The sequence below is a fragment of the Gymnoscopelus braueri genome (genome assembly GCF_963280865.1).
Source record: "Gymnoscopelus braueri genome assembly, chromosome: 13".
Taxonomy (NCBI): domain Eukaryota; kingdom Metazoa; phylum Chordata; class Actinopteri; order Myctophiformes; family Myctophidae; genus Gymnoscopelus; species Gymnoscopelus braueri.
Genome location: NC_137615.1, coordinates 40,112,016 through 40,172,963, shown reverse-complemented (window position 1 = coordinate 40,172,963; position 60,948 = coordinate 40,112,016). Strand labels below are relative to the sequence as shown.

Here is a 60,948-nt window from a genome sequence, read left to right as displayed (position 1 = left end):
GTACTTTCTGTACTTTCAGTCTTTTTTCCCCCTATACCAAACCACTTTGCCGAAAATAGCATGTAGATCTGCTATTTTCGGCTAAAGGTCTCCTCAGAATAGGGATGCTTGGTTGAAGTGGTTAATGCAAAAATCACACAAAGATTCGGCGGACCCCCTGTAGTAACTCTGAGGACCCCCTAGGTCAAGCTCATAGCGCAGCATGAGCTTGTAGATCTGCAATTTTTGAAAAATCTTGAAATTTTGTGCAAACTTTTGAATATATATATTTTTAAAGACATTTTTAACTCAAATCTTTGCTTCTGGGGGTCCCTGAAAGAAAATATTTTAGATGGGGGTCCGCGGCCGGATACATATCATTTTGGGGGTCCTTGACATGAATACGTTTGAGAACCACTGCACTAAAACATAGATCCAACCAATTACAATTCTTAGGTTTTTTACACCTAGTACCAAGGTGTAATATTTTTGAGTCAGTCTTGATCGGTGTCCAGTACCAGGGCAGGGAACTTCTCTCCATTGTCTGCCAAAAGGGAATAAATGTCTCTAATCACGCTGGGCTGGGGACATCCCGGGCCGCTTAGTACTGAGGAGAGCTGAGGGAACAGGCTGCGTGACAGAGCCTGGCAAATGGAGGAATGAGAGTGTTAACCACTTAAGTCCTATATACTTTGTCGTACGATGAATAGCGCCTGATCTACAAGCTCACAACCGTCACAAAGCTTTAAAGTAAAAAAAGATACATATATATATATATATATATATATAGTCTTTTAGTGCCCTTTTCATTTACATCCAATCCAATTTAGTCAGTATACCAGTATACGTCTTGAAGAAGGCTGAGCACAATCACGTGTCTCCTCCGATACACTTGACATCGTTAGTCACTTCTTTTCAGTGAGTAGTTTCACTGTGAGGGTGTAACGCACGCGGAGGAACATGCCATCCCTCTCATCTCCATTCCGTGGCGAACAGGCGAGCCACCTCTAGAAGTCGCAAAAGCAGCGACAGAGCTCCCTTCCCACACGGACACGGCCAATTGTGTTCGTTAGAATGCCCAGCCAAGCTGGATGCACCGTGGAGGAATTGAACCCCACCATCTCCATGCATGGTGGTGGTGGGCAGGAACTTTACCCCTGTGCCACCCGGATGCCCCGAAAGTAAAGTTTTAATGTGCCAGATTTGAGCGAACTGCCTCTCCTGTTGGTTTATATATGACATTTCCTGAATGAGAGATCTGTGTTCTAGTCCAGCGGTTCTCAAAGTGTGGTCCGGGGACCCCCAGGGGTCTTTGAGGGGGTTCTATTATTGTGTCCCCAGCAAAATTTAACCCATTAAGACCTGGAACGCATCTGTGTCACTTTAGATTTCTTTGGCTATTCAAAAATAGCAGATACACAAGTTCATAGCGCGGCACCGAGTGCCGCGCTATGAACTTGTAGATCTGCTATTTTTGAAAAATATTGAAAAATATTTGTTTAGATTTTTCTTCAAAAAACTGTTAGGATTTAGAAAACATTAAGAATCGCCTCATGTCTCAATGTGTTTAAGGAACATTTTAATACATATCAATTTCTTTGATCCTTGACATGAAAATGTTTGAGAACCACTGTTCTAGTCCTTCGTGGAGCTGCACCCCCTGCACTCTATCCTATAGCCAGCCTGAAACTCATTAAGGTTCGTACAGTAGAAGAACATGATGATCCATACCTGCTGCAGGTACACGTCCCGTTGTAGCAGGGTCACCCTCATCCTCAGCCTCTCCAGCTCCCTCAGCTCCGCCTCTGTGCTGTAGGTGACGGTGGGAGGCAGGGGCGCGTCTAACCTTTCTCCCCACTCACCCTTTACCCCGATCGTGCAAAGACAGCCTCCCTCCGGCCTCCATCGATCCCATGATTCCCACCCTGACGGAAAATAGGGCTATCTTTAGAGTGTGAGCGCGAGCAACTGTACCCTAAAATGTTTTTTTTTTTTTTCCCTTCTTGCTGTGCTGCCTCAGCTTTAAATAGCCGGGAACTTCGCCTCTGCCTCATCAGGGGCGGACAGCTTTAAAACCCCTCCGTCGCAGGGAGCAAGGGGGAGGTGGGGTCTGCAGAAGCCAAGGAAAGTACTCGTCTGGCACCGAGGTTACACTGCAGCTCTATTTTCATTTTCCATACGACAAGACGGAGAGGCTCAATTAGCTCGTTAACACGCACCCCGTCAGATTTACTCCGCAAAGAGCAGATTTGTCCACGGCAGAAATTACACTATTACAATCTTACATCTCAAACAACAACAAAAAGACATTTTCTCTGGAAAATCGAATATTGCTAAATAAAATAACTTGCCTCAAAGTTAATGACTATTTCATTCTTTCAAATTGTTACAAAAATAGCTTGCATTGGCAAACAATCGCCTATAATACAAAATATGGACTCCAGGTTGGAAGCGACTAAAGCATGTATGCCAGATGTAGGCGTGTGGAATCCACACAGTAATAAGTTAGAAACCTCTACAGACTTCTCACACACTGGCTTCGGGGCACACATTGGAACTGGCACAGGGAGTTTTGAAACCCGGAAAATATATTCAACCCCTGCGGGTAGCACGGTCAACATTTGTGTGGTGAGAATGGAAAATCTCAGCTGTATTACAATTATGTGGTGGGAGGCAATGGAAATTACACCATGTTGCGCGCGCTGCTGCGTGAGTGATAACCTGATACCCCACATATGCTAATTCAAACACAGCTGGGGGGCTACATTGAACCACAGGGTCACAATTTCACCACCTATGTCTCCTTTGTTACATAACTCTCTCTCCTTCTGGAAAGTCGTGGCAAAAGAGCAGCCTATAAAAGACCCATGTGGCGCCTTGCACCTCTTTATCGTGTGCTCTTATTGAAACTAATTTGTCATTTGGTTCTTCGTCTCGCTGTCTCCGCAAAGCCATAACTGTTCAAGGGGAGTCTTTGTCTCATGAGGTAGACTGTAATTATGTGTCGAATGAGCCAAACCCCCCTACCTCGTTTGACCTGGGATGACGATTTTCGGAGCTCTGCGGCCATTATCTCCAGGCTTTCAAGTGTCAGATTAGTTTCTTTGTGCTTGTTCTCCCCACTGCCTGTACAAACAAGAACACCACATTAAGGAGTTACGACTCAGCCTCATCAAAAGATAATAATAAACATATTGGCAATATTATTTAAGAAAATATTCTGTGAAATTAATTTATATAGCTATATGAAAGGACAAAATCCCAATCCCATTATGAAGAACGACTTTGGAGGAATTAATGAGTTTATCTACAAATTAGTTCGGAGGAGTCGGCAGCACTAAGCTGTGGAATTAATCACAGCCTTTAAACATCAGTCTAAAAGCCTGATTTTAAGCAGATCCAACGCAGAAAAATAGCCGATTTACAAGCTCACTGCATGTCGCAATGTGACGCGTTGTGAGCTTGCACATCAGCTATTTTCGCGCGGGACACCAATGTACGCCGGTGCCCAAAATTAAGCATAAACAAACGCTCAGCACCCGCAACGGCAGTGTTCCATTCCACATTATTGTTATCTCGACCCACACACGTCTTCCCATCCCTGCCGGTTTGTTGTGCTCCTGTGAGGCGTTCTGCAGGCTCGTTACCTGGCACTGTCTCAGCTGCGGATGTCTGTTTGGCCAGGACCTGCTGGCTCTGGTAGCTGTGCACCAGGGCCTCCGCCTGGTGTGTCAGTTTGGCCACCAGAGCCCTGGTCTGATCCGGGCTGCTATGTGGATGACAATCCTTGGGGAACTAGAGCGGGAGGGGGGACAGGACCGAGGAGGACACACGTTATTCCGGGGAACGCATCTGTGTCATTTTAGATTTTAGCCATAACCATTATCTTTATTTATACTTTGGCTATTCAAAAATAGCAGATCTGCTATTTTTTGAATAGCCAAAGAAATCTTAAAATGGGTTAAAAAATGTAATGGGTTAAGCTTACTTTATGAATGTAAAATGTTTTCAACTGAAAAAAGCATTGACATGTATTTTAAAGAGTCTTTCTTTTTTTTTTTTTTGTCACTGAAGAATAAATTAGGATTCAGTCTGTGAATCGGACATTAGATTGTTATGTGCTCATTTAAACTAAGTAGATTACCGGTATATATGATGTGTTGGAAGCAGTAAGGGTGGTGGTTGGATGCAATCTTGGCTAGCAAAAACAACAACTGAAGTCCAAAACTATATTTATAAATGTAATGATACCACATGAAAAAAACATATTCAATGCTTGCTTCACTGATCACTTTACGTTTTAAGTTGTTTTGGGGTTAAGAATAAAGGAAGGACGGATACCGTAGCCCTCATTCTCTCCATGAAGTGACTTCTCTCAGACACAGGATTGCTTTGTACAGCCATTACTTTGTCCCACAGCCTGGAGACAGAGAAAGCGTTTAATGCAATCACATAACTGACCTGAGGAAAGGCATCATGTAATCTTCCTCTTGTTAATCTTGTAATCTGTGAAATAGACTTATTCATAAAAAATACCTGTCTTTCTTGCTTCTTAGTGATTTCCATTTCGTTATCTCTTCGGAGGATATCCTGTCATGAAATAAAGACAAACCGATTTGTTAACCCATTAAGACCAGGAACGCATGTCTTTGGCTATTCAAAAAAATAGCAGATATACAAGCTCATAGCACGGCTCATAGTGCCGCGCTATGAACTTGTAGATCTGCTATTTTTTGGGAAAATCTTGAAAATGTGTGCAAATCTTTGAATATATATATTTTTTTCAAAGCGAACATTTGTAACTCAAATCTTATTGCTTCTGGGGGATTCTTCAAAATGTCTTCTAAATCCTACAGTTTTTTTGAAAAACGTATGTTTCTATATCAGTGGTTCTCAAGGACCCCCAAAAATTAAATGTATTTATTTGGCCACGGACCCCCATTTCAAAGTGTTTTGTCCCAGGGCCCCCCAGAAGCAAAGATTTGAGTAAAACATTTTCGCTTTAAAAAATATATATATTCAAAGATTTGAAACATTTTCACTAATGTTTTTCTCCAAAAAATAGCAGATCTACAAGCTCATAGCACGGAACTCGGTGCCGCGCTATGAGCTTGTAGATCTGCTATTTTTTGAATAGCCAAAGAAATCTAAAAATGACACACAGATGCGTTCCCGGTCTTAACGGGTTAAAGTAAGTAGCACAGAAAACAGTCAAACTTTATAATGTGGCTTGACAGACGTTTTAGACGCTGTTATCTAAAGGCATACTCGTTCTGTGGAGTTCCAGTGCTGCCTGAGCTTGAGCCAGGCGTTTGCTGCGTATGAGAGGGCACAGAGCCGCCTGCAGCTTTGTCCAGGCCCCCATCACTCAGCGGGGGGGCTTGAACAGACCCACGATTTGGGGCACCCTGCTTTTCTTTCCCAGCTGACTGGCGAGGAATTTCCGAGACAGGACATTTCTGGATAGACTTGCTGCTATTCACTCTGCTTCCGCACTGTCCAGGATAGCGATCGGTCGTACCTCTTCCACCAGAGGATAATGATGCTCTAGACTTGGTGGATTCCTTTCTGACCATGCTGGTTGACTGGGAAGTAGAACTACTGCTGTGGTTGTTTTTAGAGTTTCCAGAGGCCTTTGTACCTCCCTTGTTCTTGGCAGCTGTGCAGCCTGCTTGTTTGTTGGTCCCAGACTGTCCATCACTGTTGTGAGGTTCTTTAAGTGGTCCTATACCACTGCGGATGCGCATGGCTTTCTCCAATGCTTGATCCAATAATTCTATTTCCTCTTGTTCCTCTGGTGGAAGTTCTGGGGCTGAAAATGAAAGCACACATGGTTGTTATTACTGATTTCTGACTCCACTACATGGTCTACAATTATGTAATAACTGAACAATGTACATTTTATTATTACCTTTATTGGGATTATCTGCCAATTCTAAGTCCTTGGAAACATTCTTGGTTTGTGGTTTTCTGGGGGGGAAATCCAGTAACCATACAGTCACATTATGTATGTATGTATGTATGTATGTATGTATGTATGTATGTATGTATGTATGTATATATATGTGTATATATATATATATATATATATATATATATATATATATATATATATATATATATATATATATACACATATATATATATATATATATATATATATATATATATATATATATATATATATATATATATACACATATATATATATATATATATATATATATATATATATATATATATATATATATATATATATATATATATATACACACACACACAGTTCGTAAATTGCAATCTTCAATTGTTGCTAATAATAATTTCCTGGGCACAAACTTAACTGTGAAGCCAGTTTGATGCATTTAATTAATATTGACTGACGTACGCTATCGATTCTAATTCTTGCAAGTGCAAACGCAATAATAATCGTGACTGAAGCAAACAGTAGAGAAAAGGCACTACTGTGATTCGAACACAGGATCTCCTGTTTACTAGACAGGCGCTTTAACCAACTAAGCCATAGCGCCAGTGCTCACAGCAAGGCTGGCAGGCATCCTTGTTCGTGTCGAAACTGCCTCCTCGACCACAATGTACACAACAAACACACGTATTGTCAGCGATCTAAACGTTTCACTCTCTTCAAATTACGGACTATAAGTAGCCTTGGATCACACGACGGTCTTGTATCAAGGCTGATAGCAGATGGAAGGGAACTTATGAGCAATCATAACTATAACCAGGGGACTTACAAGGACTGCAGGATCTCCCTGTAGAGCTGAATATCGTCATTTAACTTGGCTTGTTCCTCTTTGGTCACCTTGATGGCTTCCTCCACCGCAGTGAGCAGTGACATGCTCTTGTTGTGCAGTGACAGCGAGTCCAAGGATCATGTCCTTGGATCTCATACATTGAGGAAGGAACCACAAATCCACCGGGTTGTTTGTTTTTTTGTGCTGCCCCGCGAAAAGCAAGGGAGCGGATGCGGAAGTGTTCCGTTTCTGAAATCAGTCGCGGGCGCACAATATCATAAGAGTTTTTATACATTTTGAAAACTTTAAAATGGGACATTCTGCATAATGGGTACTTTTACTTTTGGTACTTTAAATATATTTTGATGCTAATACTTTTGTACTTTTACTTGAGTCAATTCTTCTGAATACCAGACATTTACTTGTAACGGAGTATTTCTACATTGTTGGTATTGATACTTTTACTCAAGTAAAAAATGTGAGTACTTCTTCCACTGCAGCGTCCCCATAGCTACAGTCCTACTTCAACAACTGAGGGAATTAACTTTCCAATTCTCGCGAGTGCCTGCTGTGCTGCCTGTAGCGTCAGTCTCCATGGAAACGTGGACGCTGTTTCCTGGTCGTTGACTGAAAATAAATTAATAATAATTGGGGGTTAGTCTGTTATTGTTATTTTTACTATGCTGCTCTGACATCATTTTTTGTCAAGACTGTACATACTGTACAGCACGACACTGTAGCTATATCTGCTTTCGCTTTCCCCCTTTCCTCCTGTCTCCTTTACTGCTGCAACAGCCAGTGACAACTGGATTTCTGTCTGTCTGCCTGCCTGCCTGCCTGTCTGTCTGTCTGTCTAATCTATCTATAGTTATAGTAATCATTGTTAATGATCGGTCCATAACAGGGCTCTCCAGCTCTTTAGTAAACATAAAATGCAGGTTTCATTCAATCAGGAGAGAGAATCCATTAAGGATAAAGTAAGTGATGAAACAAACAAAAACATAAAAGATCAGAAAAATAGAAATTGGAACACTATCACATTTAAGCTGATAAATGGGTTCTCTCAATCTCTCTCCTGATTGGATGAAATTTGTTACCAACATGAAAATGCATGTTCTATTTATTAAAGAGCTGGGGTGATGGGGAGACCCTGTTACTGAACAAAACAGTCTAGGCAATAGAAATGATTGCTATCAGATTTTTTATTTTATTTTTTTGCCAAAAATATCACTTACAGCTTACGTTATCTTGCCTACCTTATCACTTACAGCACCTTTAATTACATTAGCTGATTCTACCATCTAGTGTGTCACAGTCACCATCTGGTTATTAGATGACTCAGATATGAACAGCTGTCGAGAGGCTTGGGTGGCATTAAACACCACTGTAAACCGACATTGCTTATTTTCAGTGACTGTACAGAAAGCACTGTACAACTTGTATTCAGAATTCTGGTGTTATACAGAAACAGCAGGACGTTCTTGGCCAAGCTGTTATTCACTCATCATCATTCATTTAACTCAAGACCACAAGGTATGGAGCACAGATTCATGTATAGACAGTATACAATACAATAACAATATTCGTACAGACAGAGCAAAGGCTTTTCAGAAAAGCACCCAATTTACAAAAACCTTTTGGCTTACCAGATTGCAGTAATAAAATGTATTCTGCTGCCTCCAGTGTAGAACAACAACACGTAGAACAACCAAGTCTAAACCTGGAAATCTTTAATTTGTTGGTTGATTGATTTATTGTTTGTTTTAATGCATATGCATGAACATATATGTACATGTGTACATGTGTCAAAAGGATACAACGCAACAAAGCCTGAGAGCTCATTTCCATTGTGGTGCTTTGTGTTGAAGAAGGTGGCAGTGAGGCCAGTCTAACCTGTTATTATGGTTCTGGAATGAATCTGGATCTGATCCTACTATTATGCTTTCCCTGGGTCTAGTTTGCACATCAATCCTTGGCTGATATATGCTGTGCTGATGATATACATTTCTCTCTCTCTCTCTCTCTCTCTCTCTCTCTCTCTCTCTCTCTCTCTCTCTCTCTCTTCTCATCAGGCCTTCATATTAATTTATTCTTGCACTTTCCCAGAGGTGCTAAGTGATCTACCAGAGATTGCTATGGAAACTTGAACAGCCGTGTATGTGTGTGTGTGTGTGCGTGTGCGTGCGCACGTGCATGGGTGATCTGAGGCCAAGCAGTCCTATAACAGTGTCCTGAAAAAGCCCAGCAGAGCTCCGTCTAGCCAGAGTGAAAGATCAACAGGATGCTCAATGGTGGTCAGTAGACATGGATGACGGAGCATGGATGTCAACTAGAGGTCTGACCCGATGCAGAAGAGTAGACACTCCTGAAGACCAGCATTATTTCAATGCTTGGTTTCCCATGTGGGTGACTGGGGTTTGAATCCAGGAGGTCAAGCTGACCTATTGCTATTATTGTCCAAGTGCAATAGTGAAACTGGCATCCAAGGCAAACCTAAGTTTGTGTATGCACTAGCCTTTCAACCATGCAGGCTTTCAGACTGAAGTCTGATTTATCTGACCAATCCCCGATCCACACCGCGGCATAGAAACACTTCCCATAGCAATTAGCTGTAATAGCATCAAATTGCCGGCTCCATCAGAGGGCAGTGAATCATCTCATTAGCTCTTCTGCCTCTCCACCAGCTCCCCCCCGCGGCTCCACAGGATGCTCGGGCCACCCCACCAACTGAGCATCTGACACTGCAGCCGGCTGCCAGACAAATAACAGGCTGTACGCACAGTGACATGTTCTCTCATACGCACACACACACACACAAGTGCACAGACAAACAAGTTAACATGCAAGTACATAACAAATACCCACTGATAGCTGGTGTACAGAGACACACAAATCTACACAGTGGCACAACCATCTCATGTATGATTCATATGCAGTTGTCTTTGTATGCACAAACAGCTGCAAAAAAAAAAGAAATCACTTAAATGGTCATGGCTGAATACTCCAGCACAGGGTAAACTGGACATGTGGAGCCAGGTGTTTTCCTAACTGTCCAAATGGCATCTGCCATAATAATGTTGGCATGACTATGCCCATTTTACTGGTAATAGATTTGATTTATTTATGCTTTGCGAATGCAGATGGCCAGCAGTCCCTTTTAAAAAAAAGTCTATTTAAATGCTGTTTTAATTGGTGATAGAATGAATGTACGCAATACCCACACCTTTATTTCTACCTTCTGATGCATGGCCTATACATGATGCACCCAGTGTTGCCAGGTCTGCTTATTATAATGTTCCCCAAGATGGTATTTGAAAATAGCTGATGTATATGTTTAAAGTGCTCATGTGGCCCATAGTCGCTTCTTTTGGGCTTGTTTTCCTAGGCCTGGTTGCTTGTTTCTCTCACAGAATCTGGCAACACTGGATGCACCCCTAATCAGCCCAGGCACAGTGGGCCAGGTCGGATGTCATCTTTATACTGTATTTTGTATTATGTTGTCATCATATTTGTTTATAATAGTGTTAATTCTTATTCTGTACTTGTTCTCTACTGTTACGGCCACTACACTTGGCTGGAACACCAGTGACCATAACATAATAACAGGACAAAAATCAGGTCTCAATTGCAATAAAATGTACCTGCTTTGTTTCATCCTTACTGTGATGCTGTTATGACAACTAAATTTCCCTTGGAATCAATAAAGGTCTAGATAGATCTATCTATCTAATTCATATATGAACAGAGACTAAAAAGACAAGATTCCAGGTGCTGTAATGGTTTAGGCTAGAATACCATCTCCTCTCTGAGTTTTCACTAATAAAAGAATGTACTGCATTTAGGAAAATATACAAGGATGGTTGACCACCAGTTAGAATTTTAACAGCAAATGAAAGATAAGATAAAGATTAATATGAAATGGATTCATCATGAGGCAAGCAACTGATATTATAGGCTGAGTTTTAAGTCACCACAAGATTTTACACCACTAATAAACAGTATCACAGCAAAGACATGATTCCAAAACCTACCTCAACTGAATAACTTCTCTTTACAATTTGGCACATTTTACAACACCAATAAACAGTATCACAGCGAATAAAATGTATTTATTAAATTAATATTATAAACATGACTTGAACTTAATAACTTCTCACAATTTGGCACATGCAGGCACAGCTATTATAACCACTAAGATGAAAATAATAATTTGGCTAATGGCAAGGCTAATGATATTGTACAAATCTTGGGAGCTATGCCTCGGGTTATTAGCAATTTGTTTTGCAGCAAGCAGAGCAAAACACAAGACAACATTAGGACAAGAGAATTTGAAAACTAAAGAAAAATCAAGGAATGATACAAATATATGACATAACCCATGAAACCCATAGTGTCGCTATTCTGGGACTGTCATAGGTGAACAACAACAGTGAAACTAGGTGAACATTTGGCAAAAATAACAGATCTACAAGCTCACAATGCACATTGCGACGCATTGTGAGCCTAGATCAGCTATTTTTACTATTCAAACTTACAACAAAGTATAGGGGTTTTAAGTGGTTTAAAAATATTTTTTTTGTAGTTGCAAGTGCCATAAAAAGTTAAGAAAGTTGTGTAATACTGTGCTGTTTTTGCCATACGTTTTGTAACATAATTCATAATATAAAAACTATACCTGTGGAAAAGTAAAATACAAGACTTTTCAGCTCTCATAGAGGCAGGTGGACCACTGCCTGGTGGCCTGGATTATTCAGACTATCGTCAGTAGACCAGTAGCAGTAGGTCAGATCAGATTGCAAGGCAGCCTGTCAGATGTGCTTGTGAGCAACAACGGTGCTCCCAAAGGAACTGTGGTGTTTTTTTCAAGAACAGGTCCCCCAACTCCCATCTGGGTGGAGGTGGTGGACATCCTCCAAGTTCCTATATTTATATACAGTAGCACTTTTCAAGATTCCCAAAGTAGCTTTTCAAAACAACACAAACTAAACAAAACAAAACAAAATAAGGTTATTAAGACCAAAAAACAAGAAGGGGGGGGCTTTGACAATTAATATATTTGATTTTTGTGCAATCTACACAGAACTTTCTACACACTGTCTATTGACCAATATCTAAAATCTCACTTCAAAAAAAGGTTTTTACCATCACTCACTACCAATCGCTCACTATCATGAGCCAATATATGTTGCAGATGTCATGGCTTTTCACAAAAGGGGAATAAATCTCAAATAACCTAGTTATTACTACTCATACTGCAGTCTATGTTACTACTACTTAGTTATTTGAGAGAATCTGTTTTCTTTTGTCAAAATAAGTGTTATAATAAATTCACAGACCATAATCATAATTCATGAGTAGGCTGGCATTGTAGAATCAATGCTAAATCTGTATTTGTATGATGCCTTATTTGTAATGGAGCCCCATTTGCTCAAATATAAAGCCTTCTATAAAATAGTGCAAATTGTACCGCTCTATGCCAATAGTCATACCTGATATTCTTGAATCGGAAATTAGAACACTGAACCAAATGCTGCCCAATTTGAAACCCATAGCTCCACAGTCTGGGCTGAACCACCCACAGCTTGAGGCACCCACATAGGCTCACTATAAGAATTTTTATCAAATTAACAATTACATTTCTTGACAAGCCTGATATTTGACATGGTTTAAGTGTTCTACGGGGAAAAAAAGGGCATTTCAACTCAAAGGTGTGGAATTTTGGATACTAATACTTTTGTACTTTTACTAAAGTAAATTTTGAATTCCGGACTTTTGCTTGTAACAGAGTATTTCTACATTGCAGTATTGATACTTTTACTTAAGTAAAACATTTGAGTACTTTGAGCAGTAACCTCAACTAACCTCAACTGTAGCCTATAACAGCCATAGGGAGGCGATATTTCCCGACTTTACCGTCCAAATATCATATAGAAAAATCATATAATACTGCATTAATTCAATGTTAACTGTCAGAATTATGCAACAGTGTTGCATAATTTATCTGGATCCTAAAGTTATTAGTAGTTATGTAGTCTGGTAAAATGTGTGTAATGTTGTATTGTAATAATAATATAGACTTTGTATTACTGGTCGTGGTCACGTGAACTCTTGTTTGGCCATTCAGCACTTCCAACGTTGCCATGTCCGCTTATTATAAGCGACTTTGGGCTTGTTTTGTTGTTGCTTGTAGTTGTAAATACTGGTTTGTTGCCGGTTGCGTTTTTTTTTGGCTTGTTTCTAAAATGTAGTTACTTATTTGAGCTTGTCTGTTGTTTCCAAATGTTGTTTAATATGTATCTGTCTGCGGACCCCCATCTGAAAAAAAATTATGCCAGCCAGGGGACCCCATATGGGGGACCCCTATACAAGATTTGTGTTGTTAAAATGTTTCAAAGATATTCCACATTTTTCAAAATGTTTTTGGTGTGTGAAAATAGCAGATCTACAAGCTCACAACGCGTCACATTGTGAGCTTGTAGATCTGCTATTTTCAAAAAGTTTAAAAATCGAAGGGCTCGCTTTCTTTTGGGGCTTGTTTTCATACCTCTGGTTGTTTATTTCTCTCGCGAAACCTGGCAACACACTGAGCACTTCCTGTTTGGGGGGTATTAAACTGAGAGAGCTCCAGTCAGGTAAGCTTTGTTTAAATAAGATAAAGATAAATCAGTATTGCTCATAGTAACTGAGTGGTGAAATAAATCACATTGTCAACATTGTAACACTAGGGTAGCTGTCGAATCATAGAGTAGGACTTCTAATATCTAATGTGTGCTAGCTATAGCTAGAGCTAACGATACGGTTATAATGGGTTACTGTGAGCCGAGGGTATAAAATATATACAGATATGATCAGTGGTGGTCTGGTGGAACAAGTACTCACATTTTTTACTTAAGTAAAAGTACAAGAAATTTGCAGTGGTGGAAAAAGTACTCAAATTCTTTACTTAAGTAAAAGTACCAATACTGCAATATAAAAATACTCTGTTACAAGTAAAAGTCCACAATTCAAAATGTACTTGAGTAAAAGTACAGAAGTATTGGCATCAAAATGTACTTAGAGTACCAAAAGAAAAAGTACTAAAATGTTTGAAAATAGCCTATGTATAAAATAGGGCTAAATTGGTTAATGTATGTTTTATAACATCATAATTTACATCTGCAAAGTAACTAGTAACTAAAGTTTTCAAATAATTGTAGTGCAGTAAAAGTACAATATTTGCCTTTGAGATGTAGTGGAGTAGAAGTAAAAGTATTGGAAATTGGAAATACTCAAGTAAAGTAAGTACCCCAAAACTGTACTTTTAAGTCCAGTACTTGAGTAAATGTACGTTGTTACTTTTACACCACTGATAAAATACATAGATATCATTTATTACATAATGTAATGTGAGTCACTGTGGACCTGAGAGTAATTCCTTACAAAGCATGTCTGGCCAATAAATCATATTGTGCTTGTGTTCTGGTGTCAGTAGTTATTACACTGCTATCGTGATTCGATCTAGCTCAGATATCAGTCAAATATTCTCAAATATAACCAATAAGTCATGTCTTTATTTTTTTATTAATGAAAGATACATTTATATATGGAGAACCAAAAATGATCCAGCTGTTGTTTTCATCCCATGGAACACTGCTGCCCTGCCAGCAAACACCAGATGGATGGTGTGTTGGGTGACATGCTTTGTTCAGCTGAGCTGGTTCCATGTAGTTCCAGAGACGCTCATTGTTTAGATTGTTTACTATGTAAACCATGCCAGTCCTATGTAAACCATGCCAGTCCCTGCCAGGCCGTACCAGCTGTTACTTTCAAACTTGTGGCTGAGGGTCACACTGTAATTTCAGCACAGACTGGCACAAGGCAGCCGGCCTTTGACCCCCTCCCCTCAACCCCAAATCTAAATCTCCTCCAGAATAAATAACAGTCTGTGTTTGGCCATGTGCAATCTGGGAACATATCGGCAATCTGGATCTGTGTTGAGAGATTAGGGCATCTGTCCACAGTAAAATAAATCAATAATTATTGTATATTTTTTAAGGGTTATACCGCTTAGTATTTGTATGCATTCAACGGTTGAGTCAAACAACAGGAAATTTAAAGACTAAGTTATTAGCCTTTAATTGACAATGATGGGCATGTTGACTGCGTTGTGTTTCAGCCTGCTGAGATTTCCCATGACTGTTAGGTGACGTGGGGATTGAAATTGCTGGGCTTCTGTTTGTAATGTTTAGTGTAATAATGTGTCCTCCTGCTCTTCTGTCGTTATAGTAATGGTTATACAACAACCATTAGCCCTCTGAGTTAGTGTTGACCCTGATAATCTTTGTCTTTTTGTATGACTGAATGTCACTGTGCAATCTGGCAGCGACAAAAAAAAACCCACGGCACATAGAATATGACATTAGACATTTTCCCACCTGCTTCCCTGTACTGTCCATATATTTCAGCACAAACAGGAAACCACCAAGGCAGCAAAACTGGTTTGCATTGCTCACTTGTCCCACAGCTTAGCGTAAGACTGCACTTTATTTCAATGACCTGATTCCTGCACGTTGCTGCACTGTTGTTGTGAAGAACTGGAAGAACACCGGCACCGAATGAAGAAAACCTTTGAGACTTTACTCCACATGGTTTCTTCTTCAAAGTGTCCTATTAGTGGAGTTTGTGCAAATAAACAACAACAACCCATACATTCTAGCTGTAAACGTATAGCTTATACTAATGTATGCTGATTTGAGCATTGTATGTATGCAATAACTCGATGGACCATCTACCTCCCCCAGTTATTGGAAATTCTGTATCGTCAGGTTTGCAGCGAATGAATAAACTGTCTTCTTGTTCTTTCATAACAGATACATGTGCCAGATAATCCCCACACCAAGAGAGTAAAAAAAGAAAAAACGTTTCAGTCATTCAGTCCGACTTCACTGTAGCCTATGGTAGCCTTTTCATAAATGATATTTGTACTTAGGCTGTCGTGAAAGTTTATAGTATTTAGAGAAATGTAAAGTTTCAAATACAAAAGTAGTAGTAGTACTTGTGAATTAGCAAACTGGACATTTAGACTGAATGTTTCCTTTATCCTCATCTTGCGCTAATGCACACAACTGTTTGGCCAGGTTTTATTTTTGTTGTTTCTCATAAGCGTGCATCCGTTGTCCGTCAACAACACAGCCGTCTGTGCCTTGACTTCTGTGCTCTGACTGCTGCTCGCCACTGCCAGGCTCTCTCCCCACCCGCCCCCTGGCCCCCTTGTCAAAAACTCCTCAGGAAAAGGCTGTTAGCGTCTTTAGAGACGTCGGTTAATAGTCTGTTAATAGGCTGAGCTGTGCTTTTGCCTTTGCTTTGTGCTTGAGTCCACCAATCCACCTACACGAAAAGAGTGAGTCAGTGTAAAGTCTAAAGTGTGTAGGTGTGATGTCTTTTGACAGAATTCAGTAAGAGGATTCTTGAGCGATAAGAAGACGATGTCGACAGAGAGGATGGAGAGGAGTGTGACAGTCTCCAACGGAGCAGGGCCAGTGTATGAGGAAAAGGAAGACGCACTCAGGTATGTCCTCCACCAATCATGTGTGGTCCTTGAAAGACCACTCGGTGGCAACGTGCTGTTTAGACACAATACTTGCATATTGTTGTGACATTAACCCATTGAGCCCGGGAACGCATCTGTGTGTCATTTTTTGATTTCCTTGGCTATTAAAAAATAGCAGATATACAAGCTCATAGCGCGGCACCGAGTGCTGCACTATTTTTGCAAATCTTTGAATATATATATATATACATTTTAACTCAAATTTTCAGCTTCTGGGGGTGGGTCCACGGACAAATACATATAATTTTGGGGGTCCTTGAAATGTTTGAGAACCACTGATATTATAGCAACATAAACATTAAAATAAAAAAACTGTTAGGATTTAGAAGACATTTGTATAATTTCTATTATCTACAAGCTGTTTTTGAATAGCCAAAGAAATCAAAAAAATTACACACAGATGCGTTCCCGGTCTTAATGGGTTAAACCCTGTCTTTGTTTCTTCCTCCAGACCCGATGACCTGTCTGAGCTGCTGGCAGCAGGGACCAAAGAGGTTCATGAGAAGGCTGAGAACACCCAGTTTGTCAAAGACTTCCTCAGGGGACGAATCCGCAAAGAGCTGTTCAAGGTCAGTCTGCAGAGGAACAGAGAATGTGTTAGCAACATTTTATGAGACCTTTTATACGCTTCTATAATATTATTGCTCTTAAAGGTTAAAAGGAATACTCCACTGTTTTGCCACCGACAAATCGACAACCCTTTAAGTATCTCTGAAGCAGGAATTCAAAACCAAAGAAGTGACTTTTCTTAGCAAGTATTGCATGTAACAAAAGGTTTTCGCATTGATCGACACGGTTAATGTCACATATTGATTTAAGCAATATTACACGAGAGGGTGTGCTTTACCGTCATTATTGGCGGTGATGCGGTCAGGAACGAGGCGAAGCCGAGTTCCGCCTCCGCATCACAGAAGTGCCAATAATGTAAGGTAAAGCACACCCTCGAGTGTAATATTGCGATTATACAACAGTTACCAACAAAACACATCAAAATGTATTCATATTGTGGAGCAATTCATAATAAAATGTTTCGCTATTATCCGTTTCCCTGTAAAGAGAAGAGTTTTTCACTGAGACATTAAATAGTCCCTGTAGCAGCACTATGAGCCTGAGGCACAGTCTCATCAACACAGCCGCTATCAATGCTTGCGCAGTGGAATGAATTCCAGTAGGCTATATGCTCCGTCGTACGACCGTGTCACGTGGCCAAAATAACTGATCTACAAGCTGACAACGCGTCGCGATGGCGACGTGTTGTGAACTTGTAGATCGGCTATTTTCGCCGTGCGATACCTTCGTACGATAAAGTATAACATACACTGGACTGTTAACGAAATGGGAGTAATTTTACTTTAACACAGGAGGATATTTATAACCTTCTAACCATTGATCAACCGTAAGTCCACCAAATAAGTCAAAATTAACAACATAGTCCATTTTGCATAGCTGTTTGTTCTCCGGTGGCGGCGGTGGGTCAGGCTATGCAGGCTACTGTCTGTTTGTTTTCCTACCGTGGGACTGCGTGACTTCACAGCACAGCTGTGCGCTATATGGTCTAATCAGGTGCGGACTGCAGTGCGGAGTGATTTATTAATGTGATTAGGCCCGTGCTATGATGCTGGTTTGAAGCACGGCTAGAAAGCTATTTCAGCCAATCAGATTTCTTGGTCGGAACTACCTGTTGTATAATAAACCCTCACACACTGGATGGCGGAGCATTGCTTGAATTCATGGAAGGTGGAAGGCCTGCAAAATGAAGCCTTCGTCTTAACCCATTAAGATCTGTGTAACCACGTAAACCATTATTTTATACTTTGGCTATTCAAAAATAGCAGATATACAAGCACATTTTTAACTCAAATCTTTGCTTCTGGGGGTCCCTGCCACTGACATAGCAACTTAAGTTTTTCAGAAAACTGACCTCAGGTCTTAATCTGTTTAAAAAGGAATTAATATCGTTCACACAGTGGCGTATTTTGTTAACCGTTTCCTCCGGCCCTCTGCAGCTGGGCGAGGTGGCGCTCTACTACACGTACACCGCCATGGAGGAGGAGATCGAGAAGAACAAAGACCACCCCCAGTTCGCCCCCCTCTATTTCCCCACCGAGCTGCATCGCCACGAGGCCCTGGGCCGCGACCTGGAGTACTTCTACGGCCCGGACTGGCAGAGCCAGATCAGCTGCTCCCCCGCCACCCAGCGGTACGTGGAGCGCATCCACCAGGTGGGCGAGGAGGACCCGGCGCTGCTGGTGGCCCACGCTTACACCCGCTACATGGGCGACCTGTCCGGAGGCCAGGTGCTGAAGAAGGTGGCCCAGCGGGCCTTGAAGCTCCCCGCGACCGGAGAGGGCCTGGAGTTTTACCAGTTCGACGCCATCCACAGCGCCAAGGCTTTCAAGCAGCTGTACCGCAGCCGCATGAACGAGCTGGAGATGGACGCGGAGACCAAGCAGAGACTGGTGGCCGAGGCGGTCAAAGCCTTCCAGTTCAACATGGAGGTGAGGAACAGGGAGGGTGTGTTTTGGTAAGAGGAGGAGGTTAAGGGGAGGGGGAAAGGAAGAAGAAGGTTGGATGCATTGCACTGTTGTGAAATCTGTACCACTTCCCTGGGTTCAAAGCTTTAAACCATTTAAAACCGCCAACACAGCTGTGTAACCACTTTAATCATTATTTCATACTTTGGCTATTCAAAAATAGCAGATATACACCTTGTAGATCTGCTATTTTTGGAAGAATCATGAACATTTGTGCAAATCTTTGAATAAAGATATTGTTACATATATATATTTAACATTTATAACTCAAATCTTTGCTTCTGGGGGTCCCTGGAACGACATATTTTGAGATGGGGGTCCGCGGCCAAATACATATCATTTTGGGGGCCCTTGACATGAAGAAGTTTGAGAACCACTGATATAGCAACATACGTTTTTTATTTATTTATTTATTTATTTACCAGGGACAGTGCACATTAATCAACATGTCAGTTTATCACGTCCACGTAAATGAGCCAGAGTTAGCCAGAGTTGGCTAATTTTCATCTATAGTCCCTGAGCAGGCTGTTAAAAAATTGTGATCTAGCTATCCATACAAAAACAGACATCATCATCAACAATACAAGACAAGACATAGTACAAATTATTACATTAATTACAGTAAAATATGAAACAAACATATTTGACTATTTTTATATTTTATATATATTTTAATATTTCAAAAAACTGTTAGGATTTAGAAGACATTTGTAGAACCCCCAGAAGCAAAGATTGGAGTTAACAAATGTTCGCTTAAAAAATATATATATTCAAAGATTTGCAAACATTTTCATGATTTAAAAAAGTAAATTGTCAGCCTTCTTCTACAGAGATATTCCTTCTGATCTCACGCCATTAATTTCACAGTGACATGTCTCTTGATTATATTGGCCATAGCTGTAACATTTGGGAATGCCATTTCTCTTAGTGACTTGCCTCCATTTTATACATGCGTTTCACTTTAAGGACTCATCATGGCTTGTCAGTCAGGTCCGTTGAATTCTTCTTGTCTGTACCACTACCATTATGTCCCCCATGTGTTTGCATTGGCAGGTGTTTGACGAGTTAGAAGAGATTGGAAAGACCATCCAGGAGGAGGTTTTAGATGCCGGCATGCCCGTCCACGGAGCCATGGATGGAGACATCAACAAATGCCCCTTCTACCAGGCCAAAACGGGTATGACTTCTTATAATTGTATAATTGTATGACATTATACTCTAGTAATTAGGTAACGTAAACGTAGAGGGCATATAATTGATACATTGATTCATACGACTTTGATGAGATCATGACAATGTTAAGGAAATGCTGCCACGCATTGACAACTATGGTGTCTTGGTGCAGACTGTTTGTGACTTAAAGGAGTAGTTCACCCCCCCAAAAAATCCTCTTTTTTTATCAATTACACACCCCATGAAGCCTTGAATTCATGGATTTTCTTTTGTTTTTGTCGCATTCCTAAGCCAATAATTTGATGACCGGGTGGGTGTATTTCCGGTAGGAGACACAAAGAGGCTACTTTGTGTCTCCTACCGGATACATTTAGCATCTTTCCACCACTAATCAAATTATTGGCTTAGGAATACAACAAAAACAAAAAATGAATTCAAGGCTTCATGTTTCAGTTTTCTGAAGCTGTGCAATTGATTGAAAATAAGTCATTCTTTGGGTGAACTACTCCTTTAATTTGTCGCCGAGACGGATTTCTTCTATACGCAAACTCACCTGGCAATAAAAAAAATAGTTCTGGTTCTGACGGAGAAAATCTTCCTGTTCTCCATCTCTTCCCACAGCGGCTAGTGGTGGAACGGCGTATGCCGGTCAGCTAGCCATGGCCGCACTCAGACATCCCACGGGACAGGTCCTGTTCGCTGCTTGGGTCGCTGCTCTGGCTGGATTGGCTGCGTGGTACTTCATGTGATCCCAGCCCTCGGTTGCTGTGCTGCTGGCTGGATGGGGAGGCTAGGGGGGTACGTGGAGGAAAAACACAAAGGAGGAAAGTGGGGCCACAGAGCTCTCGGACCGTTGATGTGAGCCATTCATCCCCAGACCCTTGTAACCACCTCTTCTCCTGTTAACCCTTTTAAGTTCTCCACCTCCCTTGCATTGGCTTTCCGGCATGGTTAGTCATCTCTCAAGCCCTTATTTTTGTAGCTGTTTTGTCCCAGGTTTATACTTTGTTCTGAGGGTTGAGGAGGGGGGGGGGGGGTTGCTTTATTTACATAGTATCCTATGTAGACAGGAAACTGACAGAAGAGAGGGGGAAAGAACTGGCAACACAGGTCTCCAACCGGGATTGAACCGGAGACATGGTTTTGTAGATGAGGCACTATGAAAACACACACATGGTGTGTTTATAGTTTGTAGGGATGTTGATGCCGAGTTATCCTTGAAACCTCATTTTGGTTGCTGTGATGACTTTTTTGCCTGCTTATTTTTGATGAGCGCCAGATCCAAGCATCCAAGGCTTGACTAGACGGCCATGCTTTGACAAGCATGGCAGTCCTGATAAACGTCTATAAAACCCCTGCCCTGATAAACGTCTATAATTGGCTGCACAGATGGTGCATGCGTTAAAGATGGTGGATCCATCTGTCAAAGTTGGTAAATGACAAGCTTCCAAAAAAGAAACAATACTATGCATATTCTTCATTTGTGAGATAGCACAGTTATATTTATGCAGGGCAGACGGCTGTGTTCAAACAGTTATGATTTATATGACACTTTTTCGGTTTTGTTGTGAAGGTCCAAGTAGATTAGACCTGGAAGAAGAGGAGCTGAGGGTTAATTAATAACCAACTAATGAACACAGACCTGACCTCAAAATGGCAAACTCATGAACGGTTCTCACGATCGGTTATTTTTCTCCTCTACACCTAGAATGTAGTTCAAAGCATCTGCACGAGCACAGCTTTACAGAATAAGTACTGTATTTCAATTGGTTCATATTCCATCCTGTGTATTCTTTTATCAATACATCCAGTAGTCATCTACAGTTGGTAGTATTAGACTTGTGGTTGGAAGCATCAGGCGTTTGAGCCCTGCATCTAAACATCCATGTGATGAATAAACCTCCATCATTTCCTAGTAAATGCACATTTTGTGCTTAGAATGACTAATAATGCAATTTATTATGACAAGTGCGTGCTCAAATATAACTTCCGTGTTTCTTGAATAGTTATTTGCCAACACAAATCTGTCCATGCTGCTTTGTGTTGGGTTTCATTGTACAACTTCTAACAGTCCAAGACAGAACTAATTGTTTAACTCATTATACTGCGACATCCGTCCTTCAACAGTGCAAATGTATGCCTAATTTATACTTCATCGTTCGACGGAGTCTGTTACTAAAATGTGACCAAAAAAGGCTCCAAGCTGACAGGCTTGTATGCATAGTGGTGATTTGCATAGCTTTTCCCATTCTGCCTTCTTCCCATGAACGCAAAGTTCAATTGACACGAAGGCTACAGGCGCTTCAGTTTAGTGTTTTATTGAAACCGAATGGAACAGTTCACATCAGGTAACACTGATTATAGGTTACTGGCTATAACCAGCCCTGCTTCCGTTTTTGTATCCATGTCTGATGGATATAGCAATATACTGTACACCGTGTCATTGAGATGTCATATGTGACTATTATATGATGGCACATGATAGCATTTTTCCACAACAGCACATATATACTGTTTATCATATAAATGCACTATTCTGCAACTATTTGCTTAATGTCATCGTAATGACATTCCCATTGATTGATTTTCTTCATCAAACTGCCATTACCTTTTGTTTAATTTCTTGTTTGGAGATGTTGACTGATTGATTACCAAAGGACATTAACCTGAAGGACCACAGATATGGAACACAGGTCCCTGTGTTCTCTGTGTTTTTTTTATACATCTGTGGTCCTTTTCATGTTTCCATAACCAGATGTGGAACTTTCCTTTATTAGCAATGCTTGATTAGACTAAAAGACAGCTTATGATATGAATCATGGCTTGTTCTTTGGGACCCAGATTTGAAAGCCAGAGTATTACCCATTGTCACTTTGCAGGGCAAATGTATTCATGTTAACTATGATGTCTCATTTGCAGAAATAGAAAAATGGTGTATATCGAGGTTTTTCTTTACTTTGTTTTTCAATTGAATGCCTCATTTCAAGCCTGACAGCTCAAATTGAATATTTCTAAGGATAAGGCATGGTAAATGTCAAAGTAATTGGAAAAAGAAAAAGCGTCTGTCTTGCTCTCTCGAGTTGCTAGGTGATTACTCAAGGTCTTTCAGTATTTGAATCCGTTCACAGGGAGCTTTGACTTGTGCATTTGAACATCACCACCTGAAAGGTAGTATAAATGTAACCATTGTATGCTTTTACCAGACCAACTGATTTGACTTTTATAACATGTGGTGGCGTCGCTCCATTTTAGCTCCTTACTTAAATTATAGCAAGCTTTCCAATCCCTGCTGCAGAGAAGCAGTCTCATAACATTAGATGCTTCGCTGGAGATGTTAACTGCCAAAAGCATCTTGATGAGTCAGATGAAACAGTTTTGTTTGATCCAATCACAGCATCTTTTATTTGCTTCACTGCAAATGATGTGTGGGCTTTGAGATTACTATTTTATTCCACCCTAACTTTTAATAAATTGACTGATGCACATGTTCTCTCATTGCACACAGGCAGAGACCACTGCACTAAATAGGTGGCTCATTCTGGTTATTTTGTGCACCTACCATCTAGATTACAAAAAGGTGACATTTTGAAGTTTCCCAAATTGGAACATCATTGGAAGGGTCAATATTTTTGTAAGGTATAAACTGTACTGGATATGTAAGGTCATAGTTTAGAGCCGTTGGATGGGAATATAATGCTTTATGACCTTTAAAAACCAATAACACAATGTCTAAAGATGAATGTTACCCCCCCCCCCCTTTTTACATTGTCAGTATGATATGATTTTATTCCAGTATTTTGGACACGTTAAAGTAGTGACTTGAATCTCAGGAGGAATGGACATGGTCATACGCTAAAATATTTGAAGCCTGGTTAGAGCATTGGTGTTCGGCCCGTAAATGTCCATTTTATAATTTCTTTTGCATTATTAACCATTTCTCAACCCTATTAAGCTTTTTCAGTGACTGACAGAAATGTCCTTGTGAGAGTACGATATTAGCTGACAATTGCAGGAATTAATTGTGCTGTCTATTACTGAATAAAAAGTACATTTCCTGTTCGTCTGACTTTTCACTATGCTTGAAATATAGTGTTATATATATACACACACATGTGTTAATTTGACCCAACTTCCAGACGCTTTACCAGCAGAAATTTGCATCCAGAGTATACATTTGTTCTAATCATAATGAAAGAGCCAAAAGATAGGAATCACGGACAGATTAAAAACGTTATAAACATAGTGGACATTCAACACATTTTTGCTCTTTGCGTCAATTGTATTAAAGAGAAGTGCTCCCTTAAGTCATTTTATACAAGACACTAGTCTTTTCCCCAGACCATACATTTTATTATAGATGTACAGTACATACAGTAATATATATCTATGTGACACATTGATACAACTGCATAATTAACAGCTGTCTATTTACATAACGATGAATGGGTTAACTCTGTAGCTGAGTGGGTTTTAAAGGGAAGAACAGGGGTCAATGTCTTAGAGAGGGAAAGATTGATCTTTGAATTCTGACACCAGTTATTAGGGTCAGGCACAGGTGTTCCACACACTCAGCCACTAGAATTCAAAGGTAAACCCATAATCTGTCAATGTTCAACTGAATAATGACCTGAAGTACAGAGGCTTGTAAGCAGGGATGAAAACATACCAATCAAAAATAAACATAAAATAAAAGGAATCAACAACGTTGCTGAGGAACACTGTTTCAGCCCAGATTAAGTATTTAATTCTGTCTGAAGCCTTTTTCAATGACAATTTCCGTCTACATGGTGTTATCACAACCATGTAGGTATTCTGGCTATTCATATCCGCAGGACAACGCAACACACGTTGAGTTTATAAATGACTTTGTTGCTGCCAATTTGGCATTGATGGGCATTTAGATTGACAGGGGAAGAACTTAAGGGGCAGGACATTGCCTTGTGTGTGGATGCCCAGTAGAACAAGGCAAGAAATGTTCAGTCCATTATCCGCTGATCGTGAATGGTCACTGGGACAGGTACAGTATGTAGATCTGTGTTGATCAGTCCAGAGACCATTTATAGGCCTCAGCCAACATCCAATACTCCTTAACACACTGCTGCCTCTCTGCGTATGACCATAGCCTCGTAGCTGATCTCCACTCTGCTTCTGTCCCTCTCTGACGGGGGCAGCTCAGCTCCCAGCCGACCTTTTACCTGGAGGGTTGAGGGAAAAAAAGAGATGAAACCGCCTGTAGAACTGGAGAATTGCTGCAGTCAAGACAGTGCACGACAGCTGGATAACATTGTTGCGGTCGGGCAGAAACCTCGTATCTCAATTTCAGCTTTTTATGTTTCTTTTTTAATGTACTATCAATCTGGGAACCCAAAGCCAAATGAGAATGAAAAACAGCGCCCTCTGCTGTTTGTACTATCTCATGTTGGCTCTGGGCTAAAGACGACGCATCTGTGCGCAAAGGAAACCGGGGTTTTAGTCTGCCTTCACGCTCCTTTTCCGGGTGGTGCGACTATGTTTTCATTCCCACTAACAATATTTCTACACGGAACACTAACACCACTTCTCCCAGAGAACATGGATCGTTTTGGTTATAAGCCCACTTGTTTCTATGATGAAAGAGCAAGTTAAAATGTGAATATCTTTCCGTGGTTTTGTCTGCTCCGCGGACGCCATTGTTAAATTAGTTTCGGCTTGTTTCGAGTAGGGAAGGATCAGCGGACACGTAAATCCCGCCCACTACATTTGATTGGGTAAAGCGCGGCCTGCTTCCTGATCTGAAGGCACGCCCACGCCCACACAGTGTGTACACGTTATGACGAACCTTCACGACAGATTCCAACGCAGAGCAGAATCTGTTCTTGAGAGATTAATGTACTATTAATGCCCTAATTTGTCATACAGTGTAACACTGTTTTCCGAAAGTTTTTGGATATACAAGGTTTCCAACCGACAGCAACTACATGCTGAAGGTCAGACACGAGGGAGAGTCACAGGAAAATGAAATAAATAAATGGATATAACAGTGGAATCCAAGTGTGCATTTTACAAATGAGACAAGCCACAAACCAGTTCATTAACCCATTCAATCTGGGAACACATCTGTCATTTTAGATTTCTTTGGCTATTCAAAAATAGCAGATATACAAGCTCATAGTGCCGCGCTATGAGCTTGTAGATCTGCTATTTTTGAAAAATCATGAAGATCTGTGAAAAGATTTTAAGCAGACATTTCTAACTCAAATCTTTGCTTCTGCGGGTCCCTGGAACTAAATATTTTACAAATGTTCGCTTTGAAAAGACAAGATTTGCACACATTTTTACAATGTTAGCAGATCTACAAGCTCAAAAAGAAAGAAATCTTAATATGACACAAATGATGCTTTCCCGGTCTTTAAAGGGTTAAAAGAAATACCAACATAAGACTTCACATTCAGTGTGCTAGTGTAAACTCACTGTGCACAAGAGGGAGACATTCAGAATAAATTAACACTAATCCTACCTAGTTTGTGGCTGTCAGGAGGAGCTAAACAATTTCTTTAACTTGGAGAAGAAGCCCCCCTGCTTCCCTTCTTCCTCCTCCTGCCTGCTCTGCCCTGCCTCAGACCGCTTTGCACTGCTGCCCCCACCTGGACAGAGAGCGGCACTGCGTCACGGCAGGTCATGTACACTACAGTAATGTCTGCATATACAGTATGTCTGCATTCCGCCGATACGTGACATCAGCCTGCGTGGCTGCAAACATAACTCGGCACGAACGTAACTGGCTCTACGAGGCGGGGCAAACTGCACAATTGCTGTAGCAGGAAACTGACAAAACAAAAAGGCGAAGACTTTTGTTTACTGTATGTCTGGAGTGGTGAGATTAACCCATTAAGACCTGAGGCCGATCCTACAAATGTCTTCTAAATCCTAACAGTTTTCTGATGAAAACATATGTTGCTATATCAGTGGTCTTCAAAAAAATGTCATGTCAAGGACCCCCAAAATGTATTTGGCCGCGGATCTCCCATCTCAAAATATTTTGTTCCAGGGACCCCCAGAAGCAGAGATTTGAGTTGAAAATGTTCATGCACTTTTAAAAAGAAATGTTCAAGATTATTCAAAAATAGCCGATCTACAAGTTGTGAGAGCTTGTGTATCTGCTATTTTTGAAAAGCCAAAGAGATCTAAAATGACACAGATGCTTTCCCAATGTAATGGGTTCAAACAGGGACATCCTACCTGTGGTGGTGGTGGTGATGCCGTTGACCGTCCCCTCCACTTCTGTCTCGTCCTCAGCGTAGCTCATCAGTAGAGCTTTCTGTTTGTCTGTCAGGGTCCTGCACAGGAAGTCAAGAGGAGTGACAGAGAAGGCTTGAGGACAAGAGTATCTACACAAAGTCTTGGTGAAAACCAGCGTCTCTGAAGTGAGATGTCTGGAAAGATCTTGTCATTTCTAATATTGTACGTGTGTGTGTGTGTGTGTGTGTGTGTGTGTGTGTGTGTGTGTGTGTGGTGTCTTACTTGGGCACTTTGATTTTGACATGGACGTAGTGGTCTCCGAAGCCGTAGCCACTGATGCGTGCGATTCCCTTTCCAGAGAGACGGATTCTCTGGTCTGTCTGGATGCCTGCGGGGATCTGGGACGAATAGCAATCCTATATTATTGTCCAGCTCAACTGAAGTAGGCTGTGTGTGTGTGTGTGTGTGTGTGTGTGTGTGTGTGTGTGTGTGTGTGTGTGTGTGTGTGTGTGTGTGTGTGTGTGGGGGGCCTCAATGTACATTGCTAGGCACGACAGAATTGTTGACGTATTAGTCAAGGACATAAGTTCATACGTTTCATCATCTGCCAAAATGTATAAGCACTCTTGTGTTTCAAATGCCATGTTCATGCGCAATAATGAAAATGGTGCCATAGCTAATAAGGCTTCATATTTGGAAGCCTCGGTAATGTCCACAAATATTTTTGGTAGATGCTAGTTATATGTTGTAAGTTGATTACTTGTTCACAAATATTAAGTATGTTGTTGTTGTTGATGAGGACAGTAGAGAAGTGACCATTTTGGAAGTGGCATTCCTTACCAAGGTGCTTAAGTACCAACGTCTTAAGGATGCTATTATACAGCGTGGTTACGAATGTAAACCACAGCCTCGGTAATGTCCACAAATCAGTTGTGAGAGGCCTGCAGATGGCAGGAATGCCTAAGTCAAGAGATAAGGCATTGGCAAAATTCTGTTCAGTGTCTGTGATAATTGGCAGTTGCCATATATGGAGGAGGCGATGCTTCCTGTACCCGTGATCTGTATCCTGAAATACTTGTTGAGCTTTGCCACGTTTGTGCATCTACTACTGTGTGTTCAAGAACTTCTTGTTAAAATGTGAATGCAAATAAAGATGTTAAATGTGTGTGTGTGTGTACATGTGTCCCCTTTTAGGACACTTAACCAAGTAAGCCCTATATACTTTGTGTAAGGAATAGCAAAAATAGCCTTTCTATTAACTATTTTAGAACATTTTTCACCTATGACAAGCCCAATATAGGGATGCCAGGTTGAAAGTGGTTAAAGGTATTCCCATCAGTGCTGTCTTTTCTTTTTCATCTCTGATCCAAGAAATTAAGATAACATTCAAATTAAACAAATTCACAATCACTTAACTAACCATGCGATAACTGTACAAAACTAGTGTATTTATGACTGTGTTTACCGATAAGTTGAGTGCTTCATAGAGGCCCTGTGATCTTGCTGTGCCTCCCAGAATAGCTTGGGCCACAGAAATGAGCAGGTCAGAGTGGATATCTGCACCGTCCCTCCTGAACACTGGACTCTTCTGGACCTGGGCACCAAAACACAGCATACCACACAGGCAGTCACAAATCTGTGTACATTTCAGAGATGGGCACACAATCAAGAGAGTTTAGACTCGACCTGTTGATAAGGGCTCATGAACAAGTCTTTCAAAGATTGTCATGGCACAGTGAAAATGACTGAAGCAAAGTTGTTTTGATTTGTACAAACCTCCCTTGTCAACACCACATTGTGTGCCTGACAACCACGAAGTCAACACAGCACTCTTCACTGTGCTGGCAAAGGCTTTATATCTTTGCTATAAGCCTTTGCTACTACATAAGACAATGCTTGATTTAGCTTTCAGCAAATCAACATTTCTCCATTATGATATATCGAATTCTAAAGTTATCACACCCGTATGGTTCCTATATTGGATACCGTCATGTATTACTAAGCAGAATATAATTTGTAGCCAGTGACATTTCTAGAAATAGCGATATTGTTGGAAAGGCTTAACCATTCTGGAGACTTGGCACTTGATTTCGACTTCATCGACTCTAGCGAGAAAGACTTCAAACTTGACAGCAACTGGAGCGATGGAACACCATTCTTTCCCCTTTCATTTAGGACTGCAGAACCATCTCTTCAGACTCTACCTCACCCCTTAGCACTACACTTGTATTACTTCTTGTTGCCTATGTTTGGTAGATGCTAGTTATATGTTGTAAGTTGATTACTTGTTCACAAATAGATGCTAGGTTTGACGTTTATCCTAGTTATTTTGTTTTCTTTGTACTGTCCATAATTTACCATTTACCCTGGCATTTGTTGCCTAGGGTTCATGCTACTTACTTCGATATTGCAGATCTTGCAGTTGCTCTCGATGAGAGCTCAATGTTTAAATTGTAATCACTTTTTTCCCCACGTCTCTGTAGACTGCGTGCCTATGGGTTTTGCACCACTGAACTTTCAAATGTGCATTTGTCATTTGGCTTATGCACTGCAACACTACTGTAACATCCAGTCTATGTAGTTGTCAACAGACAACTGCTGACACAGGCGGATTACATCCTGCATTAACATTCTCAGTCACCTGAGGATGAGTTGCTCTTCTGTTTTTCCTTACATATCACACTAATGCATGAGCATTACAGTCATTGAATGTGCGCTTTTTTACCACAATTTCCAACCCTACTGCACTTATGTCTTTCTGAAATTTTCCTATTGTTCAGCAGTCTTCGTGACTGAAATCTCATGCCATCCCTGCCCCAAAACCATCCCTCTTTCATAGTCACTTAGGTATTTTTCTCACGCCATCTTGATCCAGAATCAAGGCCAACAGAGGCCACGTTTACACGGCACGACAAAAATGCTGTTGCGTTCTCACTTTTTATTTTGGGTTTACACGGAGACGCAACAGTGATTCCCCGTGTTGCCCATTTACATGGAGACGCGGGCAGAGCGTTTTCAAAGATTTCAAACTCTGGAAAGGATTTTCACTTTTTGCGTTTTCAACCCCCGATAACTCTGCTGCCGTCTAGACGGAAGGCCCATCTGATATTTTATTTTGCCGTTTTCTCTAGAGACCGCTGTCGTCTAAACAAGGTAGGCTATGTCATATGTGCCATATGTGAATTGAAACAGCAATGTCTTGCAACTAGGTCTTTTCCTCATGCCACTAAAACGCAGTACTCATGACAGCTTGATGTCTCACTTACAGTATGTGGAGGTTGAGGTTCCTATAATTTATGAACTTATTTTAGGCTCTTACCCGGAACGTGATGAACACCTCCTTCTTGCCGACGGGCATCCTGACCGTCTGGCCTTCCTCCACCCCTACAAAAAAGAAAGCCCAGACAAAACAAAAAGAAGCAAAAACAAAGACCACCGTTAAAGACGATGTACGTTGATGTGCACAATGGACATTACTTAGCTACTATGTTTTAGCAGCAATTGCGATGTGAAAACCAATCTCTTTTCATTGGGTAATAAGCATACAGAGTGAAAACCAACAGTAGGTGAGAGGCTCTGACCTGCAGGCACGGGGACAACCACCGTCTTCCTCTGTTTGGTCTGTCCGCTCCCACGGCAGGAGTTGCAGGGGGTGGAGATTACCGTGCCTTTGCCACCACACCGCCGACAAGTCGAGCGCATCACAAAGGGCCCTGTATTCACCGTCTCCTACACAAGACACGGTGCATTCTTTTAGCAACGCAGCGCACAGAACATGCACCTTTGGGTAGCTTAGCAAGAAAGGGTTTGGCGGATATATAAATATAGATTTTTTGGACGACATTGGCATCAGCAATTATGCAGCCGATATTTTTCCAAAACAGCTGATCTACAAGCTCACAGCGCGTCTCATCGCAACGAGTTGTAAGCTTGTAGATCAGGTATTTATAGTAACTTTAAACAAATCAAAAATTTGGTAAATCTAAAATAAAATTGGTCAATCCATCGGTAATCTGGGACTCTCTAGTCTCTCAAGCTAGACTGTTGACTCATACAATTTTCAAATGCTTCTGTCATAGTCTGTGAAACGGAAGTGCTGAAAATGATTCCGGGGTAAAGCGGGTGCCCCGCCTCCCCCCACACTTCAGTTGCTTTGCAGAAATGACAATAAAAAATATATTTTAAAGAGGTTTTAAAACGGAAATGACAACTAAAGGCTCTCCAAATTCGAGATCAACATCGGACCCAAAAATGTGGCATCGGACGGGCTCTAAAAAGGGTTGTATAACAGGACTCACGTACCATGCCAGAACCGTTGCAGTAGTGGCAGTGCTGGACCTTGGTCCCGGGCTCGTGGCCCTTGCCGTCACAACGTTGACAGGTGTCGTCCAAACTGACAGACATCTCCTTGTTCACTCCCTTTGCCGCCTGAGTGAATGTCAGCTCCATGATGTACTGCAACAAAACAAACACTGAAATTCTGATGCCATTTTGGACACAATAACGACATTTGGATAAATGTGACTATTTGCCTGTTACATTTACACTTGGTTATGGGAACACTACCAGATTAGGATTCCACAGCAAATCAAGAACCTTTGACTATCCATTCTTCAATATTCTGCACTTACCTCTTGTGGCTGATCAAATATGGCACCGAAGTCTCCGAAGCCCCGGGATCCAGAAAACTCGCCAAATATCTTGCGGAAAAGCTCCTCTGGGTCCACGTTTGTGGTCTGTCCCCTCCAGTACTGCTGGCCTCCACCTGCCTGGCCGGCATCAAAGCCTGCTGAGCCATATGTGTCATACTGCTTCCTCTTCACCTCGTCACTCAACACCTGAACGGATATGATATGGTTACAAGGGGTTACACCTCTCATCATCATAGTGACACACAGTTGAACCATGTTCACTGTGGCGTTCCTATTTTGGTCATGTCATATTAGACATTTTCAAAAATAGAGGATCTTCAAGCTCATCAACACGTTGTGTAAGCTTGTAGATCGGCTATTTTGCTAACTTTTTGAATAGGGCTGAAGTGGTGAAACTGGAAGAGTTAGCTGGTTCTTACTGTATTGGGCTGGTAGATATGACAAGAACACAAAACCAAAATCCAATCAGTCATACTGAGTGGAAGGAAAGTGAGTACAGCTACTGTAGGCAATATTTTGATATTATATCGATACTGTGATATAGATATTGTCTGATAGATCATAATATTGTGACATGGTATGTGTTGTCTTTTCTTGGTTTTAATCACTTAAGTCTTATTTTACTTTCATAATGTGTCAGAAATTGTCAAAAATAGCCGATCTACTGTGCTGCTTTATGAGCTTTTAGATCAGCTTTTTGTTGTGGTTTAGAAATTATCATCACAACATTGAGGTATTTGGTCAAAAATAGTGATATATGATTTTGTCTATATCGCCCCACCCTAACTATAGCTGTCAGTTATTCTTGCTCTTGCATCAGCAAAGGCGAAATCCTAAAATGTGTCATCTAAAAATAATGAGGATTGTAAACAACAGATGTTCCATGACAATTGAAGCATGCCATGATAACTAAGGTTACAAGAAGGGTGGGCACCACGATGTAAAATTGGCTATTTTGTCCTAAATGTTAAAAAAAATATATATTTGAAAAATGGTCTAACGTAATGTAAAGTAAGAATGATTGATGTGAACATGCACGCCACGGTATATCAGACATAATTTTATCCTTCAACTTCTTGTTTATGCCCCAAAATGACAGGATATACAGGTTTTGTAGCAATTGCGGAAATATTAGACCTTAATTGTCGAATGTTTAAGCATGTTCTAATCGTGTATACTTAACATTACTTAAACACTTTTTCCAAATATACATTTCTTTTTAACATTTTGGAAAAAATTACAAATTTAACACCGAGGTGCCCACTCTTCCTTAGTGCCCACTCTTCCTGTTACCATTGGGTAGAGCAGTTGAGTAATAGCATGTGAAAAGACTACAGTAAAAACCTCCATGTTAATTTAACTGAGAGTGTAAAAATAGACTAAAAATAGACACACTCAGTTAAAATAACACTGAGGATTTTAGGGTGTAAAATTGAAATTAGGTGTCAAGTGGAAGCTTTGCGGAAGGACTGGGTCCAAACCTCATAAGCTTCAGCCAGCTGAGCAAATTTCTCCTTAGCCTGAGGGTCTTCTTTGTTTGTGTCAGGATGATACTTCTTGGCCATCTGATGAAGGACAACAAATGAAAGTATACAGTCATCAGCTGATAGGACAAACACAGACTAATGTACCACCAAAGACACTGATCAAAGAGAGCCAGACCACTATAATCAGCAAATATTGGACTTTTTTTTACTACATCGGTATTGGCGATTATACAGCCAATGTGTTGTGATTTTTAAACGCTTTCAACATGGCATCCTTACCAGCGTCTTTCAAAAATAACAGATCTACAAGCTCACAATGTGTCACATTGCAACACATTGTACGTTGGCTATTTAAACAAAGTTTGAGTAGGGCTTAATAATTGGATAAATAAAATAAAAGTTGAGTGTATAGTTATTTTCTATTTAATTGTTTGCTTGTTCGTTGTATAATTAAAGATGCTGTAAGTGATATGTTTTGTTAAAACGAAATGTTAGCTCTGTATTCCATCAGGAATCATAGCTATAGAGTGTTTGTTCAATAACAGGGGTCTTCCCAACTCCCCAGGTCTAGTACTATGCCTAATCAGGCCACAACGATACATGGGTCTGGCTCTAGTAGTCACAGTGATCAAACAGGAAGAAGCAGACCTGATAGTATGCTTTCTTGATCTCCTTCTGGGTGGATGTTTGAGGAACCCCCAGGATCTGGTAAAAATCCTGCTTATTGTTGGAAGGGACACTTGTGTGGAAGGACAGCGTGCAGAGAACATGAGGTGATGTAACCCCTGGAACTAAAGAAATGTTGAGTATAGTAGGAAATTCAAGTTAAGCTGAAATGATAACATGTCAACCATAATCGCAATCTCTCACTTGATCCATAGATCAGGGATTTTCAATGGAGGGACCCTGATATCAAATGATGAGCTTGATACAATTTAGGTTGAAATGAAACTGTCTAAATGTCATAATTTTACATGAGAAACAGAATCATATTGGGGACACAAACATATTGTTAGAATAGTCACTTGCACATTTTTTTAATTGTAATCATTGCAAGTAAATTGAATTACAGATCAATGAGCTGGGGAACCTCTCAAGGACACCTGAGGGTCCCCAGACTAAACTTTGAAAATCCCCACCACTAGATCATGACATAATAACATCTATGCCATCATTCTAGCAAAAGCGTCATGTTATCTCGTTAACATTGTCAGCTACCTTGTTCAATAATTTCCAAGCCTTTCAAAACACTGAGCCAGCTGACATCTAACATAATCTGATGGAAGGTTCTACACACGGCGTTTCCAGGTTTACTAACATTATGTCATGTTGTCGACATGATATGACATATATGTATGTATTAGCATACGAGGTCTGTAAAAGCAAGCATTGTCGCAGACCAAGCGTTGCATAAAATACACACATAGGTCAGTGACAGTGACTGGCTGTCATGCTAAAACACGCCACATTTCAACCTGAATAGTCTATACGTCACCGAGTTCAATCTATTTAGAACACAACACATGCCAAGTTATCATGTGAATCCGTGTGACGTGATTATAAATGGGATAAAAACGTGAACTTGCAACTAGCATTCTACCATTAGCCTAGCCTAGCTTGACGTAATCCAAAAAAAGAACCGATCTACAAGCTATCAACGCGTCGCCATGCGACGCGTTGATAGCTTGTAGATCGGTTTTTTTTTTTGGCAAGCGACACCGTCGTACCCCGGGGGTGTGCATGCATAGCTAACCTCGCGTCACAACCGGTCTGCGTGTCTGTTTACTGCTCAGTGTTCGGATCCGGTCTGGAACCCGCCTACCGTATCCGGTCATTTTGAACGGCGCACATACGGACAGTTTCCGTATCCGCTCCAGACCGGATCTAATCCCGCAAACTGCTAAAGTGAATCGATCCCGCGTCCACCAGCATCAGGGCCGAATCAGGCACTCACCCGACACTCCTCTCAATGTCACGCCGCTCACCGCCGTACCCCTGCCGCCGCCGCCGCACACGCCGCCTCCTTGCCATCCTCTCTGGAGTCCTCCTACGGTGCAGACAGTCCGCACTCCGCCGTGAGCAGCGCGGATGAGCCCGCTGCGAGCAGCCGCGGCGCGGTGCTGCCCGGAGAACACCGCGACCGTTATCCAACGTGTGGAACTGCGAACTGCCGAGGACGCCATCATTCCTCGTCCACAGTGCCTTCCACACTACACCAGCTGCTTCTGCTACTGCTGCTTACTCGGGATCTGCGCATGCCCAACACAAAGGGGGCGTGGCAAACGCAGACTGTCAAAGATGTTCTTGTTTCAAACAGAGTGTTTTCCTCCGAGGTGGAAAGACTGGTGACGCGAGGTTAAGCAGAGTGTAGAAAGGAGGAGAGTAACGTCACGCTCTGATCTCGCCGCAAAGCGGGCCTCTATGGGCATTGGATGGAACTATCTCACGCCTTCCGCATTCCATTCTTACAATGGGAGTCAACGCTAGTGACATAACTCTCTTTATGGCTCTGGTTTCAAGATTGTCAACACATAGATATCTATGTGTCAACACATGTCATGGAAAAGGCTTCCTTTTTTTTTTTTTTAACAAATCTTTATTTATAATCTCATGAAATAATATACGAACAAACACAAACAACATACACAAACAAAGAAGTTATCAATACATCTATAACATCATCAGAGCCAGGGGGATTTACTAACAATAATTAATTAATAACTAATTTCTTTAATGTTTTCACATTAAAGAGTGAACACAAAAAGACAGTTCTCGCAGCTTTTGGGGTTTGGAATGACTACATTTGGATTTATGTATAATGAAATTTAGCTAGAATAATGATGTCATGAAAAGGCTGCAGAAGGCCAGTGCATGCATGGTGGTGACGCACGCATCTCAGACTCTGGGAGCAGACTATGAAGTAATAAGGCACTAGAAACAGTAGAACAGATACTTGTCAACTGCTTGTTTTATTTACATTATTTTAAATCATTTTCTGCGTTGTAATTTACTGTTTTATTTTTACTTTAATATCTTTTACATTTCCTTTCAGAATGTTTATTTTGCCGTCTTATTGCTTGATAGTTTCTGTTAAGCACAGTGTTGAAATGTGTTAAATAAACTTGCCTTGCAGGACATAGAGCCTACAGTATATAATATACACCAGAAAGAACAGGAGCAGGACCGGATCGCTCATAAAAGCGCAATGGCTTATTTAAAATGTGATCTCCACGCACTCAAATCATGATGACATTTAAGAAAACAGACAGACAGATATACACTACTATGCAGAACGTCATACTTACAGGTTACTGGTATGAAAAACAAGAAATATATACAATACTGTGATCATGTTTGGGTTTACAGTGTAAATATTTACTACACTGTGATTATTGTCTCCGCCAGGCCGAAGGCATGGTGGAGAGTATGTTTTCAATTTGTCCGTCCGTGTGTGTGTGTGTGTCCGTCCGTCTGTGAACACTTAACATTGGTCAAGCTTCATGTGACATCACAATATGTAATATAAATAGTAGAGGTGGGCATAGATTATTTTCTTTAATCTACATTAATCTATCTGCAATCCTGGAGTTAATCTAGATTAAAATGGCTCATTTGAAGTCTGCCGAAGGCATTCAAAATATGTGTGTTCTACCCAAATAATGACCTGAAGTAAGTCCTTACTTTTTCTTTCCTCCTTACGTTTCTCAGGCCAGGTGGCCCATTACACCATGAGCCCATCTCCCGTTTCCAAAATTCATCACAGACTGTTTGATAAAGCTGTTTTGCTATGATAATTGGTAATGAAATATCAAAATAATGTTCAATAAGATGTACTTGTATTTAATAAATTGTTTTATTTATTCAGAACACAAATAATGTTACCAGTACAGTCACTCAGTAGCTATGTGACATGGCTTGACTCAATCAGTCCAATCTCTACTTCTCCTTCTTCCACCAGTCACTCAGGCAGACCAGCTTGTTCACATTGGCTGGTGACAAACTAGCCCTCTTCTTCTGTACAATATGGCCTGACAAAGAGAACAGTCTCTCGCATGGGACAGTTGAGGCAGGGGTCCCCAAGTACTTCAGGGCAATGTGGGCCAGCTTACCATACACAGCAGTGTGGTCTGACCACCACTTCAGTGGACACTGATCCAAGCTGGCACTTGGCTCTACCTTGTACCTCTCCACAGCATTTTGTACTGGTGTGTCGTCATCCGACTCCGACTCTGATCCCATCAGTAGAAGGGCTGTTTTCTTTTTAGGTGGCTCAGGGTTCTCCTCCCTCGGCGGCTGCAGAGCAGGTTCTTCTCCCTTCACCAACTCACTCAGTGTTACCCACACTGGCTCCCTCTCTGCTTTGGGCAGGCATTTGAGGTCCTTAAATCGTGGATCGACAGCAGTAGCCACCTTTGATGAACAAAAAAATAATAATAATAATTAATTGATTGATGAAAAAAAAAAGTAACTTTGCAAATCCAACCACCATATTTTTTCATGACTCATTCATCTATCCATTGATCAATATACTGGCTTAACAGTCTATAATGGTCAGACAATACAGTTATTTTCTGGTCAGTCTCACATACCTTCAGCCATTCCAGGTTTGTTTTCTCCCTCCGCTGGTTGAGGTCCTTGGTGAAGGCATTCTTGAATCGCACGATGTAAGCAGGATCATCATCTGAGATCTTCATTGTGTGCTGGAGGTGGCGCAGGGCAGGTAGAATCACAGAGCAGGATACATACTTTTCCCCACCAAGGAGCTCAGTGATGTACCTACACACACACACACACACACACACACACACACACACACACACACACACACACACACACACACACACACACACACAAATATGGCTAATTCATTTAACTCAGATTAAACTTTTTTAAAGTTCTGAATCTCACACATACTCTCACACACAGGCCCCTTTTCCACCGGGGTTGAACCGGTTCAGTTCTTTAAAAAATAGCAGATATACAAGCTCATAGCATGGCACTCGGTGCTGCGCTATGAGTTCTTTTTGCCAGACCCAAGGGGTCGGGCTTATATGAGGCTTTGTACCTGTTTCGTCCATACATGGGCATGGTCACTTTGTCCTCCAGCCCCAGCCAAAAAAAAGTCTGTCACTTTGTCCTCCGGCCCCAGCCAAAAAAAAATCTGTTCCCCTTTCGTCACGAACTATTCATGACATCATTATTATGTCACAAGTATGTAATTAAGTAAAGCTCATCATACTAGAACTTCATTCTGGGTCTGGCAGAACCAGGTCTCCTGGTCTTGTTTAAAGAACTGAACCGGTTGGTGGAAACATGGCTGGCCACACACACACACACACACGCACACACACACACACACACACACACACACACACACACACACACCCACCAACCCCCCTTTTAACTAAGACAAGTAAGACGCGCGAACGCGGGAAGCGAACGCCAACAAAAATAAATTATAATGAAAAGAAATCATCTAAAAAAAAGTAACCAATAAAAAAATATATAAAAAATAAATAAAAAATCTGCGTTAAAAGGAGCATCTTAGAAAAATACAAATTCACAAAAAAAATACTTTGAATGTTTTTGAACAATTCAACAAAGTGTTTGAAGTGGCTGTTTCACCCACTTCCGGGGGGCGGAGCCAAAATCCGAGCCCAAAGTATTTGTTCGTAGACCCCCACTTAGGGGGGGTAGAAAAAGTTTCGGAGCGATTCGGGCACTTTTCATTTAACATGGGGTTTCAATGGGGAGTTTTTAGGAACCTTCTCCGGGGCGTGGCTTCCGGGGGAAGGGGCGGGCTTAAACGCAACCTTGACAGGTGTGTTCAGTTTTCAAAGGCCTTTCATTTGATGTATGGTACGTCTATATTGGACATTTACTTGGCTGCACACAGGGCTGAGGCAGTGCACGCACACAGAGACGCACACACACAAGCCGAGCACGGTTTCATAGTAAGCTCCACTTGCGCGGAGGCGCGCCTTCGGCGCTCCTCCTTCCGCTGCGTTCGCAATTACACTTTTTAAAGTTCTGACTTCTGAATCATTTACACATTTAAGGGCATGCATTTCTTAATTAAATACAAAGTGACTTTTAAAAGAAGTTGTATGCCAATTTAAGAACACGCCATCTTTGTAGACCATACCTGCATGGCTCCAGCAGTATCTCCAGCTTTGCCAACTTCTCATATCCAGCATCTGTTGAGGACCAGTTTGTGTTTCTGCTGGGCCAGCGTTGCGTGCACTGGGACTCTGTTGCGCCTCAAACGCTTGATCATCTCGAGGGTGGAATTCCAACGTGTTGGAACATCTTGCACGAGTGACTCTGCCTCTTGTGCATTGGATGCTTGCTGGACATTCAGCTCATCTGAGTTGGCCGGACTGTGTTTGAAATGTCAGACCACTTTTCGACACTTGGCCAGGACACCATCAAAACAACTATCCCGCAACGCAGGGCATGTGCTCGAATGGCAGTATCCTCCCTGCTGCTATCATGTTGGGAGCGCTGTCTGTCCCAATGGTGGTGATTTTGTCGGCTATCCCCCACTGATTAGCGACGTCCAGAAACTGCCTGGCACACGCTTCTGCAAAGTGGCGCTCCTCTGTTTCAATCACACCTAACGTTAGGACAGACAAAGTAGATCAGAATAAGTTCGCTAGTAGTAGTCAACTAAAAATCAGCAGGCTGGCGTTGTCGGGGCTATACACGAATCCACAGACGCGCAGCCATAGCTGCGGTGTCCGCACCGCAACACCGCGACACCGCAGCTATGGCTGCCTACAGGCAGTGCGTCTGTGGATTCGTCTACAGCAAACGTAGCTAATGTTGTTGGCCTGTGGTAAAATTAATCAATCGATCCCTGATAACGTTAGCTAAAGCTGTGTAAATGTTAAGCTGAATTAGCTAAATTACATGCCACGGTGGGTTGATTTCAGGTTGGAATGAATATTCAGCCATATGGCCCCAGTTGGATGGTTGTATGGTTGGATGGCTGGGTATTCAGCCTGAAACCAACTTCACCGTGGTAAATTAAATAAATTAAATGACATAAACGTACCCAAGGCAAACGAGTGAAGTTCCCAGCTGACATCGATGAAGTGTACAGTAACGCCTAGGTAGTTATCGTTGCTGACAGATGTCCAATGGTCCCCAGTCAGTGCTACACACGACGCCCCGGCCAACTTCTCCTCTTTCACAGCTTTCTCTGTGGCGTGTTGGTCATGGATTCTCCTCATGATAGTTCGCCTCGCAGGTAGTTTGTAACACGGGTCGCCTGTTGCCGCCCGGAGAAGAAGCTCGAGTCCATCATCTTCAACCACGCTGATAGGCCGGCAATTGATTGCAATCCACTGGGCTAGGAGGTTAGTTAGCTTGGCTGATAAAGCTGTGCTGATGGGCTTGCCTCGGTTGCACTCAAACATTGTAGTTTGACGAGCACTTTTCCCCTGAGCAGCAGTGCTTGGCCCGGCGGCGGCGGCACCTTCCTTGCTAAGATCAATTTGATGCTTTTTGCTTAGGTGGTATTTGAGACTTGAGGAACTCCTACAGTAAGCCATTTCAGCTTTGCACAAAGTGCAAATCACCTTGGTCTTGTCGAGGTTTCCATTGGGAAGCTTTTTGTAAATAAAATTGCCCTGAAGCAAACCCGGCTTCACACTGCTCACAGCGTCCTCCATTGTCACGCAGCTGATGTTTGATATGGTAATTTTTCACCCATGACCCGCTCAGACTTGTTCACGCCCCCCCCCCCACCCCCACCCCACACACACACACACACACACACACACACACACACACACACAAACCCCCCCCACACACACACACAGTCACACACAGACACAGAGTAATTCGACCAGGTATACATCAGCTAATGTAATTGGCTCCCAGACCCAACTTTGAGAATAGATTAACAGCGGTAATTTTTTTTATCGCGCGATAAGAGTCCGCCGTTAACTTAGCCCGGTAACGGCGTCAACGGCCCGGCCTTAATAAATAGGTAAGACAGAATTAATCAGGAACAGTCTTACCACCTCGCCTGGCGGAGACCTGTGCTCCGAGGAGCACATTTTCTAGTTTTTACTCGGTTTTCCCAGTATGTCTATGTCTTTGTATATGAATTGAATACCAAGGCCCTCATTGGAAACAAGTCCGCAAGGACTTTTATGAACGGACCTGTTAGACAAAGTATTTTAAATGTAGCTGTGCTGTTTTACATTTTTTGCCTAATAAAATATTCAATCAATCAATCAATGTCATTTTATAGATTTTTTTTGGTGTCTGTCACTCTGGGTGTTGCTTTTTGATTTGATTTGATTTTCATTTATTGGGGCAATTGTGCTCATTTGAACTGTAATTTAAATGTGATAATGACGTAATGACGTACTGACATGATTGATTGAAACATCATCCACGGCTGTATTTAAGTGACTGATTAGCCAAAATGCCAGATAGACCCTGATGAAGACCTTCTAGGTTGAAACGTGTTGGTCATACTCATTTGCCTTGCTCTAAACGAATTCATACATTTTTTCACGTGAAACGGAGTGCCTTGGAATTCTTTTCTTTGCAAGTCTGCATTTCACACCTTTTTGGCAAGCAGTACTTCTTTGGGAATCCTCTTTTGCTTACATGCACGGATACCGTCACAGGGTCTTGGGTCAGGTCTAAACAACCAGTCGAGTATTTGGTCTTTTACACTGGCCTTTGGAAGTCATTGCTGCCACACCTTTTGATCCAAACACAGAGGGAGGTGCAGGGAAATCCTTTCATATTACAATCTACTCCTGACCAAAAGTGTAACATCCAAACAGACTCAGAGCTCAAACTACGTTGAGATTGATTTCCACGAACATGGGAGCTACAGGAGAGGTGGATTTCAGCAGCCCTACTCAGGTTTGCACCAAGAACCTCCTGCGCTGGAATCTGAGGCCTAAAAAGATCCAGCTGATGTCTGGCGAGCTCATTGCCAAGACCAAGAAGGTGCTCGATGCCGTGGGTTCCCTGCACCTGAACAGTGTCACCTTCAACAACACCCTAAAGGTCCTGGCTGGCCTGGAAGCTGAGTACACTGTCCAGAGGAACATGTTGGTCTTCCCCATGCGTGTGTCTCCCAGTAAGGAGGTGAGGGACGCCAGCCGTTGTGCACAGGAGAAGCTGTGGATGTTTGACAAGGTCATAAGAAGGAGAAATTATGTCTACAACAGGATTCTTGCTCTGGGAATGAAGGTGGATGAAGGCAGTCTTACTGCTGAGGATAAGAGATACATGGAGAGACTGCTGGTTAGGATAAGTATTGAAAAGACACAAGACAACAAGATATCCCTGAATAAATACCCCCCCAAAAAGAAAAAGAAAAAAAGGGATGGAGTGCATCTGGATGGAGTGCATCTCCCCCCAAGAGAAGAAGAGAAACAAGACAAGATCAAATTGAATAGTTTGAGCTTCAGCAGGGATGAACTGGGAGGTCTTTCTGAGGACTTCTTGAGCTCCCTGGAGGCAGATGGAGACAAGCTGAAGATCACGCTGGACCGCTATGTGTACACCATGAAGAAATGCTTTGTCCCTGAAACACGCAAGAAAGTTGGGAAGGCATTTAACTTGCACTGTAAAAAGAACATCATGGAGTTGAAGCCAATTTCTAGGGATTTCTCTTCGCGGGACTTCAAGACCTACGCTGACTTGGCAAAGTCTGCCGAAAAGGTCTCCATCTTCCTGGAGGAGCTGGCCCATAAGCTGAAGCCACTGGGAGACAAAGAAAGAACTAGAAAAAGTGCTCCTCGGAGCACAGGTCTCCGCCAGGTCAGGTACGTTATTGTGGCCTCCTGGTGGCGCTATAATAGGCCAATGTGAAAAGGGTGCCATTTATTCTTAGGTCTTTCACGGCAATCAGACACTGCATTCATGATGAGGCATTTTGTTCCAAAAATGTGTTTTGCTAAATTAGACCTGCTGGTGGCGCTATAACAGGCCAATGTGAAAAGGGTGGCATTTCTTCCTCGGCCTAGTGGGAATGTGTGTGTGAAAATTCACGGAAATCGCAACCTGCGTGCATAGTTTGAGGCTTTTTGTTCAAAACAAACCAATCCTGCAAACTTTGGAAGCCAACCATAGGCAATGAGGATGGAATATGGGAAATCGGACAGATTTGTGTTGATCACATGACTACAGAGATACTGTGTACCGATTTGCCGTTGACGTTTGGATAAAATCTGTAGGAGTAATGTAAAAAAAAAAGGGTTTTGCACAAATCGGCCTCCTGGTGGCGCTATAACAGGCCCATGTGAAAAAATGAATTGGCATCCAGGGAGTGTGTGTGCACAGTTTCGGAGCGACCGGGCCAACGGTGCCAGAGATTAGCTGCTAACACACAGACAGGACACACGGACGGACACACGGACGGACGGACGGACACACGGACGGACGGACAGGGGCGAAAACATACTCTCTCGCCATGCCTTTCGGCCTGGCGGAGACAATAAACCTCCTCAAACTAAAGGAGGATGAGTGTCAGAAGAGAGGTCTGCCATTCAATGGGGAGCTGTATCAATGGGACCTGCCATACTACAAGGCCCAGGTGAACCATGGAGTGGATCACAACCAGTTGAAGGAGTATTTTCCCTTGGTGGTTGTGACCCAGGGTCTGCTGGACATTTGCCAGGACCTGCTGGGTCTGTCGTTCAGCCTGGTGCACGGCGCCCCCGTGTGGCATCCGGATGTCACTCTGTACTGCGTCACCGACCGCTCCTCTGGACAGACAATCGGACAGTTCTACCTTGACCTGTTCCCCAGAGGGGGAAAGGACCGTTGCGTTGGATATTGCGCCGCGCTGCAGCCCGGCTGTCTGCTGTCTAATGGGAGGAGACAGATGGCTGTCGCTGCCATAGTGACCGAGTTCAGCAAACCCACAGCGGACGCCCCCTCCTTGCTGAAGCATAAAGATGTGGTGACATACATCCATGAGTTTGGTCACGTCATGCACTACCTCTGTGCTCAGGTTGACTACGCTGCGTTCAATGCATTCCATGTGGAATCGGATTTTGTAGAGGCTCCGTCCCAGATGCTGGAGAACTGGGTTTGGGAGAAGGAACCACTACAGAGAATTTCTAAACACTACAAGACAGGAGCTCTGATTCCCGACGACCTGCTGGACAAACTCATCAAGTCTCGTCTCGCCAACTATGGTATGTACAAGCTGAAGGAGATAGTCATGGCTAAATTAGACCAGGCTCTTCACACCCAGGACCTAGCTAATGAATGCATGAGGCTCAGCAAGGACATTCTGGGAGTCCCTGCTTTTCAAGGGCCCGTCGTATTTTCTATTATCTGGCGTGCTATCTATGACCGAGTGAAAGGCACCTTCGCTGCCAGGTTGTGTCGCTACCTGTGGGGTGAGGTGTTGTCCATGGACATGTTCTACAGCCGTTTCAAAGAGGAAGGAATCATGAACCCTAAGGTGGGTTTGGACTACAGGAACTGCCTGGTGCTTCTAAGGATGCCAAAGAGATGCTGAAGAATTTCTTGGGTCGTGAACCCAATCAAGAAGCGTTCCTCCTTAGTAAAAATGTGATGGCGTCGAAATAAAGTATTCATACTTAATTACATTACTTAATTATAATGCTGAAAATAGCCGATCTACAAGCTCACAACGTGTCGTAGAAATGTAATGGTAATGGTCTTGTAGATCGGCTATTTCCGGCGAACGTTACCCCCAAAATATGGACCATAAGCTTAGTTCACCTACTCGACATGTGAAACATTCAGGAGCCATGAATGTTTCACATGTCGAGCTTATGAATTGTTACTGATTGTTACAGTATCTAGCACTTATTGAAATATATTGAAATGTATTAAAAACAATAACGTTTTTTTTTTTTTACATGAACTACTTGAACCCTAGCATCCCTGCCAGAGGGTTTTTTTTATTTTACTTCCCCCAGTGCCAGTGTTTAAATTCTTTTTACACAGGAGCCGAGATACAGGATTTTAAAGTAATAAGTTAACCAAGGAGTGAATGGAGCTAGAAATCTTTGGATCGTGATATCTCTGGTTCTGTGTGGATAAATTGAAAAAAAAAAAGACCAAAATAAAAAATAAAAAAATAAAATAAAATAAAATAAACGGTTATACTCGTGGATGGCAGTAAACGGGTGTATTTTTCATCAACGGTTATACTCGTGATTGGCAGGTAAAGTGTTAAAGGTAGGGTAAGGGATTTTCTTTGGTTAAAATAAGTGTTAAATAGCTCTATATTCTGATAGTACTCATTGCTATAGAGTGTTTGTTCAGTAAAAGGAGTCTCCTTGTCTCTCCAGCTCTTTATAAAACAGAAAATGCATTTTCGTTTCAGTTTCAGTTTCATTTCCAATTTTATCCAATCAGGATAGAGAACTCAATCAGGATATAGATTAAACAAGTGAAATTGGAAGTGATGACACTAAGAAATGAGCAGGCAAAATTGGAACTGGAACACTATAAAAATTAAGCTTAAAAATGGGTACTTTCTCCTGATTGGCTGAGATTTTGACACCTACCGGAAAATGTATTTTCTGTTTATTAAAGAGCTGGAGAGACGGGGAGACATCTGTTACTGAACAAACACTCTATAGCAATGAGTACTATCAGAATATAGTGCTTTAACCTTTTAACAAAATACTTTTTGTTTTAACCCAAAAATATCACTTACCTACCTTTAAGGATGAATTTCACGAACGTACTGCGCCAATAAAGAAGAAAGAATGCTCCAAGAAATATGCTCCACAAAAACATAAATCCAAATATATATATATATATATATATATATATATATATATATATATATATATATATATACACACACACACCCCATTCAGTGTTGCCCGTTTATTATAAGCGACTTTGTGCTTGTTTTCTGTAAAGTTGCTATTAATGTAATTATTGGTGTAGTTGCTTATTTGGGCTTGTTTCCTAATGTTGTTTAAACCAGTGGTTCTCAAACATGTTCATGTAAAGGACCCCCCAAATTAATATGTAATTATCCACGTATCTGCATCTGAAAATACTTTTTTGCCAGGGACCCCTGTACCCCTGGACCCCTGTACCAATAATCACCTGACAGGTGAAAGCATGGCTACAAAGGTGGTCAAAAGAGTTAACCAGAGAACCAAATTTATGGGCAGAGTTTCCTCTTTTGTCAACCCTCAGGCCCTCAGGACCCTCTCTGGGGCCCTGATTCAACCACTTTTTGACTATGCTTGCACCTCCTGGTACTCCAACACCTCAGTGTCACTGAAGACTAAGCTTCAAACCTCCCAAAACAAACTGATTCGGCTACTCCTCGGATTGGGGCCCATGACCCACCTTTCTCCCACCCATTTTGCCAGCCTAGGCTGGCTCAGGGTGGAAGACAGGGTTAAACAACTAAAAATGGGACTGGCCTTCAAAATTGTAAATGCAAATTTGCCCGATATGCCCCCTATTCCCGCATATCTGAGTAAATACCTCCAAAAGGTTAGCGACACCCACAGTCACAATACCAGAGGGAGCGTTAACAACAATTTGGTACCACCCACCCATAAAACAAACATGGGCAAATTCTCCTTCTACAGCACTGCCACCCAGTATTGGAATAGTCTAACTCCATCCCTCAAAAAATGCAGTTCGCTGGGCTCATTTAAAAGAGCCTTAAAAAAATCACCTTTCAGGTGGCCAAAGGAGGAGGTAGTACCATTTTCCCGTTAGACAGCAGACCCCCCCCCCTGTTCTTGTACATATATTTTTCCCCCTCTTTTTATTTTTTTTGTTGTACATAGTGATATTTTTTTTGCTGTTTTTTTGTAATGATATTCGAACTGTGGTGCCACTATATATGTATATGAATTGAATACCAAGGCCCTCATTGGAAACAAGTCCGCAAGGACTTTTATGAACGGACCTGTTAGACAAAGTATTTTAAATGTAACTGTGCTGTTTTACATTTTTTGCCTAATAAAATATTCAATCAAATCAATCAATAAAAAAAACCTGATTTGTGGTGCACGTTGTGAGCTTGTAGATCGGCTATTTTCAAATAATTAATGTATAGTTTAAAATGCTCATGTGTTAGTCACTTCTTTTGGGCTTGTTTTCAAAGACCAGGGTTGCTTTTTCTATGCAACAATATAATGATGCACACTTTGCAATATGCAGGGTAATCCATATTATGCACTCACTCTGCTCCTGCTTCTTTGGATCAGATCAGTCAGAGCAATTCCACCCAGGATATTGAACAACAGTGATATCTTGTGGTCATTCTGTCTAACTTCACCATAGAGTGCTTCTAATCTAAATGGACCCTTTTTCACAGCAGCCGCTTTGACAGGTACGTAAACACCGTTGAAGGTAATAATAACACTGGTGTTGACAGGGCAGCCACTATCACACATTGAAATTAATACGGTACACAAAAGAAAAATATTCAGGAATTGAGGTCCATTTTTTGCTGTCAAGTACATTGTGTTATGGATGTCAGATCAGATCGAATTGAATGTATGCTAGTGTTTTGTAACCCTCGTACAGTCTGAACATTTGCCTTTAATGTCTGTTGTTTATTTTTTCAGTGTTCTAGACATTAACGACTAATAAAGATGTTGCATTCAGTAATACATTAATGGTCTTTTTTTCAAAGGTTTTAAGGGGAGACCTTGAGATTTAAAAGTTTGAGAACCATTGCTTTAAAGCATAATGATCATGGTGAACCACTAGAAATAATCCCAGTTTGAATATGTAGGCACGTTTTTACCAGCTCTAATGCTGTAGATTGTAATTTTTGCTGCAAGCCAAGCACCGTTGGTCAGGTGGAAACATTGTATCTTTTCACGAAAGGGAAAAAATAACCTGTGTTCCGATGGATCAATGTAGTTATTTACAAGCTCTTGTTAATGGTTAAATATTTATGAAACCAACACAGACTTAACCACTTTCCCTTTAAAATAAATTCAAACATAGCAGTTCTATAGTCGCAATGCATTGTAAGCATGTAGATTGGCCATTTTTCTTCTTTTCTGTGTCACTCTTGTGCGACGAAGTAGGGCATTAACTTACAAAAAAACCCATAAAAGGTTGAAATGATGGAGATACAAGGTTTCTGCCCGACAGTAACAGAATAGTCAGGGCAAGGCTACATTGTATATCGTTGCTGTCGGCAGAAATCTCTTATCTCCATATTTTAACTTTTTTCGTAAATGAATGGACTACTTGATCATACTACATCGTCACACTATCTATCTTTGAATAGTCAAAGTATAAAATAATGGTTAAAGTGGTTAAAATCTAAAATGGCACGGTTGCTTTCCCGTCACATCTAGAACGTAGTTATTTACTCTCCATCATCTATCATTACATGGATTCATATATAATAATTTCTACCAAGTTGGGATCATAGACAATATAGATATTAAATTAACTATTAATTTGAAACCACCCTATAGATGTATATTATGTATGTATGTATACATGTAATTAATAAGCCTTAAGAATATAGGGCTTGTTATTGAAAACCAAACCTCATCTGCAAGTTGTATCCTAGCCTGGTAAACCCTCCCTCCGGAAATCTCATTTCCATTTGATTCCAGGAGTGAGTCTGGCATGAAGGCTTGTATGGGCGTTTCTAGTGCATTACCAAATAACCGAGCCAATCAGCGTCCTCGCTCATTGTTTTGTGATTGACAGCGGGGGTAGGCCAATCAGGTGGAACCCGAGTGGTTCACACGTCATTAATCAATACACCTTTCATACAAGCTGCTCATTAACATCAAAGACAAACCAATTACTCCTGGTGATAATCACTGCAGCCTAAAGTGGCTTAATTGGACATCAAAGGGCCACTTGGACATCAAAGCTACATTACTCCCACCCAGCTCCAGCCCACAGCCAAATTGCCCATATAGGTCTGCAGGCCAGACTCACTCCTGAAATAAAATACAAATGAGATTTCTGGAGGGAGGGTTTACCAGGCTAGTTGTATCCCACTGTCGAGCACAAATACTGTATTAGTTAAATAATCATATTAGAGCAGTAAGACAAATGGTTAGATACTAATACTGTCTGTCCAGCTTATAACATTTTGTTCACTCCGTATGTTAAAGATTTAACACAAACTGATCACAGGGAGAGTTAATGCATTTTTTTGCATATTTTTATCGATTTCTGAATAAATTTAAAGAAACGTCATTTTCTTTCTCAACTGGATATGATGAAACACCCAGCTCATTGACTCAAAATGATAGATTTTTACAACAATGAGTGCGGGTACCAATGTGCCAAGGTGATGACAACATCTAGTGGCAAGGAGCTTGTGGCCATCTGCTCCCCATTGATGAAAAGGGTGCACATGCACATAAAGCACAGTGGGGAAATGTGCTTCATGGAGCTTCAGGGAACATGGACCGTGATAGCTGGAGGGTGTTCCTGCTGCTCACCCACAGTGTTGCTGGTGGCCTGCCGCTCGGCATCATAATCGCCCCTACCGAGGAGGAGCAAGTCATCTTCGAGGGTCTGGAACTGCTGAAGACCCTACTGGATGACCAGTCCTTCTCTGGAAGGGGTAAAGAAGGGCAGTATTCCTCACAGATGACAGCAGGGCAGAGCAAGGGGCACTAAGAAGAGCCTTCCCCCAAGCAAAACGTCTCCTCTGTATATTCCACCTGCTGCAAGCCGCTTGGAGATGGCTGTGGTCCAATGACAACAGGATCACTACAGTAGACCGGGCTCCACTCCTTACAGTTATCAGAGACATGCTCTATGCCAAGGAGGAAGCTGCAATGCACAGCCTTTACCATCATCACAGAGCGCTGTTGTTAGCAGGTTGGTCAAATTTGTGACAGACAGCAGACATGTTACTATACATTGTCATAGCATTTTAGCCAATCAGACCTAGTGATGAATGTTTGTCATTGTAGATACTGGAATTAAACATAATGTGTTCAATATCATTAATACTCTGTATTTAACACTGTAAAGCAATTCGAAGTTCAAGACATACATGGAGACCCTCTATAGCCAGAGAGAGTGTTGGGCCCTCTGCTACAGGAACGCCTTGCCTGTAAGAGGAAACAACACCAACAACTTCTGTGAGGCTGCCGTGAGGATTTTAAAGGACAAGATCCTACATCGCACCAAGGCATACAATGTACTGCAGCTCTTCGACTTCCTGGCAAACCGCTTCAGTGAGTACTACCAGGCCAAAGTAACTCATGCTGCCATTGGCCGTTGGGAAGCCTTCCAGAAGTCAAGGTTCCTGGTGAAGGACAACACTGTAAAACCTGAGGACATCCACCAGGTCAGTACTTATTATTTTTTTAAACAAAGCCGCTTTGATTAGTAACTGAATAAATTCCCCTGGAAAGGATGGAGGTGGAAATAAGTTTCAGTGAATTAATACAAATGTTTTTGTCTTTTCCACATAGATTGCTGCCAGCCAGCAGCCACTTCAAAGTCCAAAGCTCCTCTACTCCTGGAAAGACCTACGATGTAGATGTTGACCTGGCAACATGCACCTGTCCAATGGGTAGCACTGGTGGGCCCTGCAAACACCAGGCTGCTGTTGTCCTCCAGCATAGAGTTGTTCCAACTTCCTGCCACAGACGGCAGACGAGAAGGCAGAGCTACACTACATTGCAACTGGTAGTAAGTAATATATATGTTATATATATTTAACATCTAAACCCCTACATACTTTGTTGTACAGTGAATAGCGAAAATGGCACATATAGAAGGTCACAAGAGCCTGACCTTGTAGATCTGCCATTTTAGTTTTTTTGGTGGAGAAAAGTGAAAGTCTACACCAAATCTCTTCGCCATAAATAGCTGATCTACAAGCTCACAACGTGACGCGCCGTGAGCTTGTAGACCCCACACCCCCCCCCCAAACCGCATATGGATCCTGGGGTTCAATTGGGTAAGGTGATTAATTGTACTGTGATTTTAATGCATTTAATTTTTTTGTTCTATCATATTTGTAGGAGCCATTTATGATGGTGGCACATTAGGTAATGTGTGTTGTATTATTATTGGACACTTGGTGGCAGTCTTTAGATGGTTACATTATGCCTGGTACGTTAATTTACAGGTCAACTGCAATACTTCAATAAATACAACAAAACGGCAATATTGACTGGAAATCGATCTGTTGTTTTTGTATCTACTCTGCGTAGGATCACTCCCTTACCCTATCTGTGTAGTAATGACAATAGAAATGGATGACAGCGGAATGTGCAATATTGCTGCATTTTCAGAACATCATCCTGTCCAGTTCTTTAAACCCTTGAGGGAGGTGCTAGAGACCGAGCTACAGCCAGAGACAGTGAGAGACGCGGACGTGGCCAATGACCCTGGCAGAGAAGAGACCGTGGAGGAGAGCGTTGCTGAAGAGGCTCACTGGGCTGCTTCAGAAGAAGGTAATTAGACCTGTCGTACAGTATTGCAGTGATAACATAATTACTCGCTCTTCTAAAAGAATGCATTTTGTTAACTGATTTTGTATTGTTTTCCAGCATCACGTCAAGCTGCAACAGCAGGACTTGCTGAGATGTATGACGACTTGAAAGCTAAGGTCAGCAGCGACTCATCTTTGGCAGCTGCAGTAGCGGCTGCAGTCAAAGCCTACCAAAAAATAAAAAACAATCCAGCGAAAGTTACCACAGCCCTCCATATGTTTGGCCGCTACAACAACACCAGGTTGGCATCATACAGATCGGCAGCCATCCGTAGAGCTGCCAGGCATGCAGGGCCTGCAATCCATATTAGCAATACGCAGGCGCAAGGTCCGCTTGGGGGGAAGACGTCGCCTAAATGCTGGACGTCCTGTCAATGTCCTGACTGGACCTGACCACGGCTACAGTCAGCCATCCAAGACGGTCCGAACGAGAGCTCCCCATCTTCTGGCACACTCTGTTGCAGAGAGAAAAAGGCACCCAAAGTTATTGCTCATTGAGTCTAGAGAAGTAGTTTGACAGGTATCTGGGCAGTGGCACTGATCCTCTGAGCATCTTGAAGACCAGATCCATGGCGATATGTTGCACGCTGTCTTCTACTGTACCTTGAGCCAACCCTGACAGTTCACTTGAGTGAGGGTTAGGCCAAATAGTTGTCTTGTTAGTTTGCTTTGAGAGATCTGTTTTGCACTCAATGCACACTACTCTAGTTGGTCTTAATGGTTGTTTTGCACTATATTTCTGTTATTTCACCTGCTGGGGCAAGGGGAAACTACTGTTAACAAATGTGGTGTGTTTTTAACTTCTTAGCTCTGTGCCATTTGACCTAAGTCTGTATAACTTCCAAACAGGGTGCTGCTGGTGTAAAGTAGACATGCTGCCTCAGATTATTATTTGTGCCTGAAGCTGTCAGGCCCTTAACTGCTGTACAAACTACCACATAAATCCTGTTTTTCAGAGACGAATAAAGATCCTTATTCTGTACACATGTTATTTCATGTACTTATTTTTTTGAGCCAGATGTTACACTATTCTCGATCGTGCTGAACAGAGATTCTCTGTTCAGCGCAATGGTTCTCAACAGGTTGTACATGGACCATTTATCCCTGAAGGTGCTCCCTGACCATGCATTCAGTAATACACCAAAATGCATTCTGTTGTATTATTTAAGTATCATGTTCTATATTGCTTGTGGATAATCAATTTAACCACCCACACTTGGTTGTGCAGTATTTTGAATGACAAAACTATTAGACCTACAAGCTCACAACACAGCAGTGTTTTGTGAGACTGAGGCTAAGGAATAGTGGGCAGCTTGATGTAAAATTGTGTAAAAAAAAACATTTGGAAAAGCGGTATTAAGTAATTTATAGCATACACTATACATGATTGAACATTTGGAAATTAAGGTCTAATATTGCTTCAAAACCTGTATATCCAATGATTTTGGGCATGAACAAGCAGTTCAAGGGTAAATTTAAGTATGATAATGATGTACATATATATATATATATATATGGGTCCACGCCCCAATTACACATGTGTAGGTAACCACTGATTAACCCCTCCCCTATAAAGCCTGGTGTTCATGCATTCATTCCAGCTTGGCTCTCTGACTCTGGCTTGTCTGAGCAAGGTTGGCAATGGCGTGTTTGCTTTTAAACTGTTTACTGTTGTTTTGTATTTATTGTTAATGGTATATGTTCCTCAGGCGCCCTCCTCTCTGCCTCAGTATTGAGGATAAGAGCAGAGGCCAAGAGGCTGGTTCTAGGCCAAGTGGTAGGGCCCAAACCTCACTTAACCTGAGGTACATGGTGTAAAGTTGCCTTTGTATAGATTGTGCCCTCCAACAGCATGGTGGTTCTAACATAATTCTGTACTTGTAGGCCCCTGTGTTATCCAGCCATTATACAGTACTTCGGCTATGGTGCCACTGTATGCTGCCGTGCCCCTGCCCTAGACACAGACCTTGACTGTTGAGGTACTAGTGTTCTGTATTTTGATTTGACTGTATTTTGATGTATAATTATAATGCCTGGTGGTGCTAACTGTTGTCTTTTGTTTTATAGGCACTCCAATTAGCTCCATTGCTGCCTTTGCCCCTTTTTGTTGGTTATTGTCTCCGCCAGGCCGAAAGGCATGGCGAGAGAGTATGTTTTACCCCCTGTCCGTCCGTCCGTGTGTCCGTCCGTCCGTGTGTCCATCTGTCTGCGAGCGGCTAATCTCCGGCACCGTTGGCCCGGCCGCTGCGAAACTGTGCACACATACTCCCTGGATGCCAATTCAGAACCTCTGGCCCAAATTTTTCACATTGGCCTGTTATAGCGCCACCAGGAGGCCTATTTGTGCAAAATCCATTTTTTGATATTACTCCTACAGATTTTATCCAAACATCACGCAAATCATTACACAGTATCTCTATAGTCATGTGATCAACGCCGATCTGTCTGATTTTCCATATTCCATCCTGATTGGCTAAGGTTGGCTTCCAAAGTTTGCAGGATTGGTCCATTTTGAACTAAATGCCTCAAATCATGAACGCAGCTTGCGATTTCCGTGGAAATTTCACACGCACATTCCCACTAGGCCGAGGAGTAAATGCCACTTGAACATTTTCAAATCAGCCTCATGGTGGCGCTATAAAAGGCCAAATTGTGTTTTTAACTGTAACTGCACCGATCTGCGTGAAACTTTGCACGCATACTCCCTAGAGGCCAAGGAAAAACATCTGCCCTGCATTTTTCACATTAGCCTTTTATAGCGCCACCAGGAGGCCGACTTATGTAAAATACATATTTTGAGATTAAGCCTTCAGATTTTATCCAAACATCACGCAAATCATTACACAGTATCTCTATAGTCATGTGATCAACGCCGATCTGTCTGATTTTCCATATTCCATCCTGATTGGCTAAGGTTGGCTTCCAAAGTTTGCAGGATTGGTCCATTTTGAACTAAATGCCTCAAATCATGAACGCAGCTTGCGATTTCCGTGGAAATTTCACACGCACATTCCCACTAGGCCGAGGAGTAAATGCCACTTGAACATTTTCAAATCAGCCTCATGGTGGCGCTATAAAAGGCCAAATTGTGTTTTTAACTGTAACTGCACCGATCTGCGTGAAACTTTGCACGCATACTCCCTAGAGGCCAAGGAAAAACATCTGCCCTGCATTTTTCACATTAGCCTTTTATAGCGCCACCAGGAGGCCGACTTATGTAAAATACATATTTTGAGATTAAGCCTTCAGATTTTATCCAAACATCACGCAAATCATTACACAGTATCTCTATAGTCATGTGATCAACGCCGATCTGTCTGATTTTCCATATTCCATCCTGATTGGCTAAGGTTGGCTTCCAAAGTTTGCAGGATTGGTCCATTTTGAACTAAATGCCTCAAATCATGAACGCAGCTTGCGATTTCCGTGGAAATTTCACACGCACATTCCCACTAGGCCGAGGAGTAAATGCCACTTGAACATTTTCAAATCAGCCTCATGGTGGCGCTATAAAAGGCCAAATTGTGTTTTTAACTGTAACTGCACCGATCTGCGTGAAACTTTGCACGCATACTCCCTAGAGGCCAAGGAAAAACATCTGCCCTGCATTTTTCACATTAGCCTTTTATAGCGCCACCAGGAGGCCGACTTATGTAAAATACATATTTTGAGATTAAGCCTTCAGATTTTATCCAAATGTCACGCAAATCGGTGCACATGATCTCTATAGTCATGTGATCAAGATGGATCTGTTTGATTTGTCATATTCCATCCTGATTGGCTAACATTGACATCTAAAGTTTGCAGGAGTGGCCCGTTTTGAACAAAATGCCGCAAATCATGAACGCAGCGTCCGATTGCGGTGGAACTTTGCACGTACATTCGCACTACGTTGAAGAACAAACGCCACCCTTTTAACATTGCCCTATTATAGCGCCACCAGGAGGCCGATTTTTCTTTTTTATATTACTCCTAAAAAATGTGTCAAACATCATGCAAATCAGTACACATTATCTCTTTAGGCAAGTGATCAAGATGGTTCCGTACGATTTTTTATATTCTGAACATTGCTGGCCCACAATAACCTACCTGACCTGGCGGAGACCTGTGCTCCGAGGAGCACTTTTTCTAGTTTCTTATGTATTGTATTTTACTTTTGCCTTGATCATCCAACTGCCACTGTTTATATATATATATCTAATTGCCATTTCTTGTACCCCACTAGTTGGAGGCGACCGCAGTCGCACTGTGGGGGAGAACTTCTGCTATCCACTGCATGCCGTGTGTGTTTGTGTGCACCTAACCCACCTAGTGTTGTGTGTAAGTGTGTTTTTAGTGTTAAAGTGTTTGAACCTTCACTGTACTAACTCCTCCGTCTCTCCTCCCCCCTACAGTCTGACTGTGGCCTTTCACTGGTATATTTTATTGTAGTGCTTTCTACTCGTTTAACATTAATTTGTGATTATATTGTGATTAACTTGTCTAATTAAAGTGTAACATTAGTATATCATCCTGTGGCATTTACAATAAATGTTATTGATTATCTTGAGAAGCACGTCTCTGCTCCAGTCATTTACAGTTACTTTAGCACTTTAATTGATTATTTAGTAGCCCCTTTCGGGACCCTGTTTACCTTTTTTGTATTTGGGAAGGCGGTATACCAGGGTCCCTTGTTGGTTAGAACACGCTCTCTCGTACCGGCGGCTACCACTGTCTGGTCTCGGGCGTACAGCTCGTCGCTTAGAAGTTGCAGAGATTTCTCAAAGGTACCAACAAGAGCAATACTAACACGCGAGAAAGCGGCATCAAAAAGCGGGGATCGGCGATGCCGTTTAACATTTTTAATAATTTAGTAAACCTTAAGCTCCTTTCTCACACTCTGCTCCTGCAGCTCCACTTCCCATGTCCCGCCTCCCCGCGTTGTGATTGTCATGCAAGCGTGTAGGAGCTCGCCAATCAGAGGCAGTAACGTAGGACGCGCAGCTTGTCAGTCACCGCGGGGAGGCGGAACATGGGAAGTGGAGCAGAGTGTGAGAAAGGAGCTTAAGGTTTACTAAATTATTAAAAATGTTAAACAGCATCGCCGATCCCCGCTTTTTGATGCCGCTTTCTCGCGTGTTAGTATTGCTCTTGTTGGTACCTTTGAGAAATCTCTGCAACTTCTAAGCGGCGAGCTGTACGCCCGAGACCAGACAGTGGTAGCCGCCGGTACGAGAGAGCGTGTTCTAACCAACAAGGGACCCTGGTATACCGCCTTCCCAAAAACAAAAAAGGTAAACAGGGTCCCGAAAGGGGCTAATTATTTAGGTGTCTGTCTGTCTGTCGTGTCTTTTTTAGCAGTTAAACGGATCAATGTACAGTCCATTGAAGCGGAAACGCGTGCAATAATTTATTATGAATTAATGTATTTAAACTAATTCGTAATAAAAAAATAAAACATGACGTTCTGAATGGAGGCGGCCGCAGTGAAACCGTAGGGTAGAACCGGGACGAACGACGCGCAGGGACGGTTGCAACACGGACCTTTTTTCATGCTACACTTAAAATTCGAAAACATCAGACACGATTTTTTTCCCAGTTCTGATCAAAATTGGCAGAGTTGAAGCCACTTTTGTGTATTTCCACACTGTAGTAAAAAATACCCTATTTGAGTGTTTTCCATTTGTACTGCTGTGTTTATTTGGTGCCGATTGTAAATGGATTTTGTCTGTTAGGCTAATCTGTGGACTAACTCTCAGTGAAGGTTCCATTGAAAAATATTCATTAGCTTTTGTGCTAGCTAGCAAAACATCCGGGGAGGGCAGGGAGGGACGAACGGCGCATTAAGCCACTCGATGCATTACGGACAGGGAGGGACGAACGGTGCATGTGTAAAACACAAAGTTGAGGAAACAGACAGAGGGGACATTAACATGATACATTTATTTGACTATCAGCATGGTCATTTGCTCTTAGGGTTCTACTGAAGCATCAATGAGAGTTAGATGCCAGAAATGTAACGTTTGTACTTGTTATAGGACATTTCATCCGACCGCGCCGTCCGACCCCCGTGTATGCACCGTGCGTCCCGACTGGCGGCCGTGTGCGGAGAGTAGCGCAACGTCACTTTACTTACCGATTGCGTTCGACTCGTTTCACTAAAATTAAAACGGACTGCGGGTAATGGGAGAGGACAAGTGTCTCTTGTTCACAAAAAAGTATGGTTACATGAAATTAAGTAATCTCTGTGCAGGGAGGGAAATAGAAAAGGGTGCGTCGTTGGACCCCACTCTCCCCTACTGCTTTGGTCACGTAGCACAGAGAAATTATTTTCTAAGACTAAGTTTGACGTTTTTATGCATTTTTGTAGAAATATTTTTTTTAACCATTACTGATAACATGATATATATTTAGTAACCCCAATGTCTGCCTGGGTGTTACATACGGTACATAATAAATGCTTGAGTGACATGATGAATTAAACTATACGGATATAAATATTGTAATGGAATACATTCTTTATTTTACTTCACTGCCTCTATTTTCTTTAAGGTTAGTACCTCCCTAATCTCTCAAGAACAGATTCTGCTCTGCGTTGGAATCTGTCGGGGAGGTTCGTCATATCGCGTACGCACTGCCTACAAGTGGGCGTGCCTTCAGATCAGGAAGCAGGCCGCGCTTTACCCAATCAAATGTAGTGGGCGGGATTCACGTGTCCGATCCTTCCCCACTCTAAACTAATTTAACAATAGCGTCCGCAAAGCAGACAAAACCACGGAAAGATATTCACATTTTAACTTACTCTTTCATCATAGAAACAAGTGGGCTTATAACCAAAACGATCCATGTTCTCTGGGAGAAGTGGTGTTAGTGTTCCGTGTAGAAATATTGTTAGTGGGAATGAAAACATAGTCGCACCACCGGAAGTGATGCGCTGAAGGCAGACCAAAACCCCTGTTTCCTTGCGCACGTCAAGATATATTTAAAGAAGGTAGGGTCATCTACGTCATTTTCGCTATCATGCAATTCCAACCGGCAGATTCGTCGCACCATGGGAGCCAGACTGCAGCCTTGAGTTCAGTGGAATGCGTTGGAGTTAATGAGAGCCCGGTGGATCAGCTCATGAACAAAATATATTTCTGAATGACTGGGACCTTTGTAAAGTAATTGCTTCTGGAAAATAAAAGAAGACATATCACACATTGTTTTCTGCTATGTTGCTTTTCGATGTGTCCACTGTATACGTTTATTGAGCTATCTAAAGAGCACAAAGTACACGATACTGCCGAGCCAGAAACTTGGGCTTCACAATTTTAAAGTTATTTTAACCAGTGGTTCTCAATTATGTTTGTCATGGACCCTCAAATTAATCTATATGTATTTGTCCCTAACCCCCATCTGAAAATGTTTTGTGCCAGGGAGCCCCGTACCAGATTTGTGGTTTGTTAGTGTTTAAAAAATCCTCTATTTCACATTTTACTTCAAGATTTAAAAAAAAATAGCAGATCTACAAGTTCACAACGCGCTGTGAGCTTGTAGATCGGCTATTTTCAATGTATACAGTAAAGGTTTAAAGTGCTCATAATGGCCTAGTGCAAGTCTTCAACAGGGGTCCGCGAGGTACTGCAGGGGGTCCGCGAAATTGTTGCTTGATTAGACAATTACAAAACAAATAATGGTATGTTTATAAATGGCAGTGCGGCCACCCTACTCACTGTACCCTGTACATGTATGTTTAAAATAAAAGCATGAATATATTAATCTGTCTATTATTATTTTTTTTCTAAATTTTTATCCCACGATTTTTGTAACCCGGTGCCAATTTCCTAAGTGATCCTGGGCACTACACCAGCCCTACACCAGTATTACACCTGTCACCCCACAGTAGGGAGGCCAGGGCCGAGCTCATGCTTCCTTCAGGCATGAGAGCCAACTGACCTTCTTGTCACCTGACAGGGGGGAGTTTCCCTGGTTGGACGTAGCGCGTGGAAGGAACACGTTATTCCAACCAGTTCCCTTCCATCAGGCGCCCCGGCTGTCATGGGGGAGGCGGTATAGTGACCAGGATTACTACATGTTTTTGTGAGGGTATTAACTACCCTAGGAGACACGGGGAGAACATGCAAACTCCACACAGAGTAGGCCCTTTCGCCAACCCCACCTAGGGTATGGGCGCTGATGACGCGGAGGAGAAGACACGCCCCCAGTGCCCACAGCGTCCCCGGCGGGAATCGAACCCAGGACCTTCTAGCTGTGAGGCGACAGCGCTACCGACTGCGCCACCGTGCCCCCGTCTATTATTTTTAATAGCTTAGTATTGATGAACAATAACATCTATATTTATGAAACACAATTGTATACATAATTATACAATATATGTTGCCCCCCCCCCCCACCCTAGTAGGGGGTCTAGGTAGGGTAGGGGGTCCCTGCTCCATCTCCCCATCAGTTTGGGAAAACGTTGAAGACCCCTGGCCCCCAGTGCTTCTTTTGTGCTTGTTTTCCTAGACCTGGTTGCTTATTTCTCTCACACAATCTGGCAACATTGCCTGAGACGATTTTTATACAGTCTATGGACGATACATGCCGCTGTTTAGATGCTTCAATAAAATCATACAGTGTGTTAAAAAAATCCGAATTGATTGGATAAAAACCTGTTATATTTCTTCTTTTATATTCCTGAACCGATTATCTGACAAAGGACACAATCGTTCAGAAATTGTGTTTGTTCACAAGCTGGTCCAGCTGTCTGCCATAGACTTCATTGTATTTCACCAAACTTCCTGTTCCCGTTTTGGCTCCCATGCGCATCAATGGCGTCTGCCATGCAAGCAATGGCGTCGGCCTGCCCCCTAGGCTGTCCCTACCTTGTTTTCTAATTACCTTGGCGCACGTGTGCTACGTTTTCTTCCTCCCAGAGCCAAACAGCAGAGGTCGCTGTTTTTCCTTTTCAGTTGGCTATGGGTTCCCAGATTGGTACCTCCCTGTCTCTTACATAAACATATAAACATATTATCTATCATTGTAACAATGCATATTTGGAAGTATTGTAAGATGTTTTCCACATTTGTGTAAACTTTATAGCTAGGGTTGCCACCTTTCAGAAATGGAAATACGGGACACATGCGCGCGTGCTGGTG

General features: G+C 42.0%; 3 protein-coding genes and 1 pseudogene across 6 annotated transcripts; 2 read left to right on the top strand and 2 right to left on the bottom strand.

The window, feature by feature from the left end:
• Positions 1 to 253: 253 nt before the first annotated feature.
• tedc2 (tubulin epsilon and delta complex 2) lies at positions 254 to 6,889 on the bottom strand. 2 transcript variants are annotated; one of them, XM_080448521.1, is made up of 9 exons: positions 6,729 to 6,889; positions 5,891 to 5,949; positions 5,248 to 5,791; positions 4,516 to 4,569; positions 4,321 to 4,399; positions 3,627 to 3,774; positions 3,007 to 3,105; positions 1,711 to 1,904; positions 254 to 623 (listed from the first exon to the last, which is right to left on the bottom strand). In XM_080448521.1, exons 1-9 carry the CDS (start codon positions 6,830 to 6,832, stop codon positions 474 to 476), a joined length of 1,431 nt encoding a protein of 476 aa, XP_080304647.1. In that variant the 5' UTR covers positions 6,833 to 6,889; the 3' UTR covers positions 254 to 473. The 2 variants fall into 2 exon arrangements, with proteins under 2 accessions (XP_080304647.1, XP_080304648.1); XM_080448522.1 differs by lacking the exon at positions 1,711 to 1,904.
• Positions 6,890 to 13,301: 6,412 nt separating this feature from the next.
• Positions 13,302 to 24,083, top strand: hmox2b (heme oxygenase 2b). Its single transcript, XM_080447894.1, has 6 exons — positions 13,302 to 13,360; positions 16,157 to 16,275; positions 16,769 to 16,886; positions 18,324 to 18,815; positions 19,905 to 20,028; positions 20,646 to 24,083. The coding sequence occupies exons 2-6, from the start codon at positions 16,193 to 16,195 to the stop codon at positions 20,771 to 20,773; spliced, it is 945 nt and encodes a 314-aa protein (XP_080304020.1). The 5' UTR covers positions 13,302 to 13,360; positions 16,157 to 16,192; the 3' UTR covers positions 20,774 to 24,083.
• A 196-nt stretch (positions 24,084 to 24,279) lies between these two features.
• dnaja3a (DnaJ heat shock protein family (Hsp40) member A3a) lies at positions 24,280 to 35,628 on the bottom strand. Of its 2 annotated transcripts, none has more exons than XM_080447893.1 (11): positions 35,336 to 35,627; positions 34,030 to 34,172; positions 33,376 to 33,459; positions 31,874 to 32,080; positions 31,545 to 31,697; positions 30,824 to 30,971; positions 30,562 to 30,626; positions 28,708 to 28,836; positions 27,525 to 27,640; positions 27,243 to 27,340; positions 24,280 to 25,219 (listed from the first exon to the last, which is right to left on the bottom strand). In XM_080447893.1, the coding sequence occupies exons 1-11, from the start codon at positions 35,565 to 35,567 to the stop codon at positions 25,197 to 25,199; spliced, it is 1,398 nt and encodes a 465-aa protein (XP_080304019.1). In that variant the 5' UTR covers positions 35,568 to 35,627; the 3' UTR covers positions 24,280 to 25,196. The 2 variants fall into 2 exon arrangements, with proteins under 2 accessions (XP_080304019.1, XP_080304018.1); XM_080447892.1 differs by lacking the exon at positions 24,280 to 25,219 and adding an exon at positions 26,500 to 26,647 and having other exon boundaries at positions 35,336 to 35,628.
• A 6,603-nt stretch (positions 35,629 to 42,231) lies between these two features.
• LOC308099577 (thimet oligopeptidase-like) lies at positions 42,232 to 44,961 on the top strand (annotated as a pseudogene). The gene is made up of 2 exons: positions 42,232 to 43,152; positions 43,853 to 44,961. The product of its transcript is annotated as a thimet oligopeptidase-like (transcript).
• The last annotated feature ends 15,987 nt before the right edge of the window (positions 44,962 to 60,948 follow it).

Bases quoted from the DNA above. Each gene is read 5' to 3' on its own strand.
- dnaja3a (XM_080447892.1), bottom strand. From the start codon at position 35,567: ATGATGGCGTCCTCGGCAGTTCGCAGTTCCACACGTTGGATAACGGTC. The intron at 34,173-35,335 runs GTGAGTGCCTGA...ACATTTCTTTAG, and splicing joins GACATTGAGAGGAGTGTCGG to TTCCAGGGGTTACATCACCT. The intron at 30,972-31,544 runs GTACGTGAGTCC...TGTCTTGTGTAG, and splicing joins ACTGCAACGGTTCTGGCATG to GAGACGGTGAATACAGGGCC.
- tedc2 (XM_080448521.1), bottom strand. From the start codon at position 6,832: ATGTCACTGCTCACTGCGGTGGAGGAAGCCATCAAGGTGACCAAAGAG. The intron at 5,792-5,890 runs GTAATAATAAAA...TTTCATTTTCAG, and splicing joins GGCAGATAATCCCAATAAAG to CCCCAGAACTTCCACCAGAG. The intron at 4,400-4,515 runs GTATTTTTTATG...CTCTGTCTCCAG, and splicing joins CTAAGAAGCAAGAAAGACAG to GCTGTGGGACAAAGTAATGG.
- hmox2b (XM_080447894.1), top strand. From the start codon at position 16,193: ATGTCGACAGAGAGGATGGAGAGGAGTGTGACAGTCTCCAACGGAGCA. The intron at 18,816-19,904 runs GTGAGGAACAGG...TTGCATTGGCAG, and splicing joins CCTTCCAGTTCAACATGGAG to GTGTTTGACGAGTTAGAAGA. The intron at 20,029-20,645 runs GTATGACTTCTT...CTCTTCCCACAG, and splicing joins CTTCTACCAGGCCAAAACGG to CGGCTAGTGGTGGAACGGCG.